The 72,089-nt window shown below is 35.6% G+C and overlaps 1 protein-coding gene across 1 annotated transcript; it reads left to right on the top strand.

Moving 5' to 3' along the window:
* The first annotated feature begins 37,683 nt into the window (after positions 1 to 37,683).
* On the top strand, positions 37,684 to 70,263 carry LOC145691998 (protein takeout-like). Its single transcript, XM_081767297.1, has 6 exons — positions 37,684 to 38,018; positions 39,819 to 39,911; positions 45,136 to 45,283; positions 60,206 to 60,339; positions 63,815 to 63,964; positions 69,669 to 70,263. The coding sequence occupies exons 1-6, from the start codon at positions 37,925 to 37,927 to the stop codon at positions 69,821 to 69,823; spliced, it is 774 nt and encodes a 257-aa protein (XP_081623423.1). The 5' UTR covers positions 37,684 to 37,924; the 3' UTR covers positions 69,824 to 70,263.
* Positions 70,264 to 72,089: the final 1,826 nt, after the last annotated feature.

The raw sequence follows: 72,089 nt of genomic DNA, 5'->3' as shown, positions 1-72,089 counted from the left end.
ACACACGGTGTTAGTCAGGTGTATTAATACAGTGAATTGCAAGGTATGAATTTCCAACTTTCATTTTTATTCCATATTCTACCACATGATCTAAAGCGAGATTCTGGCTAAATGTCTGCACTGAGAAAAATCCGTTCTCCAGACTGCGGTATATTCTACAAACGGAATCCTCTTGCTTACTACAGACATCAATATGAAGCATACCTTATTCATATGCTATATACGCACTGCCCTTAAATGTTACATCATGCCGTTACAGGATGTCTGACATCTAAGGTTTTCGGTATATTACATGCATATACTTATGTTACATTCCTCAGCTATATGTTATATACGTCAATTTGTATGTGGGACATTCCCGTATCCAGGGAGGGTCTAGGGGGCCCTAAATTTTTACTAACCCCCCTAAAATTTTCACGGTAGGGTTGCAAATGAGCTATAATATGGTGTTGAACTATGATATGGTTGGATCGACTCCCCCTAACTTCTACCGCCCCACTACATTTTTGGGCTGGCTATCTGCCTGATGTGAGATCCTGACTGCCTATCGATGGTTGAGCGCCAAAAAGGCGTAACTGCAATTTTATTAGTTTAGAGGCTTAAGTGATATGTGCCTCTCTGGCACAGAACCAAATGCTAATAACTCAGTTATACCTTTATATCATTTTCGAATAACGTTCCACGGATAGAGATTTTCATTAAGGCGTCTTGCCACAAGAAAATTCAATCCATTATACATGTCCTCATAGCATTACCTTCAAATTTTAAAATTCGACAGTTACGCCCTTTTGGCGCTCAACCATCGCTATATTGTTTCATACGAAAAGTACGCCACCTAATTTTTTTCTGTGTGAAGAGCTCTAAATTATCTTTAAAACAGTTCTTATGATTTTAATTAAATTTAGTGAAAACCTGTTTTCCGGAACAATAAAAAATTCAGCTAGATCCCAGCTTTGGGATCAATAATTAGGGGTAGTGTTGCAACAGTCCTAGCTATGGAGTGGGCTGAAAAATAGTACCAAATTAAACAAAAAGGTCTGAATTCATTATTTTATACCAGAGTAGTACCTGGCTCTATAACACAAAGCTGAAAGAGGTAAAGTTCGAGAACATTCCCCCCCCCCTCTTCCAACAGTCCAAATCAAGAAACTGTTCTTTAAAAAATCATTTTTAAAAACATTCATTTAATAGGACACTGAACAGCCGTGGAAGTAGGTGAAACTTTTCTCGCACGTAGGAAGTATAACAGAGACAGCAAATTAAAAGGGAAAACAGTTTCCATCTTCGGTATGTATTGTAAGGAAATCAAACGCGCCTTTATTTCAAAGTGATTAATAAACCAAAACAGTATTATAACCATATATGAAAAAGTATATATATAAAACGAGCAACAAATCAATCATCGCCGAATTTGTGTGTAATCAGTACGAATTTGTGTATAATAAAATATTAAAATATAAATTATTGCACCTTATTCTCGCTTATTTGTTAAATGGTGCTGAATTGAGTAGAATTGTACCATTTTTTTTTTTTTACAAAAGGGGCTGAAAATGCCTCCGTGGTACCAACGGGCCAATGAATGACAAAAAGGGCTGAATTTGGTACAATTGTACCAAGTGTGGCAACACTGATTAGGGGAATCCACAGGTACACTATTGAGGAGAGGAGGTAGCGAGTCAACCTCAATTCTAAATTCAAAACAGCTTTTACAATCGTTAAATTTAATTAAAATCCAATTTTAGGCAAGACTAAGTGATTTATCTGTTTTGAGATCTAGAAAACTAAGTAGAGGCTATTCAGGTACAATATTTTTGGTTGTCACCTAAATTAAAGGTTCAAAACTGCTCAAACGAATACATGAAGTTCGCTGAAACAATTTTCCTACGTTTTGACTTTGCGAAATACTTAGGCAACGTCGCTTTCTCATTAAATCTTTTATTTGTATATCAAGTTTGATTTAGCTGTGCGTGCGGCAAAGTAGAGAATTAATTTCCTCGTTTAGAAGTGACGTCAGCCGCATTGCCAGAAGTACTAGTTTTATTTTAGATTTCTTTCATATGCAGTTTTTTTAAAAAGATAATTAAAAGGAAATCCTGAACCAAATCAAATTTAATAAAATCAGTCGTTTACATACTTTAGGATGTTGTGCGCTGAATACGTAAATCTATTTAACATGAGATAAAACACAAAAGCATAAAGATGACAGCAAACTTAAGTTACCCATATGAAAACAGAACTTCAAGAATATCAAGTAGTATATAATATAAAATATTATCAAAAGACATTAATTTAATACGTCTACAACAGTAGCGGAATCAGAAAAACATTATGGACTAATAAACTTCCAAGTCAAAGAAACGCAGACAACCATATATATATATATATATATACTATATGCCAAGTATCTTATTTCAGAACACAGAAGTGAGCAAATTGCAGGGAAGACAGATAACATACAACTCTATTTTCTAACTAGGTTGAAGTATTGATTAAATTAGTTAACAGATAGAAAGAAGTACTCAATTAACTGCCGCTGCAATTCATAAAGAACTATGGCTAGCCAGATGTAGCACGTTCAACGTGGTGATGCGTGGTGAATGTATTAGTTCTTATGCGTTATTATTTCTGACTTTCTGGTTCTGCGTTCGCTATGGACCTCTGAAACTCACAGAGAAAAAAAATATAGGTGGCGTGCTTAAAAAGATAGGTCACATGCGTAATTCCTGTAGTTTTTGGACTTAACGTACAGCAGACGTATAACTGAAAACGCATGTTTTATAATACTTCCTGTATAAATGTTCCATCTATACGTACTTTCCGTATGAAACAATGTAGGTGGTCAGGATCTCACATACAAACGGACGTATATAACATATAGCCGACGAAGGTAACATAAGTATATACATGTGATATACGGAAAACTGTTAGATGTCAGATATCCTGCAACGGCATGATGTAACATCAAAGGGCAGTGCTTATGTAGCATACGGATAACGTACGCTCCGTACTGATTTCTAGAGTAAGCAAGAGGTTACCATATATTTGTACAATATACTGCTGTCCGGAGAACGGATTTTTCTCTGTGCAGGAGGGATGGCAATTGCCATCCCTGCCCTCTCCAAATGACGCCCCTGCTACCTCCTCAAAAATATGAAATAAAATACATTTCAATCCGCGTTCCATATGGGTTCAACGTCTACTACTATCGTTCAGCAGCAACAACAGATTGAGGTACTGTTGTGTTAATCAATGTGATGTGATGTGCTACGCGTTGCGATCCAATCAGTTGAAAAAGTGCAGCGATGGTGCATATATAGCTGTCACTCAATCAGCAAAGAAACATTCTCAAATAGTACTGGCAGTTAAGAAATGTTTGTGAAGTATAAATAGATTTTTACTTGTGGTTACTGTCAAGAACGTAAGAAGCCATAGTCACAATTGGAACTGCTTCATTAAGTTGAAATGGCTTGTAAAGTGTGGTAGTCCCCTACCACAGAACTCTGCAGGTGACGTCACCCAAAGGGTTAGCAACAGTGCTGTCCAGTCGGCGAGCCTACGAAGCGGATATACTCGGAAAGCAGCGGGAGAGACTCGACCACTTCGAACTCGACGGTTGATGTGGCAGGCAGGAGCAAGTAGTGAGCTCCTAATCAAGAAGGAAGAATAGGACGTGCTACATGGCAGAATAAATTGCATAAGTATCTCAGTTTATCTGAACAGTGGACAAATATTTAGTTAAATACTTCCGCAATATAAAATATTTTAAATTGTGTACTTAAATATTGAGGCCCTCAGCCTAATAAAAATTGTTGTTTATATTCGATTGTTTTCGTTCATCTACCTGGTTAAGTCGCATGCCATTAGCTGTAGTTTTTCTTACATGTGTTTTACCTACGTTTTAAGTAAGTAACGAGGAAGCGTATTCCTGCTGTTAGCTGCCTTGGCCAACAACGGTGAAATTTTCACTTGTTGTGAGGGTTTGTGGGTCCCCGGATCATTTAATTTTGAATATATCTTCAAAATTCTTTTAATTAAATGAGCCGGCGACCACTGAAAGATATCGCTAGGAATGTAAAACATCATACGGAATAGATGAGGGAAAAGCTTGTATACTAATACAAGCTTTCCCCTCATACTTATTCTGTTTATCAATACAAAATTTGGTACAGTCACTTTTTATCTCCTATAGTCTTTTTCGAGATACATTTAGATTGTGTGCTTTTACCCGGGGCCACTCCGGGGCCAAATGAGTGATCCATAGTTACGTCGTTTACCAGTGGACGCCCAGTTGACTTTCGCTTAGAGATGCATCTATTTGGTTTAAATTCACAATGCCATTTATGAATTGGTGACTACCGGGTGCATCTTCACCAAACTTCCTTCTAAAACTTTAAAATTACGTTGCACAGTGATAACAAACTGGTAGACGTGATAATAGAATACAAAAATGCCTTTTTGTCTTCATTGGCAATCATTTCCTCTGCTATTGCCCTATCGATGAAAACGGTAACTACGCTACAGCCTTACATTACCAGCTACTGAAACTTTTTGAGTTTCCGTATCCATTGGTACCACTTTAACATGTCTGGATGTTGTTAAGTGAGATTTATTCAGGTTTTGTATTCGGGAAAATCTTTTTGATAACCTTTATCATCCCAGCTATTCGATTTTAAAATGTGCATACAATTATTATTATTATTTTTTAAACAGAGCGGTATACTCCTTCAGCAGACGCAGGAACTCAGTATTCGGGAAGTCGGAGCCGAGCGCAATCGCTTTTTCGTTGTCACCAAATTTCAAATAAGTTGTTTTTAACACTCTTATCCCGTCCGTTATATATACAACGGGCTTCATAAACACGTTCAATCCGATCGTTTCACTATACGTATATACGTACACAACACTCTGCCCACTCTTTGTAGATCTATAAGGGCTCCAGAAATACGTACCATTCAGTTGTTGTATATACAAGCGAACTTTACTGTATTTCTGCAACAACTGATGCTTTTACTGCATCTTATATTAATTGCTTTAAAAAAAGACTGAAAATCTGTGGATATACGTTAAAATTTTTAAAATGCCTCTGGAAAGTGCTAGATAGGGTGTCGGGCTGAGAATGTTAAGTTAAAACGGAGGCACTCCTCGATATTATTGTTTCTAGTTAACTATATTTCACCTGTCTCTGTATCACGTGACTTTTATTCTCTGTAGTTTAAACAATAAATAATTTATATAATCGTTATTGATGGTAGGCCTAATTATTTTTTTTCAGCTGACTATATAACCATCTGCAAATATGATGATCCACAGTTGAACGAATGCGTACGAACATCTGGTCAGCAACTGTTTCAACTTACTGCTACAGGTAAACAAGTACTATAGTGTTTTTACGAAGAGAATGAATGATCTCCATTTCTTTTAATAATCTGTATATGTGGTCGCGTCGTTACAGCTGTGTATTGTGATATAAAGATATTTACTCTTACTGTCAACTTATCTTAGACATAGTGGTGCTATTCAGCCGGTTCGCACCGGTTCGCTAGAACCGGTTGTTAAAATATTTCGAGTTCGCAGAACTGTTTGTTGTACTCCAGCAACTCCCTACTTTCTTGACCGCTGAGTACTAGGGTCGATTTGGATTTGTAGAGAACCGGTAGACTCTGTTGGTCACCAATACGTTGGTCTTGATGTCACAAAGTGAAGTGTGTGCTAACAGGAGACGGAAAACCGATCGACGGTCCCGATAGTGTTGTGGTCACTTCTCGGGTCACCATACACCACTTGAGAGGCTTCCGGTGGAGATCTTTGGGTCTCTCCTCATCTCCTGACTTTCCTGCGTAATTCTATACCGCACACTACTCATCAAATTACAGAAATTCGGCAGGGTTCTGACAAGAAGTGACGAGAACCGGCCCAGAAGCACAAATTGTTTACTTGTGTAAACGCGTATGTCCAGCAAGTGACGGATCCCTCGAATTTATATGTCTACAACCAACCAAAATGCCCATCACTACTTAAGGAAGAAAGACAACAATAATATATACCTCATATAAACAAAAACAAATACATGTTATTCTACTTTCTCCCTATGGCACTCCGGTCATCGCGATTCCTCTAAAGTAAAATGTGTATTCTGGAAGTTCTTTGTTCTTAGTATTTGGTCGAAAATAATTTGTAAGCGGTAATTTGTAAATGTAAGTAATTTTCTTTTCTTGGTCCAGATGAAGCTGGGAGCACTGTTACTATTCCCATAGCCTACCTAACTACAGTGAAGCCTTCCTTAATGGATACCGTACCAGTCAATAGCGAAACCTTCATAATGTAAGGGGAAGACTTTTTGTCCCGGCAAAAATGTATGCATTATTATGGGAAAGGACATTTCCTTTTATGAAAACTTTCAGATACGGACACGGGTAGTCTTCTTTTACCCACAACGTTTTCTTAAATATCTACATAACGGACACTGACAGTATTATTTTAGCCCCAACAGTTTGTTAAATCTTTAAATAACGGACATTGACAATCTTATTTTACCCCCAACGTTTTTGTTAAATACTGTATCTTCATAACGGGCACTGACAGTCTTCTTTTACCCCAACGTTTTATTAAATCTTTAAAAAACAGATACTGACAGTCTTCTTTTGTCTCCAACGTTTTGTTAAATCTTTAAATATCGGACACTGACATTCTTCTTTCACCCCGAACGGTTTGTTAAATCTTTACATAACGGACATTGACAATCTTATTTTACCCCCAACGTTTTTGTTAAATACTGTATCTTCATAACGGGCACTGACATTCTTCTTTCACCCCGAATGGTTTGTTAAATCTTTAAATAACAAATACTGACAGTCCTCTTTTATCTCGAACGTTTTGTTAAATCTTTAAATATCGGACACTGACATTCTTCTTTCACCCCGAACGGTTTGTTAAATCTTTACATAACGGACATTGACACTCTTCTTTTACCCCCAAAGTTTTTGTTAAATATCTTGATAACGGACACTGACAGTCTTCTTTTACCCCAACGTTTTGTTAAATCTTTAAATAACGGACACTGACAGTCTTCTTTCATCCCCAACGTTTTGAAAAATCTTTAAATAACGGACGCTGGCAGTTTTATTTTACCCCCAACGTTTTGTTAAATCTCTTCATAACGGACATCTACAATTTAGAAATAAAAATTGAATCGATGCCTCTGATTCAAAAGCTACAAGTAAACATTGATCAGAACCTAGTATCTATAGGATTACACGGCAGACAACTATTGCAGAATTTTTTTCCAGATAAAATCACAAACCGTCATGATTGGTTAGATCTGTCTACATTATCAATTTTTGATAATGTGTTCTTATTGCGTTACTTTTACTCTTAATACAGTCAGCAAGCAAATTAATGGACTTTTATGAAGATATGGCTTGTACTTCAAAAGAAAATTATCACACAAGTATTTGTATTTTGCAATGCATCCCTACATCTGTACAAACAAATAATAATATTCCATCTGTATCTGCTATTTACAAGTTTCACAGTGTTTCAACTCTCACCTGTAGCCCTTCCTTTCCCAAAGAAGGAAACGTTTGCCGCCATGTCTATTCAGTGCTGCTATTCTAAATTTTTAATCACCGGTTCTCTCTCTCTCTCTATATATATATATATATATATATATATATATATATATATATATATATATATATATATATATATATATATATATATATATATATATATATATATATAATGTAGTCTATATGTTTGAGAGAGATAGTAGATGGATAGGTAGACAGATAGATGTAATTCTCTTAGGAAACAAACCATACAAGGTAGATACAAGAGTTCTTACGTTGTAGAACGCAAGGCCAATTTTATCACCTTGGTTCGATATCACCTTATATTTTGTAGTGCCACGTTCAAACAAATTCGTCTTGAAGGAAAGGAAAACATATGACAGAATGTACAATAGGGCATTTTTATTAATGAGATTTACTCCCTCCTTCCTTGGCCGGTGAGTACTAGGGTCGATATGGGTATATACAGAACCGACAGGCTCTGTAGGTCACGAATACGTTGGTCTCGAAGTCAGAAAGTGAGGTGTGTTCGAACAGGAGTCAAAAATTTGATCGACAGTCCCTACAGTCTTGTGGTCACTTCTTGGGTCACGTGCGCCACTGGAGGGGCTTCGTTGGAGACCTTTGGGTTTATACTCATCTTTTGACTCTGCTGTGTAATTCTATACCGCACACTACAATCAAACCACAAAGATTCAGCAGGATTCTCACAAGAAGTGACGAGAACCAGCCCAGAAGCAGGGATTGTTTAGTTGTGGGGTCGCGTATCTCCGATGACCGACTGGCTCCTCGGGCAATGTGGGTATGGGGAGCAGACACGCTAGTTTCCGAATATGCATACCCATATATTGCTTTTGAAGTTGTTCCAGTGCTGGGGCCCAACAGAGTCAGCCAGACACTGCTGATCGCTCGTGGCTATTTCAAGATTCAAGAAAGGAGCTTGCTGGTCCACTTTATGAACGCTAAATACCCCCATTTCTTTTTAGTCAGCCTTCTTCTTCGTGAGGAATAACACCGGAAATGCATTTCAGCTAATAGAATAATTGAACATTATCATAACTGCCATATAAATCAAAACTGGATGTAACATAAATGTCATGTTAATATTAATACAACTACAGTGCAATTGAATATTCTTAAATTATAATATCAAATTTTTGTCATACCAAAGCAGTCTAATTTTAGATGATTCACGATGTATCTTTAGGGACGTCCCTGGAGCATAAGACATCTTGTATATTCTAGGACAGTCATTTCCAACTTATTGCCCTGTGACGTCACAGTTTCTTGCTCTCCTTCCCAGTAAAGTATACGGAGAGGAAAAAGAGTATGCATGACAGCTGCCACTGAGAAAGAGCAGTGATGAAGTAAAACAAGAACATCAACATTAACGATGACGCAACAGGCATACTACTCACTGATCCATTATTGTGAGTACACTGCTAAGATGTCCTTATTTCATTCGTTTACATCTTGGCACTCCCCTCCACTGATATTTCTCTGATTATTAAAGTCTTCTCCTATGTCATACATCTACCAGTTGAAAATGGCTTATCTACAATCAGGGAATATTCTAAGCCATAAATCTACAAGTTGGAAATGACTGATTCAGAACTCTGGGAGCATAACAAGTGATATATCTACCAGATGAAAATGACTGATCTAGAACTCTGAAAGCATTCTAAGTAATACATCTACAAGTTGGAAATGACTGATACAGAACTCTGGGAGCATCCCAAGTCATACATATACTAGTTGGAAATGACTGATCTAGAACTCTGGAAGCATTCTAAGTAAAATATCTACAAGTTGGAAATGACTGATCTAGAATTCTGGAAGTATTCTAAGTCATACATCTACCAGTTTGAAAATTACTGATCTAGAACTCTGGGAACATCCTAGTCATACATCTACCAGTTGGAAATGATCGATCTAGAATTCTGGGAATATTCTAAACCTTACATTTACAAGTTGGAAAAGACTGATCCAGAACTCTGGGAGCATTCCACGTAATGTATCTACCAGCTGAAAATGACTGATCTAAACCTTTGGTATCAGTAATCTTCTACATATTAGATCTGTGGTATAAGCTGCAACAACACATTTTCTAAGGTAACTAAAATAAGACAAGAATTTTTTTTAAAGTATGAAGGGTCTATTCTCAAGAAAATAAACAAACAAAATAAAATAAATCGTACCGTACTAAAAAAGTAAAAGAAAAACTGTTTTCAAGACAGTTAGTTATAAAACTATGTATGTATGATTAAAAAGAAAAGCATGGTGAATCAAATTATACATTTTTTTTTTATTTTCCCATAAATCTTGTAAAATTTATATAGCGCTCCTCATACTTTCATTTTCAGGCATGGACATATAGAAAAAGTTTTTTTCTTAAAACCAGTATTATTTTCTTGTTAGTATGGTTTATGTTTGTTATTTTTTTTAAATAGCATGTTTAGAAAATATATTTTTTAAAAGTTTACTTTGTTGTTTCTAACTTTTTTTTTAAAAAAAAAGTAAGCATGTTTTCTTATTTTATATTTCTTATTTTTTTCCCAAGGGGTTATGAAAAAATGTGAACATCTGAAATTTTGTTCAAACTTATTAACGTTAACTCCTTAAGTACTAGATAATCTTGCTTTACTCAGCAAAAAAGCTGGTTGCATACAGAAAAGGTTGATATGGATAGGGGCTTAGGGCCCTTTTATGCATTGCAACTTTTGTCGTATTGTTGAGCAACAAACGTTGCAGCGTTTTCAAACTCGAAGGTCCATTATTCCTTTTGATGCTTGTCGCTGCTGAGATTTGCAGTGCGTTTTGATAAAGCTGCTTCAATGTTCTAGAAACGTACACTGCAAAAGTTGGGTGAACATGATCTAACTGCACGAAAAGCAATTGTTCTGTTTGCCTATACTTCTGTACCGACATGGTGCACTGTTACCATCCTGTGATTTGTTTACCTTAGGAAACAATGAATTCCGTACTGGGGAACACTTTGTATACAACATAAAGAAGAGTGCACAGTCTCTTAATACATATATATGTGAAGGGAGTTCGTGTGTGTGTTTCCCAGAACTTTTGAGGAAATTTTCATTTGTGTAAGAACTAAAACTGCTAACCCCCGAAAAGTGTAATTTGGTGGAATTATAGATTATCTGAACAGGGTCGTCCATAATTGGGAAGGTGAGGGGACTTAATACTAAGTGGAGGACGCCAGTCTTTAATAAGATCGGACAGGAAGACGGACAAAAAGTGATTGTTGAGAGTGTGCTTGTAACGAACGATAACTTAAAAAATAGATAATAGTCTATACACATATTCCTAATATTTTAGGCCTATATGTTGGGTCACAATTTCCCAGGGTCGTCACCTGGGGAGTCCAGTGGTAGTAGTTGCCCTTCCCCTGATTTTGAACACTACATATATGTTAGTTAATTGTATACTAATATACTAATGAAAAACGTAAAGCTACTTATGTCGGTGGAGAGTCTTGTCCGCTCACCTGAAATGGCGTTACTGCTATGCATATATTACAGACGCAAAAGTTACTTTTGCCTTACTTTTTTAAAAAGAGATTATGATCAGTGACGATCTCAGGGGATGGCCCAAGGGGAATCCCTAGCTACAAAATTCCATCTAGGGTATATATCTGATAGTTCTCAGCGTAGATTACCATTTTTTTTGGGGGGGGGGGCATAGACCCTACTTCTTTCACTCTGTGCATCGAAATTCCCCTGCAGAAAATATGAAATCATCAGTTGTGTTGGTCCAACCCAAGTCTTGAGATTGTGCTACTTATTGTCCTCAAAATATAGAAAGATAAACTACTGTTGATAGTTTTAAGTTATCATTCTAAACAAGATAAAAAAAAATATGATAATGAACTATCTAGGAAGTTTGTGTTTTGGGGGAGTAGGTTGTGAAACGAGGGTAGCAACACTGCTATCGTTCAGCTTGTTGTCACATGCATGATACATTCTAGGCTTGCTAATCATATGACAATTTATCGTGACATGCGATAGTTTAAGTCTTAATGTTATATAGGAATATGCCCTTGCGATAATAGCTGACTATACGATAATTTTAGAGTGAACACTTTTTTGCAAGTTTTGAATGTGCAAATAAATTGTAGATGTGCATTATTAAATGATTATAAAAAAACACACAGAGAAATTTTTTTAACAGTTATTCCCACTAAAATAAATCAATAACAATATGAAAATAGCCAAATGTGACGCGATTTGGATTGTGGAACTGAAGATTACTAGATAAGTTTAATATACATTTTTGATATTATTAGTAGTAGATTATTCTTGTTTCTACAATTATCATGTGCAGAAGAAATATACGATATTTTATCTTTGTAATATACGATAATTTTAAAGATAAAAATTGATAATTTTGTTCTCTACGGTTGGTAACTCTGGTACATTCAAAACTGCAACTTTTCATGCAGAATTCAACCGCAAAAAATGTTTGCATAAAAGAGTTGTTAAAATGAAACAAGAGATTTGACTTAGCATATAAAATATATAAAACTAACAATGGAATGTTGTATTGTTACTCGACTTCGATGTATAGTCTTTAAAACGGAGTTAATAGCAACTATTTTGTACTGTAGAATTAACCTATCTTTTGTTGGTATTTAGGGGTGAAAGAATACGGAATACCATCAACAGATCCTATAGATGTACAGTCGCTAGTCATTGATGAAGGACAAGGTGCGGGAAGATTACTATTTAACCTCAAGAATGCCAAGCTATACGGAATCAGCAAGTTTGTATTGCATAGTGTCAGGTTTGTATTAAGGTCATTATCTTAAACGTTGGCCATATAATCAACACGGAACACGGATTATTATTAGAGCAGAATACATAATACATTTGTAGCATAAATGATTCATTCGTTCTGAAAAACCTATATTTTCAAAGGTGTTATACGCACACACATAAAAGATATATGAAAAGAACTACAAACTCACCAAGTTTGTATTGTGTAGAGTGTGGCACCCCTCATTGGCACATCCTAGTTGACGACTACCTAAACGATGAACTACCATATTGTTGAATTGGGCGCATTGGTGCGAATGATTTAGCTTTGTTCACCTGGCCTCCTAGATCTCCTGATTTAACGTCCTGCGACTTCTTCTTGTGGGGGTACGTTAAGGACCTTGCTTACGTACCCCTACTGTCGCAATCCTAAGCCATCAGTGCTGCGGTGCAGACAATTGACAGGACTATGCTACAAAATGTATGGAATAAGTTCGAGTATCATCTGGATGTGTGTCATATCACCAAAGAGGCACATATTGAACAATTTTAGAGGGCGTATAAACTTGGTGTGTTAATGGTTCTTTTCATACATCTTTCATGTATGTAAGCGTAATACTTTTGAAAATATAGCCTTTTCAACATGAATAAATCATTTATGCTTGCCCTGTATATGCGACAGAGAAAAAAGCGTCCGCATATAGGGTGTAGCTACTTACTTGTTGTATGAGGATTCATGACGTTTTCGGAGGGGCTGGGCTTCCTACATAGAGTCTACTAAATGCAAATCAAAAGTCCTTTTTCCGGAAAACAAACATTAATATTCCGCCATATATACATACGTACATATAATTTTAATAATACTAATACTAATAATAATAATAATAATAATAATAATAATAATAATAATAATAATAATAATAATAATAATAATAATAATCATCATCATCATCATCATCATCATCGAATTAGTAATTTGTGTTCAGTAGTGACACTTAAGGCAAAAGTAAAATTTTTAAAACCCTGGGTAAAAGTATTTATGTAACCCAGTTTCAGTTTCAAGGACAGAGATTACTTAAACATACATAAACTGATAAATTTTCGAGCTAGAGCCCCTTACTTTTTCTAACTTTTGCCGTCTTAAAACTTTGAGTATAAATTTTAAATTAATGCTTTACTACTTCTTGGTCCTTTCACTTGATATAATATTATCATTTGCAGAGCTGATCCTTCTGAATACCGCATCGAGTGTAATGCTACCGCCAAGAATATAAGTTTGATTGGAGATTATACAGTAGAGGGAAGAATTCTTATACTGCCCATCTATGGTCAAGGAGTTTGCAATGCTACATTACGTGAGTAACACTAAATAACTTGAAATATGTTACTATTATATATAGGGAGTACTTACATTGCAACAAATTGTGAATCCAGACTGATTTTTTTCTTTATTTCTCAGGCTCATTTGGTTGCCCATTCATTTACTTTTACTAAATTACAAAGTCGCCTGAAACTCTGCAAATCACAAGTATAACAGTCCTCAGAACACTACGTTAAAAAACACACAAAAAACACAATATGTTTCTCGAGTTACGTCATTTCAAACTGGTCGACGTATAAAGTACGAGCGAATGTTTGTAGGTTCCCTTAAGAAAATTTCGGTCGACTGACAAAATTTTCCTTTTCCTTATGAAATTTTCCCTAATGTTAGTTTGTTCAATGTGATAAGATGAATTATGCTTTATTTAAGGACATGTCAACCACATTTGTTTTATTCAGTTGTTTTTTTGCTTCTTTTATTTTCCTTCACTTTATTATTATTATTATTATTATTATTATTATTATTATTATTATTATTATTATTATTATTATTATTATTATTATTATTATTATTATTATTATTATTATTATTATTTTACAAAAAGTACACACAAATACACCCAGCCAAGAATGGTTGCAAGTTATACTACTTTGAACAGACACACGAACTCTAGCTATTGTATTGGTTTATTTCTGAAGAACAAAGAAAAATTTAAGCATTGATATCGGACAATCTGTCAGCACCGAAACTTCCCTGGATTTTCACGTTTTCTCGAAAAATTCCCTCTTTCTCTTTTTGTTAAATTTCCCTCAAACTACGAACACTGTTAGAGGCGTGGTTTAACAATGAGAAAAAAGCAGAGAGGAACACAATGAGGAAAGAAATGGAGAGGATAAGATAAGAGAATCAAATAAATAAGTGTTGGCAGTGTACGCGAAGTTATGCATCTATGAGTAGTATGTCTGAAATATTATCGACTACACTATCGATATCCTTATTTTATCTATCATCACTGTGTTTTTTAAAAGATGGGTTTCCTGTCTATTCCTTCCTTGTATAGTTTACAAGTGCAGTAGCAAACTGTTACATCTGGCGGAGTTAGAAATGACTGCTTGAGTTCAGTAATACCAACCTGAAATACTATAAAATCAAGTGGTAGGCACAAAACCGGTTTTTCGGGTTTTAGAAAAACCGAAACCGGTTTCTGAAAGTTTTTTTTAAAAAACGGGTTTTCACCGAAACTGCTTTCGGTTTTCTTGAAAACCAGTTCGGTTTTTCATTGGATCTGGTTTCGGTTTTATTCAAAACCGGTTTCGTTTCTTACAAAATTGGTTCTATTTCTGACCAGAGTAGTGTTTCGTTGTTCTCCGGAAACCGATTCCGTTTCCACAGAAATAGTTTTATGTGTTTTCCAAAAGTTTTCACCGAAACCAGTTTCAGTGAAAACCGAACAGGTTTTGAAGAAAACTGAAATCGGTTTTGGTGAAAACTGAACTAGTTTTTGTAGAAAACCGAAACCGGTTTAGGAGAAACACGAAATATTGGTTTTTCGGATTTCGGGTTTTCTAGAAACCGGTTTTGCCCTTCCCTAATAAAAACCGATTTCGAGAGTTAAAAACACCAATTTGCATCTTAATTTCCGATGTTGTATTCATATTAATATTAACAATAATAATAATAACACAAAATAATAATAATAATAATAATAAAATATGAAAATGAAAATTATGTATGTTGTATGTTACTTTTTTTTAAATTTCTGGGTGAATTATGAATATCTTGACCTTCTACGTTAATAAAATAGTTCGTGAATAACTAATTTCCTTATTCCAGAACAACTATATTTTGTTATATTGTCGGAAATACAGTCCATACCATACTTTTACTGAGCCGAACAATACAAGTTTTATTCTCCACAAATTTCGTGTGAAATGTATGGAAATTAATTGTTTCTAGCTTGATATTTTACTTTTTTCCTTTCATCCGTTCACTGTTTTTTTTTCTTTTCCTTTCCTCAAATGCCAGAGCACAAATACCGTTTCTTGGTACTTGATTTTGAAGAATCACATATGAGTAACTCATTCCTCACTAGCATGGAGTTCTGACTAAAAGTTGACAACTAAATAATTTCTGACTAAAAGTTGACAACATGGTACGCATATTGATGACTCATTATGTCTACTTCCCCTCTTAGAAAATTTTTTTGGTATGGATTATACATATGACGAAAAATTCCAAATATGTTTCCAATTTCGATGAAAATTCCCTTTATCCCATTCCGAATAATTAATGTCAAAATATTTCACAAACTGGGGTTTTCCCCACGGTTGGCATCACTGGTTGAGTCCATCTAATTTGAAAGCTATTACTCGTTCACAGTGGCGTATTTAGGGGGCTTCCGGGCTTAAGCACCCTCCCTCCGAAAACTTATTTCATATATTAAAGTAAATAAAATACCTTGCCGAATTTTCACATTTCCAAGACCAAAGTTAGTAAAGATACCCCCGAAACAAAATTGTAAATATGCCACTGCTCGTTCATTATAACGCAGAAACAAATCAGACATAACTGGAGCAAGCATAAGAATTTACACACACAATACAGTTAGTTAATTACGACAGTAGTGAAAGGTACAATTAGTAGTGCAGAAAATGAATTAGTTCGTGATTACGTACTAAGGAAAGAGCTTCTTCTCCCTGCACAATTGTAAAAATTGACAAACAACCCGCCACTCTGCCGTGTCGTGACAAAACGCTGTAACTTTAGTGGAGAAGTTTTGCGAAAATGAGCCGTAAAGTTTTCATTCGAAAATGTGATCTGTATCGTGTAGAACCAGTGTAACTAGGCAATAATGGTCAACCAATCAGTTTTCACCAAATTTAATCACACAACATGCATTTACGTAACATTACATGTAACCATGTGTTTCCAAAGTCAAGATACACTGGTTCTACACGGTACAGATCACATTTTCGAATGAAAACTTTAAGGCTCATTTTCGCAAAACTTCTCCGCCAAAGTTACAGCGTTTTGTCACGACACGGCAGCACTGAAAACGGCATGTACGGTAATAAAGCGTATGGAAGCTTATAGCATATAGCAACCGAATATTTTTATAGTCCAGTGTATAATCCCCTTAAATTTACGAAATAATGTACATATATGGTATGGGAGTGAATAAATAGCGTGCACATATTACGCTATATTTCTGAAAACGATCGAACATACACGTACCAAACATTCTAGCGTCACATCATTGCACGGAAACTAAATCGCTAGTTGCATGCTAGATCTACTTCAATTCTCCGTTTATTGTCATGACTTCTACCATAAATACTGCGATCATATTGGTATTTTATTTCGAAGTTGCATTCATTATTACTATTACAACATAATTATTTTGAGAAAGGATACATCAAAGATGACGGGATGTTTTCAACAATTTACGTGTAGCCTAATGGAAATGCAGCCATTACATTATTGTGTGTATTTTACGTGTAGCCTAATGGAAATGCAGCCACTACATTATTGTGTGTATCATTCTAAACTACGAGCTCCTTCGTGGCTGTATGGCTAGTTTACTTGTCTTTGGCACGAGAGACTCGGTTCGATTCCCGGTAGGAGTTCAAGTGGCTCGAATCCCCCGATATGTTAGGTTCACGTCTCGTACAGCCTCTGTGTTGACAAAGGTGCTAAACTCTAATCAACTAAGTATACATAACTCGCATTTTTAATGTTTGTCTACAATTTCATAAGCAATATATTGGTGTATAAGTTACAATAAGAAAAGTATTTTTTAAAAGTCTTAGTTACTGTGAATGTCATTCTTAATTTTTCCCATGGTGTTATATTTTTAATAATATGATCATATTATGTTGCCAATTTCGTACAGTTATAATATTTATTTGATTTTTTCAAGTTTTCGTTTATGTCAATTAGTCAGGTCCTTAGTTAAATAGCTTACATGTGGGCGTCAGGGCCGTACTGACCAGGCGGGAAACCGGGAAATTTCCCGGTGGGCCCTGGACGGTGAAGTTTTTAGTGGATCCTCCGCCTCGTATCGTGAGTAGTGGTATATGTACAGTCCGCAGAAAAAAAAACTGCAACATGAGCATGTAAGTTTATTGTGAAACGACGAAGTCTTTTGCTCCAAAATAAGTGTGTATGGGAGGACGCCGAGGTTTCCCCTGGCTGATTCGTTCCACTTAGACGTTATGTTGATTCCCTGCGCTGTTAGGCGTAGTTTCACAATAAACTTACATGCTCATGTTGCAGGTTTTTTGCTGCGGACTGTACAAAAAGGTACACGTCACGCACTCCTTGCTAACGGGAGTAATGGAACGGAGGACAATAACACCTCGAGTACCGGCGATACAGTCAGCCAATCCCAGACCAGGAGTGTCAGCCGATAATGCCGCGAAAACAACCTTTCACATTTTTTGTAATTCAACTCTTGAAAGGTTTAGGATTTAGGATTTAGGATTTAGATTTCTGGGCTTTCGGCATCTAAGGCCATTTAGCCCGTCACGATTTCTTGAAAGGTTCCTGATTTTCGACTTTGTTTTGTAATTTTGCTAATATTGAAATATTCAGCTAAATTGAAATCTCAAATGATGTCATTACTTGAAGCTAAATAATAATTTACATTTTACAGCACCGTTGTTTTTCTCTTAGAAAATATACAGGGCCAGATTAAGACCGTTGGAGGGTCCTGGAGCGGGAAAATACAAAGGGGCTCCCAACAAAAACTTTTATGATGGGCCTTCTCTCAACATGTTAAAAAGGGTCCATGAATTACACTATACAGAAGTGATCAGTAGCTTAAGAGGACAGATTACTAAATATTTTTCAAAAGCTAACAATTTTTCTTTTGCCCGTTTCTCGTATGTGAAAAGAGATAATGAAATCTAACTTACCACAATAATAGATAATGTTATTCTACACCCAAAAATACGAATCGGAAGAATTCTCACTGTTGCTATCTATAGAAATTACAGTGTGACCAGAATTTGAATTACCGAAAAATCTAGGTTAAGGCAGCGACTAGAAAAATGAACTCAACCGTAATTCATGATTTATTATGTTGTCTTGGTTCCTTGTTAACTACTTTTTAAATAATATTTGTATTTATTTTGTAATAGCTTACATAAGTTATTACAAAATAAAAAAGTTATTACAAAATTATTTATTTAACATCGTACAGTGAACTGCATGCTCAGACATATTCGTACTTTATCCACTGCTACAATCGGTTGCAAGTCAGTTATTAATTGTGCCACAAATTTTGGCCTATCCTGTTGTATAAACCTCGAAATATTGTACCCTGTTTTCAGTGGCGTATTTACGATTTTGTTTCGGGAGGGGCTTTGCTAACTTTCAGGGGGGGCTTTGCCTGGAAATGTGAAAATTCTGCAAGATATTTCATTTACTTTACTATACTAAGTAAGATTTCGTGGGGGGCTTAAGCCCGGAAGCCACCCCCCTAAATACGCCACTGCCTGTTTTATAATATTGTCACATAATAAATGTAGAAAGCTACAGTGTGATGCTATTCATAATTTCACCTATTATAACTAGCTTGACAATATTAGAACTTCACGAATTCCACCTTGTGTATCGCCCTCATACTAAAAGAATTGCCTAACTTCACTAGTAATATTTTTGGAGTCGACGGACCATGTCCTCTACTTGAACGACGAGAGTATATCTTACACTCTATGGCAGTCATTCGTTCAACGCCATGTGTGTATCTGGCTTTTAACATTCATTTCTTCAGCTATTACAACAGCTCGGAAACTGCGATTATTCTTTTAAGAGAAAAATAGAATTACCGGGAATATAAACAGAAAAAAAAAAAAAAAACACCTAAATACGGTAGAATATTGATTTTAATTTTCTTTTATTCACAGTTGATAACGACATCTCTTTTGGCGTGTATGGAAAACCAATTGAAAAGAATGGAACAACATATATGAATATGGAAAAGTTTGTATTGAATTTTATGCCCAAACGTGCTATTGTTCGCCTGGATAATCTGTTCAATGGCAACCAGCTGCTAGGTTAGTATTCGTTAATGTTTATAAAATGTAATTTTAAGTCTTAGATTTGTTGATAATTAATGATCTTTTCGATAGCAATTTGCATAAAATTGAATATGTTGTCATCAGAATTTCAAAGGTTTAGTTAGAAAATTTTGTGTTAAACAACTCTCCGAGAATTACATCTAACTCATCTCATGCACTTCCAATCCCATTGCTGTTCATGAATTACGTATGATATTCAATAGAAATAACATATACAGATAACAGGCTTCAGAGACTTTTGCTCTATTCATCCTCCTAGTGGTTAAAGTTACTTTCGTATTCCGTACAGGCTTCTCTCCAGCAGAATTGAAAACAGTCGTTCTCTGATACTTTTCTATTTATTTTTATATTATAGACGTATTATTTTAGTCTCCTCCGCGGGGACACTCTCAGAGTTCCGAGGGGCAGTGCCTCCCGTGAAACATATCGGGAAGAAACACTGATTGAAAATGTCAATATGCTATGTCCAACAAGTCTACGAGTAGCATCTCTCCTTATTAGAGATGCAAAGGCTCGAAAAAAAAAACTTTTTTTTTTAAAAAAACTCGGTTTTTTCTGCTTCGCTTTTTTGCTTGGAAAATTTTGGGCTTTTTTCAAAATTTTGTTTTATATTGATAAAGCATACTTTGTTTCGCTTCTCTACAGCACAAGAACTCGTTTTATTAGTGGTTGATGTAGATAATAATGTAGAACCTCTAAAATAAACCATGAATTTCGAAAAGATTTAAAAAAAAATTCTTAACATATTTACATTATGAATTCCAAAGGATTAACCAATATATATATATAATAATTTTTTAACTTCTTATACACAAAAATAAGTACTTTTTGTTTTTAAAAAAGATATACAAATAACTAGCACAATTGTATGTAGTATTTTTACTTCAAAATATCACACACACTCTTTTTGAAACAAAAAGCAAAATATGAGGGAAATGCATTTATAGGATAATCTTAAAAGCTGCACATCAAGAGCTTGGTTTCGGCTGGTTCTGTACATTCTTGAAACTTTTAAGTTTTAACTTTCATATACATTGTATGAATATTTCGAACAGAGTTTTCATTCATTGATCACATACGTAATAATGTTACCACCTATCAGGTGCATGGAATCTGCAAACTCGGTAAAATCCCGAATTCTACAATGCACTGACTGTTTCTTAAGCTTGTTCAGAATCGGAAAAGTACCAAATTTTCTGTTGATGGATCATATGCGTAATAGATTGTCCATCTGATCGTGCGGTTTCCTAGACTTATAACCACTATCACGGTTTACCCATTCCTAAAGGTTTCTGAATTTTTAACGACAGGAATTCAACATATCATTACGAAAAAAAAAAAAAAAAAACTATGGAATACATTTAAGAAGAGTGGAAAGAATCAATCACTGTTCCAATTCACAAGACAACAAAACTGACCGTAATTATCGAGGCAATTCTCTTAACATTCTATTAACAAGATTGATTCCATACGCAAATGAAATTATTGGAGATTATTACTAATACACAATAATACACTGAGCAAGGCTATGTGATAATATGTTAAAAACAAAAAAAAACAAACAAAAAACAAAAAAAAACAACAGTATCACGTAACAGTTTCAACACAATAACTGTGTCTTCATCAGACTTCCACTCCTTCTCAAGTCAAGTTAGTTAAGATAACCTAAGACACCGCTTATGTTGAAACGTATTGAATGTCAGGGGGTAAAGTTTTTGTTAGTTTTCATTGTTGCCAAAATAGTTATCTAATGGCGGAGTGGGTGGAGTCTTCTCAGCAGGAGCAGCAGATAATTCTTCACTCCTATCATCTTCTTCACCACACTCACTGTTACTATCATGATCATTAAATAATTCAAAATAACATGCAACGGTTTCTAGCGCTTTTTGCTCCACTTTCTGTCGTTCTAGTACTTAATCGCTTAGAAAAAAAAAAAGCAAGAAATGCATTAAATTTGGGAAATGAATTTAGAAGAAAGAAATGACATAACTGATGCATAAAAATTAAGATGAATCTTTCATACATATGTGGACAGTTAAATATTTACATAGTTAGGAATAAAGAATTGTATTTTTTAGATGCCAACTGTTGCCGATCATTTGAAAGTGAATATGAAAGAACCATGAAATAAAGTAAAGAGACGCGCGTCATTTTGTTATAAAATTACATGACGAGTGGATTTTATCTGGTCCCAAACAGTTATCATCGAATATACAGGGTTACAAGAGCACTCTGATTTTCACATTAAAAAGAGCCCAACGATTTATTCCTCTATAAGCGACCTTTTCTTCATCGCCACCCTGGCCAAGTCGCGCCTAGTAATCAAAGGGCTGGGAGTTCGCGCCCACCACGGGGTGCTGGTTTTATTACTTTTTTAAAAAGTGTTTTTTAGACTCACCTTAATTTAAACAAATTAACGCATAAAGGCGATTTAACATATTTTTGGGGAGTAATTATGTGGTTCATTGACGCTTACGGCATAGGGAACATACTAGGCAAGGTCCGCAGGTATATGCCAGGCATGTGCCTAGGGGCGGACATAGACTGTGACTACCACTTGCAATCCATATGATTTCTCTCTCATAGGTACATAAGGCACATTCCGCCATTACCAGCGGCTCACTTACCGGGACTGAGAAACTGCCATGCTCCACGATCTTCTATTAACCTTTCCATCTTCACATACGATTTTTCTGTTTTGATATAGCCAATAGCCTAATTCTGTTTCTATATAGTCTAATTAATCCCATCCCACCATACCCTCTAGCACATCCCTCATGATACAGTTCCTTCTTAACCAATATCCAAACCTGTTTTTCTTCTTCTTCTTAATAATATTTTTCTCCTTCCATTTCTAACACCCTCTCATTCGTTCCATTTCCTCTCCATTTCCTCTCGACCCAGCTATTTCTCTCCACTCTTCTCTACGCACATATTTCGAAAGCCTTCAATTGTTTCTGATCATTTTTGCATAATGTCCATGATTCTGTCTTATAAATACAGTAAACTACAGTACATGAAGGATTTTATGAGCCTTTTTTCAACTGTATTCAAGGTCCCACAAAATAGTATTTTCTTCATCCTAAAGGCTTCTTTCACCATTTATATCCTTGCTTTTATTTCACGTTTGCATATCATATCATCACTAATAATACTACTCAGATATCGGAAACAAGTCATTTGTTCTTTTCTTCCGCTCCTACTTCTATATTTGACACCGATCGCTTCGTTTCAATCACAATGGATTTTGTCTTTCTAAGATTTATTTTCATCCCATATTCTTCAGAAGCCTTTCTCAAGATTTCTACATCTTATTAATTTTCTTTTTAGATTCTGCAACAACTATATCAACCCCAAACCTTATACACCGCATCATTGCATCTCCTACCGAAATTCCATCTTAATTAGGTAGAATCGTTTTCGCTATCTATTCTATATAGCTATTAAATAATGTCGGCGAAATACATAATTTCTGTTGAACTCACCTTCCAATTACACTGTCCGTCTACTGTGCACGCACCATCGAATTTCCATGAAAGTTCATGAATAATTCTGATAATTTGTATAGTATGTATGGACGAATACGTAAAGAACCTATATGAGTAACATATATCGTTCCTCAAAGTACCGAATACGGTAAACATAAAAACATCAATAGACATCAGGGCGAAGTAGGCATAAATTTCAGACACTTCAAAAGAGATTTCAATCGTTCTTACCGCTGGTCTAGTGGCTAGCACGTGTGACTTTGGTATACGGGGGTCCCCGGTTCGATTCACGGTGGGGGAATTTTAATTTATATAAATGTTTTTGCATTCGTGTTCCTGTCGTTCAAGCTTAAAACAAATAATTGTAAAACGTGTATAACCGAGTAGAAAATAAAGACAACTTACTCAGATACTTTCAGAGAATGAGTTAACTTAAAGATAAGAAACAAAGTGTCTAAGGCATTTGTAACTTGAAAGGAACTCTTAAAGGTTAGTTCCAGTCCCACCAAAGTAACATTTTTCTTTTACCTGTTCTCGAAGTTTCTCATTGTATTTCTATCGGATTCGAATAAATAGAACTTCGAATAGAGACCACGTTGAATTCATTTATTGAGTAAGCCTGAAATTCTTATAAAATATGGCTATATTTATTATTATTATTATTATTATTATTATTATTATTATTATTATTATTATTATTATTATTATTATTATTAGTAGTAGTAGTAGTAGTAGTTAAAGTACTACATGATAATTTATTTGATAATATTCACTAGCCCAATATACATTTGCGAGGTTTTGCTTTGGGAAATGAAGTGTATACGACATTGAATAGTAAAAATATATTATTAAAAATATTGATTAAGTAATTGGAGTTAAACATGCTTTCCAGTAAGAATTATAGAGAGAGAGGATTTACTTTAAAGTGCGATGCAAACGAATATTCTAGTTGTAATCCGATTGGAAACCGTTAACTTACACAATACTATTTACTTCATTAGTTCTATAAACCTTTATGCTTATCGTATTATAATTATATTTAAAATTTTGATTTTGTCATTTCAAAACGTAGAACGAGAAATAAATGTAATATTCTACCTAGTTATTTGTTAAGGAAATCTTTGTAACAGTAATGATTTCAGGGCATGATCTGTGGGAGAATTTGAGACCCTGTCGACATAAATTTGTGGCCATATGTGGCCACTAATAATGTTCTATCAATTTCCTCTCATTCATATATTGACCATTATCCGGGGAGAATCTTCTGAAATCATCAATGCTTATAATTAGTTTTTCATTACAAATCAAAGGATAATAATGAAATATTGAACATACTTAATATTTTGTTTTCAGTTTTGGATTTTAGATTTGCAATTCATATAATGTTCCCTTCTAATCGAATTTGAGAGAAAAGTAGTTGCCAAAGATTTATTCAAAGAAATGTTTTCAGTCCTCTGATGAAAATAGGAACACACATTTCAGAAGAAAAAAACTAAACCAATACTTCCTACAGGGTTTGAACACATAAACTTATGATAGATAGACTATTGACCCAAACCGCTCGACCAGTTCGTACGTCTCCATAGAGTTTTTTTAGACTTATGTGTAGTTTCCTGCTCCGCACTTTTTTTTTTTGTTTGTTTGTTTATGTCGATACCACTATAAGTTTGTGGTGAATATTTGGGCGTTACAGGTCTTGAAATGCATAAAGGTCTTTTTCGTATAAACTACATTCAATTTTACGTCCTAATAACTTATATGCAACAGGTTGAATCTGTGAAATGATTGTGGTTGGAGTGATCGTAAATAGTTTCATAGTTAGGAGCCTGGATATGCAAACCCGCTTAACGTGGGGATTTACTATTGTGAAATTTGGTAGATCTCCCTCTCTCACAATTTGCGAGGCTAAATTTCAATTTAGATGGCATCGAAAGTGTTACTCTTCCTTTCAGCGACTCCGGAAACTGTAGACTTCACACTAATATCGGTCATTTTCGATCATTTTTATATGTCACCCCTCCCCTGCCGCGAAGTTGCGGAGCTGAAGTTGGATTACTGGTTATCTCAGCGACTCCGAAAAGTATGGATTTGACACTAACATCGATCATTTTTATACATTTCCCCCTCCCAGAAGTTGCACCTTCAAAGTAAAATGATAAAAATAAAATTCCAGCCCAGAACTTCATCTATGTTGAAAATTTGATCGAGATCCGTCGGGTGGTTAAGAGTTATTCAGTTACAAAAATAGTCACTTTCATTTTTATGTATATAAATATTTCTATTGTTTTGGAAAATTTAGAACTATAGCCTATATAAATTGATTCATATAGAAGAGATTCGAAGGCGCACTAGACACCAACATGATTGGTGATGAACTCTGCGTGTATTACAATATAATAAAACCCCGTATTGTGGCTATCGCAGCATTGCATTTACGGCCCACGCTTTTCTGGAGTTAGTTGTTAGTGATTGTAACCACCGCTTGAAAATGCCCTCGCCTTCCCACTCGTATCGCTATTTCTGCAAAATATTATTTAAAAACTTTAGATTTGGATTATTACCCCACTCTATTCTTGTTAAGGGCTTTCGCATATAAAACAGAATAAATTCTTTTTCGTGAATTAATATATTTCGCGACAGAACATCCATAATTTGCAGTTGAAAATAAGAAATTGAGAACCTAATTCATCGGATATTCATCTCGTGTTACGGGATTTTAATTTTTGGATTTCAATATTTCTACAGAAATCGAATTTATTCTCATTTTCGCACTGATTTAGGACAATAGCAATTTAAAAACGGATAAACTGAAGTCAAAGATGATGCTCGAAAGTTTGTTCACAAATGAGATGTCCCTGCTCCTTCACGCGTGCAGCCACTTCGAATCTGTGGTCAGCGAGAAAGAGAACTTTGTATCGTCAACACTGGCGAACTTCAAATGCACAAAACATACTGGATCACTAGAAAACAGGTCGATGTCAGTTCTTTAGATCCTGTTTTACCTGCACTTCCGGCACTATTTCCTCCTTATCATCATTGGTGACCTAAAAGGATGGGTGCGACTCTCTTGGGAAAACGGCAGTATACAGAATTAGGACTGGTTAATTAAGCAACCTTATAGGGTTAAAATATTATTTCTACCAATTTCTAATACGCACTTTGATTTATTGGCGAAAAACACTACAAATATATTTAGAATACAAGCATTTTGTAATAAAAGAAGTTCTACCATTAATAATAGTTTGTTTTTATTGTAATAACCCTCAAAATAAGCAAAATTGTTAAAAAAATTAAAAAGTGTTAAGTATCAAAGGGGGTGAGAGGTTCGGCCTTGCGTTATGAAGTATTACAAGGGGAGGGAGGGGGTAAAAATTGGTCAAAATTAGCGTTATGTAATATGTGGATTACCCCTAAGGACTATTGTATCTAAGTTACTAAAATGCTCACTACTGAAAAATCTCTTTTGATGGAGTTAGTCGGTTTGGTATCTGAAACGGCTCATGAGAGCCTTACATATATATACCACTCTGCAAAGAATAACAAAGGATCCCAAACAAAATCAATCGCTTTCTGAAGTTTTCCATCAATTTCATCCATCTTTCATTCTAGTTTTAAACTATCTTTATTTGTTTAATATTTTAAACTGTATTTGGAAATAAATATGACTAAAGAAATATCTATAATGATAAATTTAAAAATTATCTTTAATAATATACTTTCCCGCTCTTTGATTTTAATTACATTTATCTTTCTCATTTCTCTTCGCGACCCTTCTAAGGGTCCCAACATCTAGGTTGAGAAACCCCAGCATAAATAGTATATAATAAAAGTACGCTACTATATAATAAGTGTCATGAAGTACGATGTTTAGGGATGAGTTTGCTATTGACTCCTGTAAACCTTCCAACAGCAAATAAGAAATAAAAACCCTAGAACTTATTTATGATTGAGAGAGAATAAATAATCTGGGCCCGATGAAGGGTTGCAATTTATTTTAAAATCCTTTATTCTTGGTGGGAGAGGAATAGTTTTTTAGTAGTATATGAGTCACTACACTGCTCACGATATACAGAGTAAACCTGAAAGATGTGTCAAACGCCGGGAGGTCATTCGTCACATCAAAAGAAGGCAAAAAGTCCTCTGGCATGGTGCATTGATGTGCACATCTTTCTATTCCGTTCCAATTGTCATGATTCAAGTTTCGATTCCCAGTTGGCACCCTTGTCACTCGTATATGACGAGGAATTCGACAACATGCAAGATAACTTTTTGTCTTCTTTCGACGTCATGAATCACCTCCCGGAGTTTGTGCACATCTTTCAGGTTCACCCTGAATATATGTACACAACGAACTACATACTTTTTAGAGTATGAAAATTGTTTTTTCTAGAAAAGTACCCATCAGAATTTTTCCTCACTCATGTATCTTTATTCAGTTCGACGTGATATCTATTAATTAATTGGCTGATATCAATAAAAATAAGTAACTACTTCTGAGAAGACATGCTCGAGAATCGGAGTAACTACACTTGGAGTAATCTCCTCCTTCAATTTTGTATCAATAAAACAAGCCACTACTCAGGTATAGACTGCTCCAGATTTATGAACGTTCACTCGCGTTTTCTCTGCGCGTGGCAGTGAGTCATATCAATAAAAGGAGTAGTTACTAATTTCTCCCATCTGTCGGGCGTCATTTCGTTGTGATTAACCTATGGCGCAGTATCCTAAACGTCATGGAAGGGACAAGTAGCAACGACAATTTCAATTAGAGTGCATTTGTGGATATTGTAAAAGAATTTCCAGTGGTACTTTCAAAGTGACAGTTACCAGAAAGCAAACGAAGGAAAGTCGAAGCTTTGAAGGCAATTACATTGTAATGCAGCGTTTCCCAACCGGTATGCCGCGAATGGGCCACTGGTGTCCCGCGATTAAATCGAAACAAATTGTTAATTCTATAGGAACCAAATTGCAAGACATAGGGGAAAATGTATATTTGTATTTCACATTACTATGACCTTCTACTCTACCATAAATCTACAATTTTAAGTTTCATACTGTGTTACTTTTCTGTACATTTTTAATGTTGAAAAACGTGTTTATCATTGTCATGACCATTATTGCTTCTTTATTGTTGCAGACTATTTCGTAACTTGAAATTTTAACATATCATTCAATAAATTCAACAAAGTAAACATGCATACAAATTACCTACATTTGTGTTTTAAAAGTATAGGAGATTTGTTTATTTGTTCATTATTTAGTGATCTTCCCTTTTAGTGAAAGGTTAGATACAGTTTTCGAAAGAGAAAGTGGATTTTAAAAAACCGGAGTCCTATATTTGATTCCAATTGTTTTATTTTAAAATTAGAATGAAAAATAAGCATAATGATTTACCATGGGGGAAAATCAGTGAACCAGCTTTTTTCTCTGTAAGAAGGAGGTCAGTAATTACATAAAAATACCACGGTATTTTATATTTACAAATAATAATAGTAATTATATATATATATATATATATATATATATATATATATATATATATATATATATATATATATATATATATATATATATATATATATATATATATATATATGGGTGTGCCGCGAGAATTCAAGTTACACCTGTAGTGTGCCGCAACATGAAAAAGGTTGGGAAACGCTGGTGTAATGCAACGAAATCATCAAATACATCTAGGACTGAGACACAAATCCAAAAGAGAATCTTTAATGTTCGAGCGAGAATTAAAAAAAAAAAAATCCTAATGTGAAAAAAACGGGAAATAAGAAAGTCATATTGAAACCATGAACACGAACCTATTGGAGCTGATGGATGTTGACTCGAATCCAGCAATATCAAGATTAACACGACAAACGCATATCACGTATTGTCCATGATTTTTGTAGATTGTTTGGCTTTAAGAACGAAATCAGACACTTGGCCCCTTAGTTTCCTTTTTAAAAAAGTCCAGCCAGTCACGTCATCAAGCACGTCCATCTGATTGTGTTTTCCATACCATACGTGTCCCTTTTCGCCTTGACGTAAATAAAATACTTTCACATGTATACCCCCTTCCTATCAGCATTGAGTTGAGTTGATTTTGAGTTTAACGCCCTTTCAGTAGCGAGTCTATATGAGACAGGACCTACTGATTAACGTGGAATCCGAACCACGAGCTTCCGCCGGGAATCGAACGCGGGTCTCACACGCCAAACGCATGTACGCTAACCGCTTAGCCACAACGGAGCTCTTCCTTTTAACGTATTCGTCTCCAAAATACTAGGTTTCTTCTTTGCCATGTGTGTATAGTCAGCATCCGGAAATGTATATTGTTCTTGCCACTCTGCCTTTGCTGTTTGTATATTACGCACACTTGCCGGAAACAAACCAGTTTTCAGATTTCGCAATAATCGCATCCATTACACTTGTAGTAGTCATAGACACAATACTTTGAGCCACACCAAAATCTTCTGACACTCCGACCTGGAATCCCGGATCACTCACGTAACACAAGAAAACTCGCGTCTTTTCGTCATTACTTAGTACGCCACCCCGACTTTCGCTTTATTCACCTAAAAAATGTGCTAATCACTCTACATTTTCTTTCATGAACCTATAATGTTTTTGTAATCACCATTTGCAACATTTCTATGCAGTTTATAAGTTTTTCTACGCTGCAAAACAATCATATACTCTGCCATATTTCGCACGGAGTCACCTACTGAGCTTGCTCCACAAATTTGGAGAAGTTACTTGCCTCACAGAGGAGTCTGATTTTTATTGATATCAAACGCGGAGTAGTTACTCGGCTCGAGAATAGAGGTGTGGTTTCTCCAAAGGAGCGCGGCTTCTCCGCGGTCAGCCGAGACGAGTAGTGCTCAGTTGAATTTTTATTGATACCAATTCGAGCAACTACTTTAAAATTGGGAATACTGAGTAACTTCTCCTTTTTATTGATATCACCCAATGTCTTGTAATTGCACAATATCATAGCAAAATTAAAATTTAAAAATTAACAGTAAATCACAATTTTTTGGACTATATCTTATTAACTATACTGTACAGTGTCATTTTGCTAATGCTATAATGAATAGGATTAGTGTAGACCTCAGAGTCAGTTTTATCTAAATAGATGGCGTTGTTATCGTACATAATAAATTTTTACGTCTCGAGTATCTCGAAAACCACGCATGAGAATATACTCACCCATATCATTTTGTTCAGGCTGGTGAGATTTATCGATTGGTATTTGTCTTAGTTTTGGACTTTTCAACCTCCTTAAAAGCTTGTTGGAATTAACAATCCAATTACGATATATTTAAAGACCATGTAATAAAATACACTTCTGGCATAGTTCAATTCAGTGTTCAGAAGAAGCATAAATAGCTACTATCGAGATGTGCATAATGTTATGTTTCGTTCTATGTACTAACTAACTCACTGTTTTTAAATGTTTCTCTCTGCAGGTGCTGTAATGAACAACTTTCTTAACCAAAACTTTAACGAGATATTCCATGAAGTGGGAGGAGCATTTAGTGAAGCCCTAAGCAAAATAGTTGGAAATTTGGGCAAAATTTTGCTGGATCAAGTACCTTACTCTGAGATGTTTCCATTGTCGTAATTAATTGTTTTCAGCTGGAGAAGAAATAAAAATTCTTGATGACATATGAGATAGATTTTTATTTAAACATTTTTACTAGATATCGTCTTACGCAACAAAAAGTATGCTTTAGGATTTTAAAATACAAAGTGTCTATGTGAAGAGCAACTGTTAATACTCTCAGTAGTCACTGGACTGGCCTTAATAGGTACGGGGCCCAATTGGGAACACTTTTGGTCATCGACGCAAATCTGACTCCAATATTGAGGGGAACGGGTAAGATCGTTCCCATATTATATAGTATATATATATATATATATATATATATATATATATATATGTTACTTTTTGAAAATGATGAATATGATGAATGATGAATGTCAGTGGCGTATTTAGAGGGCTATCAGGCTCAAGCTCCCTCCGAAGTTAATTTGTTAGTTTCTCGCATTCCACGTACAACAATAATCCTTCTTACCATTTCTAAGTATGTCATTGGCTTTCCATGTTCTTATGCTCTTTGTTCAGGAATAATACTGTATTTGTCAAATTTCATTCCATGTAAGAACTACGTCCTTTTGTTCTTTCTATTATTCTGTTTATTTTTCTTAATGTAACTTTGTTTCGTTTCGCCTATCATACTTTATCGACCGTTGTCAGTTGTGATTCAAGTCGGCCGTCATCAATAACACCAAAACTAAGAGTTGATAAGAGAAACTGGTGTTCCACACCAACTTGCGCGGATATCAACATGACGGGACTTCAGTTATTATAACAAAGGAAAAATTATGTCGTTTAGTTATTTTAAAAGAAGGAAATGTTTGAATTAAAGAAAATCAAAACGGGGAAATAATTAGCCCGGGAAATTAGGTAGACCAAGAGGGTGCTTCCTTTTTCTTGTATGAATAGAAGGAAAGGTTAGATTCACTCCTAAATTTTTAAATCATATCATATAGGATTTATCGGTCTGCAATTCTTACCATTATAACAATTTATGCATAAATTAATATATATTTAATTCTCAAACTCAGGTGGGCAATTGCCTACTTCCTTCCATGTGTTGGGCATAGCCCCTCGAAACAAAATTCTAAATATGCCATTGTTTGTCTTCAACATTGGGAGGTGGGCAGATTTGAGGCTTATTCTAGGTAGGGAGATTAAACTCAGATTTCTGAGGTGAACCTGTTGTAGAGTATATTATATATTAGGCGATGTAGATGAAATAGTAGTACATATCAGTATTACAAATCACTGCCGTGAACACATTCTGAAATCTGAATACACGCATATTTATAATTGGTATGTTTCTAATTAGGCATCCACAAAGATCCACATTAAAATTGTTTTATACTAATATAAATAATGACTTCCCCAAAACTATGAAGAAAGAATACGAATTATGTATGATGCAACAATACTGAGCAAAATAATGATAATCTCAATAACATTATAGGAATCGTTACAGAAATCTGACGGATGTCATACTCTTTAGTTAGCAGGTGTAACCTTAAGATTATGGAGAAAAACATTCCAGCAATTGAATTCTTTTCTTTGCTTACGAAGCATCCTCTCTCAAAAGAAAAATCTGGACACGCGGAATACGTAGGAACAAACCATGGTTCGACCAGGATTGCATTAAACTAGCAGAGAAGAGAAACACAAAATTACATTGGCTACAAAATCCGAATGAAATAACTACACAAAATTTCAGAGACATCAGGCGGGAAGCTTTCAAAACTTTTAGAACAACGAAACGCGATTTTTTGAAAGCTAAAATTAAGGAACTTGAAGATAATAGTAAAAATAAAAACATTCGGGACATGTATAAAGGGATCAACGAATTTAAGAAAGGCTATCAACCTCGTGCTTATATATTAAAGAAATCTGACGGGTACAGTTTTCACTGATACGGATAGCATCTTAAATAGATGGAAAGATTTCTTTGACGATTTGCTTAACACACAACCAAAAACTAGTGTGCGTGGAGAAAAGGAGATACACACCAACCGCAGAATCGTATATTCCAGAACCCAACCGAATAGAAGTAGAAACCGCTATAAAGAAATTAAAGAAACACAAATCTCCGGGTGTAGATGAAATTCCGGCTGAACTAATTTTAGCTGGAGGCGAAAAATTGTGGAACAAGATACACAAACTCATCCTCCTTATCTGGAACAAGGAAGAATTGCTACAGGAGTGGAAAGAATCAATCATTGTTCCAATTCACAAGAAAGGCGACAAAACTGATAACTGTAATAATTAACGAGGCATCCCTCTTCTGTCAACATCCTATAAAATCCTTTCAAACATTCTATTAGCAAGATTGACCCGATACGCAGATGAAATTATTGGGGGTTATCAGTGCGGATTTAGACGAAATCGATCAACTATCGACCAAATAATTACCATTCGCCAAATACTAGAAAAGAAGTGGGAATACAATACCCCGGTACATCAACTATTTATTGATTTTAGAAAGGCTTACGACTCTGTTAGGAGAGAAACATTGTACAACGTTCTTACAGAATTTGGAATACCGAAAAAACTAATTAAGTTAATTAAGGCATGTCTAATGAATCCCAAAGTAAAGTCCGGGTAGGAAAATTTTTGTCCCGAGCTTTTACGTCGAGAATGACCTGAAACAAGGAGATGCGTTGTCGCCATTATTATTCAACTTCGTTCTGGAATACGCTATAAGGAAAATCAAAGATAGCAACCAGGGCCTGGCGTACGCTGATGATGTAAATTTAATAGGGAATGATAGGAGAACAATAGAAAGAAATGCAGAGGTGTTATTAAACGCTTGCAGAGACATGGGTTTAGAAGTAAATGCAGAGAAAACTAAATACATGGAAGTGCGTCGGGACCGTAATTAGATTAATTATGGATGCGTTTAAATATCAAATAATACTTTTGATAAAGTGAATACTTTCATATATCTAAGATCAATATTAACAAACGAAAATCATATTCACGAAGAAACTAAGTGTCGACTAAAAACAGGGAATTTGTGTTATTATTCATTTCAAAATCTCTTGTCGCCGCGAATTCTGTCTAGGAATTTGAAGATTAAAATATATAAAACGATAATCATGCCTGTTGTTCTGTATGGTTTCGAAACATGGTCGCTTACCCTGAGGAAAGAACATAGACTGAAAGTATTTGAGAACAAGATCCTGAGACGAATATTCGGACCCAAGAGGAACGGGAATGGGGAATGGCGGAAATTTCATAACGAGGAACTACTTAATTTATACGGATTACCCAACATTGTTAGGGTCATCAAGTCTAGGAGGCTTAGGTGGGCAGGTCATGTAGCTAGGATGGAAGAAAGTAGAAATGCTTTCAAAGTCTTGACTGGAAGACCAATCGGAAAACGACCATTAGGAAGACCAAGGCGCAGATGGTAGGACAAAATTAAGATGGATCTAGCAGAAATAGGAATACAAAGTAGAAACTGGATTGAATTGGATAAGGATAGAAGTCAGTGGAGAGCTTTTGTGAACGCGGCATTGAACCTCCGGGTTTCATAGGCCATAGAGTTAATTAGCTTACGAAGCATGAGTAGACGCCTAGGCTGATACTACAAATAGATGAAATGCGCATTTACTGAAAAGATGGGTTCTACTGACATTGGGTAGTCTATATACTCTTTGTGTGCTAGGGCCTAGGGAAGAGAAGAAAATAAGATTTCACATCAGGTTACGTCAGGACCAGTCGCACACCTTCATTTTCATTAAAAATGGAAAAGTCTCCTAGACTTGATGACCCTAACAATGTTGGGTAAACCGTATAAATTATGTAGTTCCTAGTTATGAAGTTTCCGCCATTCCCCATTCCAGTTCCTCTTGGGTCCGAATATTCTTCTCAGGATCTTGTTCTCAAATACTTTCAGTCTATGTTCTTTCCTCAGGGTAAGCGACCATGTTTCACAACCATACAGATCAACAGATATGATTATCGTTTTGTATATTTTAAGCCTCAGATTTCTCGACGGAATTCGCGACGATAAGAGATTTTGCACCGAATAGTAGCACGAATTCCCTGCTTTTATTCGACATTTAATTTCTTCGTGAATATGATTTTCCTCTGTTAATATTGATCCTAGATATTTGAAAGTATCCACTTTATCAAAAGTATTATTTAATATTTTAACGCATCCATAATTTGCTGTATTACGGTCCCGACGCACTTCCATGTATTTAGTTGAATTAGTCCCAGAAACGACAGTCCTATTAGCGACAGGAACTGTTATCTGTCCTATGAGCGACCGATTCATTTACATTGAGATGATGGAAGATGATATGATTCCATCTCGTAAAATAGGTTTGCCTCTGGCGTTATTAGCATCCGAACAACCTTGGATGAAATATGTACGTGCCAGTGATACTGTTTGTCAAATATATTTTTCTTCTACTGTGAGTGCAAATAAAACTTATTTTAATTTGGAGTTAGATTTGACATAAAACATATCAAATAATTTAACGAGACAACAGGGATATTTCCATGGAAAATATATTTCTATGTAATTATTAAAAATACAGTTGCAATATCCCCTTTCTTCAAAAGCTGTTTTCTGTATTTAATTTGATTCAAATCTAATCACACACTAAGCACAGTAATATATTTTATTTTGAAAAACTTAAACGTGTAACAGTTTCGCCAAGTATCTACTTTTTAGACTTCCTAAGACTCTATGAATAAAATTTTAAAAAATGTCAATGATAAAAGACAGCTTTTGAGATCTCTTACATCTGATTGGCTATTCTCAACCAATCCCGCCAATTACAATGCAGTTCACTCTAAACAATCCAAAAGGTAAACAAACTCCTTAAACTACCTCCCCCTCTTGTAAGCTACTAAAACGTAAACTAATTGCTTATTTGCCTTCCCTCCCTTGATTTGACTTATACATAAAAGCTTGTCGTGTAGTAATCTGAAATAATTCCTTATAGCTAGACGAACTGTTAAGCCCTGCGAGAGATTTGTAACTTGTGTAATAATTTCTTCAAATACACCATATTTTAGATTTCTTTGATATCCTCAAGTGGTGAACACCTTTTTTCCATGGGCGCCCCATGGGAAGGCAGGGATCGCCGCCCTGGCTCACAAAAATGTATACGTAATATAGCAAACCACGTATATTAAATACCAGATATACCAGATATACAGTAACCATGGAGATGCCCCTCCCTAGAAAATTTTCTTCGGGAGCCAATACCTCTTTCTGATTTCTTTCTTATGCCATAAACATATTCAATCTAAACTTATGCTCCGTATCATTTTAACATGAAATTTTTAATTATATTAGAATCATAGACAAAGGCGGAGCTACTCTAAATGTATTTAGTTAGTTTTATCCTTGATAGAGTAATGTATTCATAGAAATTAATTCAAAAATATAATATTAGGAAAAACGTATAAAAGATTGTTAATGTAATGAGAGCATTTTCAAGTATTAAATTCAGGTAGAGCGAAATTTTTCATAGTACATTTTGTTAGGTTCTAAATCACATTAGCATGAAACAAGTTGAAGAAAGGAGAACCTTATCTTCTTCCATTATCTTAGTATGAACGAATCGGTGACTCAGAGAGCAGTTAACATATCGAATCGGTCGCTCATAGGACAGTTAACAGTTCCTGTAGTTAATAGGACTGTCGCAAGTGGGAAGACTTATTTCTCTGCATTTACTTCTAAACCCATGCGTTTATTAAGATCTCTGCATTTCTTTCTATTGTTCTCCTATCATCCCCTAGGAACTAATAATTTGAACTATCCAAAAGTACATGTTTCAGAATTCTAAGATACTCACGCAATAATTTTTATAGAGGAAGTTGGGCTACAGGTATATAAGTTGGAGTACTCACTAACTACCTTTATAAAAATTGTTGCGGAAATACCATAGTATTATGAGAAATCATTATGAGAAATAAGCGGTTAACTGAACTTGCCCTCGTAAGTATCTTGAAATTATTTCAGCGTTGAGATGCAGTTTAAGTGGGTGTGTTTGTTACAGTGTTTGTGTAAACACTGTCAGTGGTATGCTGAGTTCAGGCTCTCATGTTTTGGAATGAGCTAGCTCCAGCCTGTCCTACAGTAGTAAACACATACACATTTCACGTTAGTGTAATGAACGCAAACTTCCAGCTTGTATCATCGAACATAATAGCAATCGAATAGAATATAAGATGGCGTGGGAGGACATTGATCGTGGCACACCTCAGCTATTACATACTGGAACAAATTCTCCAGCGACTGGTGTACCAAAGAAGGCCGAGATCATACCTATTTTCAAATGACTCCGAATGTAATATTTCAGCGGGACATTCTCCGTCATACATATGTATCGCAGATGTGCAAGCCTTTTGCGAGGAACGATAAGCACTAGAGTTTCTCTAGTCTGTATACTCTTTTGATGTACTGTCTTCAAACATATGACTAGCAGGGTTGGTTGGCGTCTTATTCGTCGCGGGCTTCCAGGTGAGACTCATCACGCATTGTGGAGTTGCATGCCAGTAGCATGGAAGGCGATTCCTCAGAATCACATCCAATGCCAAGACGTATAGATGTTCTTGGAACACATATAAAGTTTTCGATTGTTTGTGGAGACTTCAAACATTGATTTATCAAGGTTAATCTTTCTTGATGATGTTATTTGCACTAGCAGCAGTATAATATGATTTTATTCGGTTCAGTTAAGACGTAAAACTAAAACTTGCTTTGAAGATTTGGCAAGATCACATTTTAAAACGTACTAGCTACTGTTGTTAGTACAGTTTGTTTGGCAAGAGACGGATTTTCTTTGAATAAGACAGTTCTTCGTAAAAGAACCTTTGTACTGTTTACACAGTTAAAAGAACATTTCAAAATTCAAACACTTCTTAAGAGGCTGGTGATGCATTCTGTGCATAGTCACACGCTCAATGAGTAGGAACCATCTTTGAATAATAATTAATCTTAACAGCGAAGGAACTGCACTTGCATTTAAATATTGAAAAGCATGTTCGTTTGCTAGGCAAATAGGTACCAATATTCAGTTAATATCAAACCTTAAAAGTTGTTCAATACTGAAAGTTATGAGTGAACATATTATGTGAATGAACAAATGCGTTGAACCCCAAATGAATTCCTTACGACTAAGTATCTTCATCTTTCTAATATGTTTGAGCTCTTGTGCACGTGGAAAACTCTGTAAGTACATTGTTTTGATTTACTAGCTTTAAGAATTAAGCTTAATTTCTACTATGCGTTCAGATCAGGGGCGGATTCAGGACGAACTTTTGGGGGAAGGGGGTGGGTTGTATTACTGCTATTTAGAGCTACGTACTTTTAAAAGCTCCAAACTCTGGGATGGGTTTTATTTATATATAAAATAAGAAAGTTTCCTCTCCTGGGGAAAGGCGATTGCCCCGATCACTCCCCTGGATCCGCCCCTGGTTCAGAAACGAATCTCATCCAGTATATGTGGGACGTAAAAGTTAAAGATTTCATTTCTTATCCAGTATATGCATGTTTGAACATGTTTGATCGGATATCAGAGTAACGTCAGGGCGGATCCAGGCGGACTTCTGGAGAGGCGGTGAGTTATAATACTGTTACTTAGAGCTACAAACTCTGAGATGGGTTTTATTTATATATAAAATAAGAAAATTTTGCTCTTCGGGGGGTTCATCGACTTCCTGGATCCGCCCCTGAGTAACGTTAAGTATGCATATTGGTGTTCACTCTCCGTTCACCGGGTATCATGTAGAATGTATGTTCACTTTCCTTACAATTCAAAGTTGTCTCATATTACTGCGGGCTTTTCTCAAAGCTAAAATCTTCGTTGAAACGGAAGATATTTGAGTTTTGTGGAGAACGCAAAATGTGAATAAACGAAATTATAATTTTCCTCTTGCATCTCAGGATTGCTCTTTAGTCTAAATTTGACGGGTGATTAATGAAACCGAATGATTATGAACAACGCTGGAAACAGGAGACGTCCTAGAAAGTCCACAAATATAATATTGTTTTTTTCGGCTCGGGCGTTTTCCATCAAAGGATCCCCTAATAATAAGTGCGAGCTTCCTATCACTAAACTATCGTGCCCTCTCCCTAGAGAACATAGCGCGGGAGTTACTGATGATTATAAGAATTGTCCAATTATAACATCGTTTGCGAGGTTACATAATGTCTGTTGAACTGGAATAAAGCGGCATCGCCCAAGAAAAATGTATATTTCGATTGGGCTTATTGGTTGATTGGGGTTTATTGCCCCTTTTTAGTACCGGAGACTGTATGTGACAGGCTAAATCAAAACACTATTTGGGTTTGTATCCGAAACAGGTATTCCCACCAGGAATCGAACTCAGGACCACATATACAGCAAACAAGACAATTAGGCACTCACTCAGAAAGGACACAAATGAAAGAGCTATTTGATCACATATTCAACGCCTACATAGTTTCCGAGGAAACCTCATGTAGTACTGCACGAGAATAAATGTTTTAATAATGTTATACTCTTTACTTTTAGTTTTTGTTGTTAAATTTGACACTTACACTGAACTGAGTGCCATAGTTATTATCACCCTCATCATAATTACTGTCTATAACTGACAGAGCACTCATTGTAAATTACAAATCTTCCACACAAGACGATCTTGACCTACGTCATAACGTACAGTAAGATTTTGTATGTTTGTATACAGTGGCGTATTTAGGATTTTGTTTCGGGGGTGCTATGCACAACACGTGAATAAACACTTAATCTATGTTTTTTTTCTGAGCCAACGAATTTTAATAAAGTGCATATAACAAAATTAATTTCGGGGGGGCTTGAGCCCGATAGCCACCCCCTAAATACGCCACTGCTTGTATATGATCTTATATTTTATTTATATCCGCATTAACTGCCTTTTGCCTGTTCTCAGAACTTCATGTAATAAATTGATTCATATTGTTGTTTATTTACACCTATTAATACAATATTTTATTTTATTTTTTTTTTAGCCGACTATTTAACTATTTGCAAATATCATGATCCGCAATTGAACGAATGCATAAAACATTCTGGACAGCAACTGTTTCAGATTTCCGCTACAGGTAAGCGCTGTAGTCTTTTTACTTAGAGAATGATCTTTCTTCCCTTCCGTCTTTTAATAACATTCATGCTCGCATTAATAGAACTTTATTCAATTATATAGATATTTACCTGTTTCAACCGGTTTATGCAGTTTGTATTTGCGTAACCGTGTGACAAGTGCATGTAGTGTAAAGTCGTCATTCGAAACGGTTGAACACTAGGTTTCATCGCCCACCAACTTAAGAAAACTGTTGTTCCGTAGTGTTAATAGTCTTCAAGCTCTCACATACTCTTTCTTATTAGCTTTTCACTGTTCTGTTAATGAATGAGAGGTATTTAGCAAGACAAGTATACCTTCTTCATTTTTAGGCTCTTGATTAAAATTACCCTAAATTTTTAATTTTTAATCTGAACAAAAACACCAGAGGTACAAAAAGTGCAGCCAAGTTCGTCAGCCTCAAAAACTGTTGAGATGAGGATGGATGAGCCAAGTTCCTTGCAGGGGCGTCATTTCAGACTTTGCTTGAGGAGGGACAAGAGTACCACCGATATAAGACTTGCACGTTTTGTACTAGTATATCAGTAGACAACCATTTAAAGTATATGTATTCCTCAAACTTTGGGGGGAGAATTCCCCTTCCTCCCCCCGTAAATGACGCCCCTGGTTCCTTGACCACTACATCTAAAACGAACACTGGAACTTGGCGCGAGATGTCTAATATATATTCGAATACACCAAGATGTCCAGTTTCACGGCCATTACATTTTAGCCCTAAGGCTGGTAGTGGCCCCCAAATCCATCACGCTCACAAGCACCATCCCTAAGGCTCGTCAACATCATTTTCCTTGACACTTCGTACAGGATTATAAGTTTTCCTTCTCTGGGATTCGAACCACCAATCTTACTGCAGTATATATGTGCCTTAGCGCATTAGCAAAGTTGATATTCCTAAGGTTGGTGTTGGCCTCACACCGACCACGCCCATCACTACCACCCCTAAGGCTCCCAAACATGATTTTCCTTGACACCTCACGCTAAGTTCCAGTGTTCGTTCTAGATGCAGAGGCCAAGAAACTTGCTTCATACATCCTCATCTCAACACTTTTTGAGGCTGACGAATTTGGCTGCATTTTTTGCACCTCTGGTGTTTTTTTTCAGATTTCACTTCTTTTTGCAGTTCACCATATAAATATCGTATATATTGATTCTCAATTGTGGCATATTGTTGGATTGAAATTTAGAATTTTACATTTTTAAAGGAGTCATAATGTGCCACATGTAACATTCCTTCCCATGGACTCTTCCAACGGGAATCGAACCCACGACCCCGTACATCAAAGGCGCACATGCTAGCCACTAGACCAGCGGGGATGGTTTCTTCCATTAAAATCTATCAGAGAGCTATGTTCAAACAAGATTCTAATTCATTTACCAAAGCTACAAAATCATGATCGCCAACATCTCATTTTTCATAACTTAAATACGATGACTATCGACAGGGCCCCAAAACACTTGATGCTGAATCCTTGATGCTGCATCAGTAGACATGGCTAGTGTTTCAACATACTTAGCCCTTCTCTACCCTTCCACATTGTGAAATTACGGAGTTCATTACGTGACGCGCATATTGCGCAGTTTCATACTGCTTTGGGTTTTCGTTCCAATGATATACACATTTTAAACTGCTTGTAAACAAAATTATACTTGCCACCAACATATCTCATATATAAAGTTAAGCAAGAAAGTTATTTCGCTTTTATGGAGTTCTCTCTTCAATGACCTTCACACCTTGAGTTAAATCCGAATGGAGATAAGCGAAGGTCAATTGTTGGTATATCCAACATACTACCTGGATGTGGTAGTAAAGTTACACCGTGAATTTGCGTAAGAACAGAGTGAACATGAGATCTCCACAGAGGGTCATAAGAGCGCGTATGAAGTACTAGTTCAAACTGGGATCAAACGCCGTTGCAGCGGGGCGAAAGATATGACAGGCTTTTGGTAAGGGTGTCATGAATATGCGGACTGTGCATTAACAAGTTTAAGGACGGTGACGAAACACTCGAAGATGCGCCACGTGCCGGAAGACCAACACATCTACAAAATAAAGATCTTCAGGCAGCAATTGAGGCAAAAAGTTGCCAGACATGCGAGGAACAGGACTTCAATTCAGTGTGAGGGAAGAAACCATTCGGAAGCACCTATACCAATTTCGACTACAAGTTGGGTCGATGGGTCCCACATAATTTGGCACCAGGTTAAAAGGCAACGCGAGCCGACACCTGTGTTTATTTGCTGATTTGTCTGAGGAAAGAGTCATTTCTGAACAGCATATTGACATGTGGTGAGAACTGGGTCCTGTACAAAACTTCACGGCGCCGTCATAATTGGTTCGCATCCCATGAATCTTTTCCAAACCAGCTGAAACCAGGACTGCACCAAAAGAAGATTCTTTGTGTTTGGTGAACTGCTCTTAACATCGTGCATCGGGAACTGCTACCAGCTGGTCAGATCATCAATGTACTGTCAACTATGTACTGTCAGCAATTGAGCTGTGTTCAAGAAAAGCTCAGAACTCTGGAGCCAGCACTTCTGAATCGCAAAGGGGTCCTCCCATTACAGAGCAACGCTAAGCCCCACTTGGCTAGGATGACCCGGGACACCATTCTACGCCTTGGATGGGAAACACTATTGCATCCAATGTACTCCCGGTCATTGCTCTGTCCGATTATTACCTGTTCCATTCCTTGGATAATCACCTTAGGGGACGCCAGTCCAAATCCCTAGTAGAGGTGCAAAATGCACCTGATACCTTCTTCACTTCACGGCCCACCAAATTCTAGCGCGATAGAATCAATGGCCTTCCGGAACGATGGCAGAAGGTCGTCGATGCTGATGGGGACTATTTTTGATCTTCCAGATACGTCTTTAGTGATATGTCATGTTCGAAGGTGGTGGGTGAAAAAGCAACAGAACTTTATTAGTTACCTTTATAAAAGTCGAACAATTGGATTTCTCATTTGTTTTAAAACTTCAGTAATTCTAAGTATCCCAACCTGTACATTCTTTTACTTACAAATTTAATTTCAATATCTATTTAATACCAATGAGTGAAATAAAGGAAAATATCCCCTCCCCAAAAGAAAAATATATAATCGTCATGTAGCATCGAGCTTTCTTTGTCTAGGTTTCCAACCAGCAAATTTGGGACACCATGTACGCACCTTAGCTCATTCGATCACTCGGACGAATGACAACATTACCCATATGCACATAATGTGTTGAATAACGGAATCCGTACGCGATTTCTGATTGTAAGGAGTTTCTCGCCCGTTAAAAATTTCCATAGCAAAAACTTTAAATTTCATTCTCAAGCCGTTATAAAGTACCTTTATGGAGGATTTCACATCTTTATCTCATTGGCAAGTACCTAATGGCTAAGGACAATTTTAGGCAAGTTAGCACATTCCTTACATTTCCAACTTTTTCCATACTCAAGTCATTAAAAGATATCTTTATGCAGAGTTTCACATCTCTATCTCATTGGCAAGTACCTAATCCATGTGATGAGTGAATCATTCTGTGAGTGAACCGACTTCTGCTTGGCTAAGGAAAGTTTTCGCTCATTAAAAATTTTCCATAACATATTGCTCAAATTTCAGACCATTTCCATACTCAAGTCATTACAACGTACCTATATGCAGAGTTTCACGTTTCTATCTTATTAATAAGTACTTAATCAATATGATTAGTGAGTGGATGAACCGATTTCAGCTTGGCTAAGGACAGTTTTCCCTCATGAAAAATATCCCGTAACAGATGCCTCACATTTCGGACTTTTAAAAATATATTTAAGTTATTATAAGGCACCTTTATGCATAGTTTCACTTCTCTATCTCATTGGAAAGTACTTAATAAATTTTATGAGTGAGTCAGTGAACCGATTTCTGCTTGGTTAAGGACAGTTTCTCGCCCATAACATTTTCTATACATTTCTTAAATATTAGACTTTTTCCATACTCAAGTCATTAAAAGGCGCCTTTTTTACAGTGTTTCATGCCTCTATATCATTGGAAAGTGCCTAATCAATGTGACGAGTTAATCGGTCAATGAGTGAACCAATTTCTGCTTGGTTAAGGACAATTTTCGCCCATAAAAATTTTTCCATAGCGCAATCCTCACATTTCGGACTTTTTTCATACTTAAGTCATTATAAGGTAACTTTATGCAAAGCTTCACGTCTCTCTCTCATTGGGAAGTACCTAATCAAGTTGATGAGTGAGTCAGTGAAAAGTGAGCCTGAAAACTGCATAATTTAGGGGCCCAGGACTCACATATGGTTGAAGCTAGGAACGTAAGATTTTGTATATGAGCACATCTCTCGGATATCTCCTTAAATTCGAAACCTCATATTTTTACCCTTAATAGAATCGTTTTTACAGACCCTCTAAATCGGCGATTTACTCAAAACTCTTGTACGTGTATAACATGCTTACGGCAGTGCAAGCCAGTTTTTAATTTCCTACGTTTTTTTCTTAGCGAAACTTGGCTACCATGTACTGCCGTGCATGTTGCTTTTATTTTATTTTATTTAACATTCACCAGATACAGCTCAGAGGCCATTTTATTCTGGATATCTAACAACAACAATAACAATGGAAAGGATTTGGGGAGGTATTGGCCAGGGCCTGATTTAGTATGTATCACTCCTACATATGCCTGGTAGGACTGAGGAAAACTCTGGAAAAGCCCAATCAGGATGGTCAACGTCAGAATCGAACCCACGACTTTTCGAATGCGAAGCGAACGCTCTACTACTTGAGGTACTTCGCTCGGCAATCCAACCCAATTTGTGAGAAAGTTTTATGTCAAAATATTGTTTTATTTCGATTCGTGTGTTTCGTACATTTGATTCATACTATTTGCATTTGTCGGAGGTTAATGCAAATAAAACTGCATCAAACCGGTTTAAACAGGCAATAATATAAACCGTAGACAAAAGTTTGTAGTATTGTTGTACTATGTTAACATTTGTAAGGGAGTTGGCTATTTTTGTAATATATTGTATTTCTATATATTGTGTTATAGTTCATATTTATTTGTGTCAGGGTAGTGTGTATTCATATTAGATAATCGAACTGTCCCGCAGGCTAATAGTGGTCCGTCGTATTTAGTTACGTTTCTAATGTGTTCCATTATTTTGATAACTATTAATATATATTTATTTTTAAATCCCTGTTTAGGGGTGAAAGAATATGGAATACCACCAACAGAGCCTTTAGGTGTAGAGTCACTGTTGATTGATCAAGGACAAGGCCCAGGAAGACTAACTGTTAACTTCACAAACATTAAGATATACGGAGTTAGCACTCTTGTATTGCAAAGTGTCAGGTATGTGTAACTCTTTTCGTATTAGCTATAGAATCAACATACAACATAATTAATGAATTATCGTTGGTTCACATGTGACCACATAGAATAAATTATCCTTCATTTAAAACTAACGTTTCTAATATTTAAAAAAATACGTATTGGATAATTCATTCATTAATGCATATCCGTTAATCACAGTTGATTCCAGTGGCGGCGGTTAGACGTTAAAAGTGGGGGGGGGGAAGACATGATCTAAATATTTGTATATAAATGTTAGTTTTCCTGGCTGTTTCTAACACTTTGTGTGATGAAAGGTTGTATAACTAATAGGATACCATCTTTTTCAGTATATCGTATTTCATATTTTATTAAGAAAATTGACAAGAGCAACGCAAGTAGGTACTAGCACTTTGTACTCTTAGACAACGAAAGTGTAAGAAGAGATTTAATTCCTTCAGTGACGTATTTACGATTTTATTTCGGCGGGAGGGGGGGGGAGCTTTGCCAACTTTAGTTCTGGGAATGTGAAAATTCTGCAAGATATTTCATTTACTTTAATACTAGCATCAATTATCCGCTTCACTAGGTTAAATTTAGAAAAAAAATAGTAACAAGTTTCGTTAGTCAGTCACTTTTTACTATTACTAAAGCGCTTCTTGATATTGGTCATTTTCGATGATTTTTACATATTCCCTCTCCCCCCATGTTGCGGGTCACGGCATCGGAAGTGACACTGTTCATTTCAGCGACCCCGAAAAGCATGAATTCGACATTGATATTGGTCATTTTGATTATATATATATATATATATATATATATATATATATATATATATATATATACCTCCCCTCCCGCAATTTTTCCGGGGCTGAATTTGGATTTAAATGGCATCAGAAGTGTCACTGTTCATCTCAGTGACCTCAAAAACTATGGATTCGACAATGATATCGGTCCTTTTTGATCATTTGCAAATGTCTTTCCTCTCCTTTAAGTTACATCGTCGAAGTGGTAGGACAAAATTCATCTTATCTTCGAACTTCATCTAGTTAGGTTGAAAAATTTGATCGAGATCGGTCCGGTGGTTCAAGAGTTATTAAGTGTTATTTATTTTTATATATCTGTCTCATCCCCTCCCCCTCCCCTAAAGTCTACCGTCAAAGTGATATGATAAAAACCACCCGAACTTCATCCATATTGGAAATTTGATTCAGGTCGGTCCTGTGGTTAAAGCGTGACGAAGTCACAAAGACGGCCACTTTTATTTTTATTCTTTTTACATATATATCTCCCCCTCCCCCTCACCTAGGTTGCACCGTAAAAGTGAAATAACGAAAACGTCCCAGGTCCGAACCTTATCTATGTTGAAAGTTTGATCAAGATAGGTCTGGTGGCTCAAGAGTTATTAAATTTCGTTTATTTTTATCGATTTCTCCCCTCCTCTACGTTCTACCGTTTAAGTGATATAATAAAAACCACCTCGGGTCCGAGCCTCATCTATGTTGAATTTTTTTAACATCAAAATCGGTTGGGTGGTTTAAACGTGATGAAGTCACAAAGACAGTCACTTTTATTTTTACTTTTTTTTTTACATATATATCTACACCCTCCCCCTCCCCTTCGTTGCACTGTAAAAGTGAAATGATGAAAACATCCCAGGCCAGAACTGCATCTACGTTGAAAATTTGATCGAGATCTGTCGGGCGGTTCAAGAGATTAAGAGTCACAAACATAGTCACTTTCAATTTTATAATATAGATAGTAAATAACATTTCGAAAGGCTTAAGCCCGAAAACCCCCCTATATACGCTACAGGATTCCTTGCTCATGAACATTTTAAAATTCTGTCTGAAAAATTGTGTTATCATATTATTGAATAACAATTTGCAAAACAAATAAATAGAAAGGATAATATTAATCATAGTAATGAATAATGATGCTTGTTTTACAAAAGTTATATTGAAACCGGGGATTAATGAACAGCTTAATTTTTAATTTCACATATGCTATTAAATGTATGTTATTACTCTTAAAAAATGAAAAACAGTAAATACTACAAGCAAGGGGGCCCATGTTGTGGTTTCCAAGGGGGGGCAAGTATAAGCGACATTTCAAATATAGTTTCAAATTTTGATGTAACTATACTAAAAATTCCATTGGATTTTTGGTATTCCGAAGTACAATTTCCTCTAGAGGGCGAGCGCCCCACCTTGCCCCCCCTGATGGACGCCCTTGACTACAAGCATATGCTACGACATTTAAAGAAATATTTGCTTTTGTAGCTTCCCGAAACCTGTTCGTTGTCATTAGGTGCAGTTTTCACTTTCTTGGAACACATCAAAACACAACAATACTCACTCCACACTCCAGTTATACAAAACAATCCTAAAACATAGAATTATCTTGAATTCAATAAATTTAATTGTATATACACTCGTACATCCCTTAACACACCACTTCACTCTATATTATACTGCAAAAGAATGGAAAAGGTAGAAGTTGTTTCTTATTACTCTCTTTTTAATCAATATTCCTTACTTTAGAAAGACGAAAAGACATTATAGGAAAAGTCGATTTTTGTGCAATTAAAGATTAACTTGTGAAATACTTTTTTTTTCGAAATGTTCTCTCAATTAGTTTCAAAGCGGTTGACTAACATATCGATCCCTTGTAAGAAGAAATGAAAGTATGCTGGAATTATTGTGCTCCTTTAGGTTAATTTTGGGGTTATTTTCTGTGGCAATTAAAACGCAATTCCTGTAGTTTCCTTTACTCCACGGGAAGACAACCAATACGTACGCACGCAACGGCAAACATTATATGGCACCATTTTATCTATGAACCAGTAACACCATACAAAAACTTCACATTTCCACATTAAACTATATACATTAATGGGTTACTTCAAACAAGTGCGGGGGCAACTGCCCCCCTTTGCACCCCCTAATCGCCGCCCATGGTTGATTAATTAAAAATTATGAAATGAACGAAATATATTTAAATCGTCCTTAATGAAAAGATGTAATGATTGACACTTATTCCCTTCCTCCTCCTCCTTTTTTTTTCTTTTTTACCCACCAACTAACTTACAACTACAGAAATAATAAAGCTCAAATCTAAATGGGCCTTATGCAGAGTCGTTTTGACGCGTGATTAGTGCCATACTAAAGAGTTCAACTAACATAAGTTTCCTGCAGTAGTCAGGTCTTTAGTATGACGCTAATCTTACGTCAAAACGACTCTGCATAAGGCGGAATATGATTAGACGCTTGGGCCTAATTCCATAGCAGTTTGCGTCAACTATATTGTGGTTTAGTTTGCGATAATCTATGTCACATACTGCTTGTGTAAAGATTTGACGTCAGTAACATAAATTCTGCGTTTTACAATCATCCATCCGCCGCTATCTGTTCCACAGACTCATCTCCGTAATTCTTCCAAAGTATTCGGCATTGCGTTAATTCACAATATATTACTGGAGAAAAACACAAAAATTAACTGTCAAATCTAAATATGGTTACATCTTTCTTATGTCCTATTGAAACTAGGTATAATAATTTGCAAATTTGGAATGAAGCGATCGATCTTTATTGATTATTGTCATTTTCCGATGATTATTCCTCAATGCTATCTCCAAGCGGGACATGCAACCCCTAAGACGACACTAAGCGCGCTCTCTCGACTCACCATCTCAAATTTGGTGAAGAGCGGGTCAGGAATTTCGTAACCAAAAGGCTAAGTCGAGTAAGTAGGAGCTTCGCTCGAATAATTAAATTGAAGCAAGCCAGTTTTTAAGTTGCAATTAAATAAATCATCGCAATACGAGGCCTGTTGAAAAAGTATCCGACTTTTGTTTTTTTAAAAAAAGATTACATGGTTTAAGTTGGCCAAATCTTACGTCGTGAAAGAGTGGTCCATGATGTCTTTAGTAGCCTACAGATAGCATTACTTTCATTTGCATCTTCTGTTGTAGATGAGTTGTTATATTGGGTGCTCTTCTGTGGTCTCGGCTCGCCTAAAATGGTCAAGACATGGGTGTATGGATAGGACGCGAGAACGAAGTCACAATTGACTGGATGGATATATCGACCTCGCCAAGGCTTGACAAAATTTTCGAAGACTCAGAGAAAATCGCCAGATGCGTAACAAAATGAATCACCAGGTGCGTTGATTGTGTTCTTCGATTGCCGAAGCAATGTGCAACTTGAATACGTGCAGGAAGAAGGTACAGCTACAAAGTACTTGTCTGCAGATATTTCTCATCGTTTATGTGACGCTCATTGTTTGAAATGACAAGATATGTGGATTTCAAAGCCCTGAAGACTGCACCAAGATAATGATTCCATTCATGCAGCTCATGTGGTTGTCCTTTCTATCAGAGTATAATATATCAATGTTTCTCCTACTCTCCGAGTTAACCTCGTCAGGCTTTTGCCTCTTTCCAAAATCAAAAGGTACCAGAAAGAAACTTGCTTTCGCACCAGAGAGGAGATCTAGTGGAACGCGATTGCTTATCTCGCTCTGCTTATCTGTTTAAAGCTATAGAGAAGGTATCAAACCCGGTGCGTGCAAGCAGGAGAAAACTGGTTTGAAGAGGATTAGGATGAACATCAGGTGAATGTGTTGGTTTTCCGCAATCACGGTCGAATAATTTTCCGACAGGTCTCGTAGTTTTAAATGTACAAATTGCTTCTACATTTGCGTAACCTATTGATGTCAGGTAGGTAGCCGCGTATGGCGGAGCGACGAGTATTTAATATCAGCGTTACTCACGGACTGAGATGTTTTCATTTTGAAATAAGGATTAATCTATAGCAATCATTTGCAATTGGACGATGCACGACGTAGGACCGGAGTTTTGTACCGGATGAGAGGCAAGACAGGGAGAAGAGGTTGTTCACAGAACGAAACATGTGGAACGGAATAAAACACATGTTATCAGTGCACAATTCGTCATGAATGTACGAGAAATAAATCTTTAAAACCATTCACTACTCCTAACTTTTGCCTTGTATCAACGTAAGCTTACTGTTTTCATTTTGCTCATAGCGTGTGATTTACTGGGAATTTCAGCAGAAAACTGTGACGTCACAACATCGAGTTAAGAATGAGTGAAGTACTGATCTGTATGTAGTGAAGGCCAAATATGAAAGAGTCAACGTGATTCACTTATCAATGCCCACAGCATACTACTATAACTGGAAACATGAAAGGACAAAAATTGGTCATTTCCACCTTTCATTAGTATATTTAAAATTGTATTTCTGCTGTAGTCAGCATTTGAAAAAAACAATTCGGTATAGTAGGCCCAATTATTATTAAATATATTCAGATTTGTGTAGGAACGTAACTGAGAATGGTCTAAATGAGTATTTGGCAAGAGCCCATAATATCAGAAACAGTGTTTCTTCCAGACCTGTTCTTTTGGGGGGCACTGCCCCCCGGAGCTCTGAGAGTGCCCCCCAGAGCAGACCAAAATAATACGTTTATAATATAATAATAAATAGCATAGTATCAGCAGTGTCCCCCCAGAATACTAAATGTGCCCCCCCCGGAACATTATTTGTGAAAGGAACGCTGATCAGAAAAGTATGGGGACATGATGGTTTAGTGATAGCTCTCTCATTCTGGTGCAACGAGCCCCTGGTTTCATTTTGCCCACGCGAGTTTGTAGTGAACAAGGTCGAGTCGGTAGGTTTTCTCGGGGTTCTCCCGCTTCCTCATAAAATTCTCATTCCTCCAATCATTGCATAATCATTCATTAATTATCTATTTCATTCAGGTGAAGGATATAATCGTGACACGTAGTACAAAAAATGGCATTTGTTTAGTGAAAGATGTATGACAAAGGAAATTTGATATTTGGAAACTTTTCCTCGAGGATTTCCTCCTTAAACATTACTTCCTTGTAATATCTCCCTACGGCAGTTTTTTTTCCCCATAACTTTAGTGGAAAGTCCTTCAAGTTGGAAACATTGAATCACACCTATATATCACGTATCTGGAAGAAGAAGAGGAATAAATTCGCAAAAATAAAAACAAACACACAAAAGAATTTGCAAACAGGTCAAACACGTGAGGAAGGCTTTGTATGTGTGTGTGTGTATGTGTGTACATGTGCGAGACAACGCACATGATGCGAATTTGTAAAGGTTTTCCTGAATGCTGTGTTAAGGAACCATTCATTAAACAGGTTGAAACACGTGGAGGAACTAAAACATGTGAAGCAACAAATGCATCAAATGTGAGTCAGCATGAGCATGTATACTGTGCTGATGACGTACATTATCTGCTTTCTTCCCTGACCTTGAGTATTTAATTATTATGATCGAAGCTGACCAAACCTAAACATGATTATCCATTAATCGGTGAATATTAGATAGAATCCTATACAGTACTTCCATTTGAATCAAAACTTGCGTCAACTCTTCTCATTGTTTTTTTTTCTTCTTCTTCTTTTTTGCTATCTGATATTTTCGTCTTATCATTAGTATTATTTAAACATACAGGAGATATAATTTTTATTATTATTACTGCCAGAAGTGTCCCTCTTCACATGGGAATAACATTTAGTGAATACAAAGCTGGAAATTTGAATAGTATAGAAATTGCTTCTATTTCCCTCTTTGGAAACGAAATTTTCGTATTCCCTTATTTTTAATTGTGAGTTTAACACCGAAATTCACACGTCCAACTTTTTTTTTTTTTTTTTTTTTTTTTTGGGATAGTAGTGCATGTTCTGAATAACGATTCGGTAAATTGAATATTATAGAACTTATTCACCTTTTCCGGTCATTTTTAAATAGTGAGTTCATATGCCCAGTTAAATTTATCTAACTTCAGGGACTCGTAAGAGTCTCTATTATTTAAAAAGATGGAATATCCGAAGTAATCAAAAGATATCGGAATAAAGCGTACTCTGATGCATTTTTGCCACAGCATATACGTATGAGAACCTCCTCCTTCTTTACATTTTTTTAAAAATAAAATGATGTGCTCTCTCATACATCCATTTTTAAAAAAATAAATAAATCATTAACGTAAAACATAGATGCAATGATTTAAATTTATTTGGCTGTTCATTGGTGAATGATCATACAAGTGAAAAGATGGGCATTAAAGAGTCAACATTTTCAGTTTTTAGTTTCTGAAAAAAGTTCTTGGTTGATGATTTCTCCTCCATTGCGAAATTGTTTTTTGTTTTTCTTAATGAAAATGTAACTTTATTTCTCATTTTATCATGATTTTTGTACAACTAGGCCGGATAGTCGATACCTTTCGGGTCCTCATGTTTACATGCTATTACACTATGTGACAACGTTACAGATTAAAAAGAAAAAACTATAGAGTAGATCTACCAGATGGAGCAGTTAAAAAAAACGCACAACAGAATTGTGTTACTAAAAGCTAGATATGATTTTGAAAAAAAATAACGATTCGCAGACCAGAAGGACTATGGTAAGAGCCACGACTTTTAGTTAGGCGATATGTGGTCAGCACGCTTCCCTAACAGCACAATTATATAGCAGGCATATGCCTATCATGTTCCCTCAGGTACATGGGAATGTGTCTGGTATGTGCTTTATGTACCTCTGAGAGAGAAATCACATGGATGGCAAGTGATAGTCACAGTCTATGTCCGCACCTAGGCACATGCCTGACATGTACCTGGGGAACGTGCCTAGTATGTTCTAGGTATGTTTCCCATGCCGTAAGCGTCAATGAACCACAAAATTTGTTAAATCGCCTATATGCGTAATGTGTTTATATTAAGGTTATTCTAAAAACACTTTAAACAAGTAAAAAGAAGAACTTACCACAGGACGGGCGCGAACCATCAACCTTTGGGTTACTAACCGCGTGCCCTTCCGACTTGGCCACTAAGGCGATAAAGGGAACGTCACTAGTAGGGGGATAAATAGTTGAGGTCTTTTAAATTTGGCTAATTAGAGTGCTCCTTTAACCGCGTATATTCGACGATAACCGTCTGGGATCAGATAAAATCTGCTCGCCATGTAATTTTATAACAAAATGACGAGTGTCTATTTACTTTCTTCCATATTCAGTTTCAAATGATCGGCGACAGTTGCCATCTAATAAAGTTTATGCGTTTGTTGCTTCTAGTACACAATCGCTTAGAAAAAGAAGCAACAAATGCATCAAATGTGGGAGATAAATTTAGAACACCTAAATGGCGCATGCCTAGACACATCTTGTGCTGTTAGGGTATCTGAAAAGTATGTACACTCATGTCCAAAATTATTGTCGCATGTCTATAAATATGTTTTTGTAGGAATATGTTTTGATAACGAATTCGCCCGGTATTTCTTATAATGTTAGTATGTGTATAATCGGCAAAAACATGTATGTGGCAAATGTGATATCAAAAGAGCAATAAATAAAAACAATAAAACGAAAATAAAACTTCTTGTCCATTAACAACATTTTGTTTTACTCAGTCTAATATTTGTATTTATAATACTTTTGCTATGAAATTTACCACAAATATACATTTCCCGATTATACACATACTATCAGTATTAAAAGTACCCTGCAAAATCATTATCAAATTATATTCTTACAAGAAGATAGTTATAGATATGCGACAATCATTTTGGACATGAGTGTACCTCAAGGACGTACCTAGAACATGACAGATATATGTCCCTAGTGACGACATAATAACAAATGACTGTTAGAGTGCGAAACTGAGCCAGGTATATAAATGCTATATTTGTGGTACACAGTTGCAAATATCAATTAGGTATAACAAGTACCTAAAACTGTAGGTAGCTGAAGTACATACTTAGCACATGAATATTACAATTGCCAAGTGTCGGATATGTAAAAAGTAGCTGGGACACCTAAATGGCACATGCCTAGCACATTATGTGCTGTTAGGGTTACTTCCATTACTCATTTTTTTTCGGTTTAGGTACTTGCTATCTCCTAACTTCAGTAACTTGTAAGTGCTTCATGATGCTGAAAAAAAGCGTACAGCCACCTGGAACTGAACCCAAAATTTCACATGCTAAAATACATTTTGCCTTGCAAAAATTTCAAGATTTTTTACTTGAATTATCTTAAATTATTGTACCGGAATCTTTTGGCTATATATTGTTTGAATGTTACCCACTAATTTGAATGTTTAGGTTATAAGGAAAAAGTTACGAAAATAATCGAGAAATTTATAAACTCTGTGCCTACTTTAAGAAGTATAGTAGAAATAAATTGTGAAAGCGACAAGAACATATCATCTCCTATTGAGTTGAGTTGATTTTGAGTTTAACGTCCCTTTCAGCAGAGAGACTATATGAGGCGGGACCTACTGATTAACGTGGAATCCGAACCACATGAGCTCCCGCCGGGAATCGAACCCGGGTCCCCCACATATAATCTCCTATATGAGATCACTGAACATAGTGTACACACTACAATTAGATATAGTGAACACACTTAACTAAGATATTGAAGTTATTATGACTAAATAGTGCTCTCCCCATGGTCCTGGCTGCAAGCAGTCCCCATTCATTATTCTCATAATCACCGTCTCCTTTAGCCTAACCGGCATAAATCGTGCGACGTAAAACGCAAATATTTCATTTCATTTTTTTGCAAGCCGTCCCAGGTTTGATTCCCAATGGAATCGCTCGGTCAGAAGTGTAAAAGCTGTTTCAGGCCAGTTATTCTGGGATTTCTTCATTCGCACCACATAAAATCCGAGATAGTACCTAACATAATAGTGTCAGGCCACTTCCTTCCTTCCCCATTCCTTGCTTCTTCCTCAACCCTGCGAGCAGTGTGATAACCGAAGGACGTCATCTCTCAGACGTGACGGGCTAACATGACCATAACTACCGAGAAGCCAAACATCTAAGTCCTAATTCTAATACTAATACTGCTTCCCGATGACCTTGGTTACTTGCTACACTTTTCTACGGTACAGGCATACCTAGTAAAAATTGGCGTTACGAATAATAATAATAATAACAACAATAATAAACAAATATATTAGGTTGGTACGAATAAAGTGTCCTATATCAAGTGATTTTTTTTTTCAAAGGCCAAAAGAAAGAAATCCTTGGCTAATCAAAATAGTCGCTGTCTGCAACCACACGCTTTTGCTACGGCTCTTCTAACGACTGGATTTCGTGGCGAAAGAAGTCTGAAGTCTCGTTACGAAGAATTGCTGAACGGCATGTTGCACATCCCAATTATCAGGGAACGTCTTCCCTTCCAAAAAGTGATCAAATCGATGGGAGATACGTCACGAGAATACGGTAGATGAGGAAGGATTTCCTACTACAATTCATGGAGAGTGCTACAACGTTTTTTGAGTGACATTTACGAGTGAATAATGGTTCAACATGAGGATACCATGTCTTTTGAATATTTCTGAATAATTAGGTCAAAATTGCGATGCACTTAACTTAATTCAACAATGTAATGATCCTTACTGGTGGTTCCACTTGGACAAAGAAAGATATGATGTATTAAATTCACCATAACAGCAACAACAACTTTCAGGTGTTTTGAAAACCGTTCTGTATTTTGATGAAGATCTAACCTCTATCCTAACTGCGTACAAGTGTCGCACCAGGTCCATTTTTAAAATCAAAAGCAACATATGATACAGAAAACTTTTTCGGCTATCTTTTATATTTAGAGAACTGCAAACATCAAGGTAACGGTGTTTTTTTATTTCAGAAAGGCACTTATTTCCATTCACATACATGCTTTTCTCACTAGAGTCTTTTTTATGCCATCAAAAATGTAACTGTTTGTTGGTAACTTTCCAAGTACTAACAATATTTTAGTCTAGCCCGAGAACAACCATATTTATCACGACACCAGGAAAGCTTCAGTTCTTATTTCTTTAGTTTTAACTCATTAAACTCCAAGAGGAAAGTTCTTGATATTTACAAACTAAAATTCCAATGCGCATTTAAATATTGTATTTTGGACGCATACATTTATTTACGATTGCATCTTTCAGCATTTTTTATTTAGATGTATATGGGAACCTTCTAAGGTACATCGGGCAAAACTGAGTACATTTCTTATTATAACCTTATTAAATAATTGTAGTTTTACGATATGTGGAATTTACAAAACAATAACTTTCCAGCAGAGATACACTTCACATTTTCTACATTTCCAGATACTTCTCGCTTGTATATTGTTCGAAGTCGTAACAATTCCCTGATGAACTACAAAGTGCCCAAACTGAATCCAAAGCGAATTGGTTAGCCATGAATAAATCGCCTTCACGGATAATGACTGAAATATTTAACAGTTTAGTGCATTAGAAGTAGTGACTCACCTTTTGAGTGATTAGTAAACTTTTATTGTAAACCAGATTGGCATGAAGCAGAATTGTACATACAGAGGAAAGATGTAAAAATCAAGTGTTTTCCAGTATCTAATCCAAATTCTGAATTTGGAGGTCCATCTTGCGGCCATAAACACCGAATTATCCGGAGACGTACATTTCTGCACGCGTTTCAGCACATTTGAACGAGAATGTTGTTGAATTCTTCAGTGATTCGCGCTGTCAATTCCGCAACTTTGTTTATGGGTCTTGCATATACCTTGTTCTTCAAATATCCTCATAGGAAGAAGTCGGGAGAGGTGAGGTCTGTTGACCGTGGTGTCCATCTCATTGTTCTCCGATGACCAATCCATCACCCGGGTTAGGTGATGTTCAAACGTCACGAACAATTCGGCAAAGTGTGGCGGAGTACCGTCTTGCTGCCATTACAACGTGTCAAAATCACCCCTCTCCTGCAACAGAGATATCATAGACTCCTCCAATAAGTTCAAGTACGTCTCTCCAGTCACCGAACCATCAAGGATATAAAAAAAAAAAGTGATTCATTACTTCTGGGGCACACGGTAGCTGTTTGAGTAAATAAGTATTGCCACATAATAGACACACACTTCCCATGAAGGTCTTCATGCAGGGATACCTATACTAATTTTCTCAATGCAATGCATGGTATCCTGACAACACTGAAATAACTTCTAAGCCCAAAAGAAGCACTAAATTCACGAATGATCTTAAGCGTAATAAGTTCCTATTCGGTAATACGTTCAATCATTTCTTCAAATATTATTGAAGAACACACATTATACAGTGAAAGAACGTGAATATTTTCATTCATCTTTTCGGACTTCTCTTCAATTTCCTTCTTGTATTGATCTCCAAATTACTCAAATAACAACCACCATCACAAAACCTCAATCTACTTGCTTCCATTTCAATAGTGATTCACGTTGCCCCTTTTCAACTCTTTTTCGTTGTGGACAACCGTTAATATTCTTAGAACATAATGATTCATTAACTGCATCAGGAATTTCACCTGCTCCCGAAATATCTATGGGTAATGTTGGATCAAGATCAACATGAAAATTCTTCACTTGCAAGTACATCTCGTGAAGATGAAATAATGCAAACTCAATTAATTTCTTTATAATCACTGTCTACAGATTCGGTTTCTAATTATTATTGGGGCCGCGGTGTCTCAGTGGTAGAGCGTTCACTTCTAGTGCTTGGGGTCCTGGGTTCGATCCCAGCCCCCGCCAAGTGAACTTTGTGGTGGACAAACACCGCGTGCATGGGTTTTCTCGGGGTTCTTCCGTTTCCTCCCACTTTCTTCATTCGACCATTTCATTCATTACTCATCATCACCGTCTCCTTTATCCTAACCGACATAATCGTGAGACGTAAAACTCAAAAATTTCATTTCTTTCTTTATAATTATTATTGGGTTACTGAAAGGTGTCCTCTGACAGATAGCTGCACATGTTGTAAACAAAACGAAAGGGAGGATTGTTCGCCAATCACAGCACTATTCTTCCTCACTGTTTCTAGGCAACGAAGGTCACTGACCGCACTGTTGCCGGTACTTCAGACGACTTTTTAAACGTCTTAAGTTTGTCTCTGTTGCTGAGCCTCTGGCAACAGCACCTCCAATACTCGACGTGCTCTACCCAACTGTCAGAAGCCACCTTTCCTTGCGCACACAGTATTTAACATTTCTTGAAGTGACATGTATTGACAATGAGGCACTGGTTAACTAGTACTAGGTATTGCAAATTGTGTGTAAATTGATGGTATCAGTTGTGTGTACCCAGTGACGACGCCAGTTTTAATTTCTTGGAGGTTAGCCGAGGGGAGAGACATTTTTGGGCGACCGTATTTTTTTGTATACAGAAAATAATAGTTTTTTTTATTATTTTAACTATATTACAATACATGGCTGAGAGCAGTAGGGGAAGATAGAGATGCTAGTGAAATCACCAACTTCAATTATCTTCCTTCGTATCGCCTCTTTATGTTCCATTCACCTATTATATCAATAAGACATTGTAAAAGAAAAGGAGTGCGAAACAGAAAATCTGCTTTTGTTAGCGACCAATGTACCCTTTAAGGTACAAGATTCTTCACAATTATAAGAAAATATAACTCAAACAAGTGTTTTGGAAATACATTCATTTTCATCAATACTTCATTCACAATGTACTTTAAATATTGTATAAGAAAACCTCTTCAATATGTGATGTTAGAGCAAATTATGTAAATTAGGGTTAAAAAAAAATATGTTAAATCTGGCAGATAGGAGAATTCAAGATACGGATGAAGAATAATCCGTCGCAAAAACTGTATTTTTACAGTTAAAATGAGTGATTGCACTTGAAAGAGGATTGTGTAGGATAATAAATTTTACTGCCGGAGGAATTTTACACAATGTAAGAAAAAAGAGTATTTCAGGTTCACAAGTGTAATATTACAGGTGTGAAACTGTGAGAAGAGCTATACTAAGGTTACAATGAATGAGTGCATGCTGTGTGACACTAATTTCTACCGGCAGAGTATTTATGTTTACAAGTATGAAATCATTCCAATTGCTACAAACTATGTGATTTTATGCCATACCAAGTGTTTTCTTGCACTATCCTCTTTTTTCGGCATAATCTCCGTTGCTGATGCGCCTGCCCATTGGGGATACCTTCCCTGCGCGGCCCACCCTGCCTGAGTCGGTTAGATAGCGTTCTCACTTTTAGTGGCGACCTAGTACAAGTTGGTTTGTGCTTTTTGCACTGTCAATTTTGTAGCATACGTCCGAACGCGTATTTATATCTGTAATAGGAAGTTCTTGTAAAGTGAATATGCACCGGTGAATGCAACTTCTACCATAAGAAACAACTTCTAAGGTATTGCGAGTGAATGTCGTGATGAAATAATTGCGTATAATAGAATAGCAGGTACTAGATTGGCACTTAATCATTTCCAGTGCACTTAATCATTTCCAGTATTATAAAATTGTCTACATGATTATTAATTGCACATGATTATTTGGACATGTGCAAAGATAATAACTATTCAGAATGCCTTAGAGAAACATTTCATACAAGAAAAGTAAAAGAAAAAATATTTTTAAAATTTGACGGACTATTTTTAATCTGCATCGAAATCAACACAACACTGTTTTGAAATTATACAAAAGAAAGCAATGATCTATAGCTTAACCTAATATCAGAATTATAAAACCCTTGCGTGCAAGATTCCAACATTTAAAGATGTGAATGAGACATCTCATAAAATAAAACCTAAGTGAACCTTTTAAGTTACATTGGACGTTAAGGGTTGCAAATCTTTGAGTTAGAAACTGTCACTTGCTTTTGCCACTGAGATTTCCTTGGCTATAGCACTGATTTACATTGATTTATTTAAATTTCTACATTTTTAAAAACTGTATATATGCTATAATTTTCACACTAGGGTGCATGTAATCTTCTTCTAACTTAAGGGGTCGTCTTCAGTTGTGGAAGAAAGTTCTTTACGATTAACGATTATTAGATCTTGCTTTTATTGTACATAAGGATCGCTTCTATAAGTTCAGTGATGTGCCTTACAAGGTATACATGTTTTATTTACAGAGCTGATCCTTCTGAATATCGCATTGAGTGCAATGTTACTGCATCGAATGTGGCTTTCGTTGGTGATTATGAAATAAATGGAAGAATTCTGATTCTGCCTATCAGAGGTCAAGGATTCGGTAACATTACATTTCGTAAGTAGCAATATTATATTAAAACATTTGCTATTATGAAAATATAGTGGGATAAGTGGTAAATTTAGACCTTCTTTTTTCTCTGAGAATCATTTTCTCCAGGGAATAATGTCAAAATCTTTAAATATTTAAATTGATCATATTGTGTTCATTAGTTATAAACTTTATGTATCCTAAATTTTTAAAATGTCTAATTACATTTTGCAATGCAATGATTGACAAATTGCATTTGAAGAGGGATCGAAACTCTAATACGCTGAAACGAATATATAAAACACATCAGGGAAAGACACTTTGGTACTTTCGTCTTTATTTGAGTTTCCGGTTTGCTTTGATATGCAATTCCACAATTATAATTACACATTTTATGACTAAACCTTATTTTTGAAATTAATAAAAATACTTAGATTAACATCACCTTTACTATACGACTGATATTCATTCACAATCATTCGGAGCATACTGTAAGTACCGTGCATTAGTTACTACTTACATTTTTCTCCTTTGTTTTGATTGGTTGATTGGTATTTAACGTACGGTTTCAGCGTCGAGGCTATATGAGATGGAACGTTCTGTTTATTGTGGAATTGAGGCAATAAGAGGCCAGTGTTCCACGGGAATCTACCCCAGGACTACAAGCATAGGTTCATGTATGACAAATTATATTGTTATTTATTTCACTAGAATACTAAAGAAAAAAGTACAAGTTTTGTGTTTTTGTGTAAAAGGGAATGTTGTACAACGATTTCCGTAAATCTTTCTCTAACCCGCACTCGGTTAAACTATCAAAGTTCTATGGTTTTGGTGGTTTCCAATGCAAGGAATAAGTTTACATGATAATATGGAATTCATATTCTGTCATTGTATATCGTAACTTACAATCCACTTTTTCTATTACTACTTTTTTTCTGTTATGCAATCTTTACTTTAAATGAGTCTTCATATAGATCATTAAAGATCTCAGTGATATAGAGCATTCACTGCTCAAGAATCAAGTAAATTTTTTGTGGGGGGCAATGGTGATTTAGACATATTTCATCCTAAATACAAGTACTCTATGTGAAGTCTCTTTCAGAGCTTCAATGATTTATGTTCAGGTAGTGTAAGCAGCTTGTATGGTAAAACAGTGTAAACTTTTCCCTGTAATTAAGTATTTCACACAAACTTTATGTATATGTTTTTCTCACAACATTGTTAATGTGACTGATTTTCATGTGTTTTGAACGCCCCGGATGTTTCTATCTACGTAAATAATAATTATAAAAAGTGTGGAGCGAGTCATGTCAACTGATCCGTATCGGAGCGTAAAATTCTCAATTTACTCATTTTACTTGTTCAATTTGTGAATTTAGGGTATGTTGAAGTTTGCATTTAACTTAGCCTAACCAATGGAAAGGGCTGCAAGGTGAGATGGAAAAAAAAAGAGTTTGATATCTTAAATCCTTTTTAACCTTGTCTCCTAAAGAAACAGATTTTTAAAAAGGTTTTTCTGGACACCATAGTTAAGGTTCTATTACACGGGAAGCTGAAAAAGTAAATATAACAGAACATACCGGCTAAACTCTTTAATATTTCTGTATATGTAGGCCTACTCCTCAAAATCAAAAACGATGAATATCTACCTGCATAGGTGAGAGCAGATCTTTTTTAGACTTGGTGTACTGTACAATTTCTCTTAACAGAATGCAGTTTGAGTAAAATTTGCGATAATAAATTTGTGAAAAGTGACATAATGAAAATAGCTTAGAATATTGACGACTCCCTTTTCATCAAGATTACCAGCAAAATACACGTATGTTGCAAACAGTTTTAAAAAGCTCTAATTATTTAGCTACTTGCTTCTGTTTTTTAATGTATTTAAGACTTCTTTCCATCAGTACTGATAATAGAACAAAATATAAAATGTATCACTATTTCCTTTCATACTTGTTTAGTAATTGCTATTTCCAATTAGCCCTTTCCTCCCCTCCCCCGCGAACAACATACAGCATGAACCTAGTGTGAACGCCAAGCCGTTCGTGTGCTAGAGGGTGTTACCCGACTGATACTCCCCCTGTATTAGTGCATCAGTGACATCTTGACATCTAATATCACCTGCAACAACAGAGAAAACATGCTGTAAAGCCAAATTATCACCCTTTGTGACGAAATAACTTGTTAACCAATAACGGTAGGTGAAAATGGACTGCACTACTGTTTCTCTGAGATCGAGCTCATGTCAAATGATACTCCACATGCCCCCCCCTTCCCATTTAAAAATTCAAAGTTGGATGCAATATAGTGGCTTCTAAGATAGCCGCCATAGCAAACATTTTGTGTAATATGGTTCATTGCCCACCCGAACAACATATACCATGCACCAAGTGTGAATTCCAACACGTTCGCTTGTTACAGGGATGTTAACCGACTTATGCCTTACCCTGTATTTCAATTTCAGTTCATATCTGGATATGGATACCTAGGTTATTAATTCTACCTGCAGACTTGTATATTTTTAAAAATTAATTACTACGTACAAAACATCATCATATTTAGACATAAATATTATTGTGCGATAAACACAAAATTAGTTCTTATTATTTCTTAAACGAATAGTTACGTCTATAAATTGCAGTAATTGATTGTATTTATTTATTTATTTATCATTACCTATCAGAAACGTATTGTTCCTTTTGCAATACGTCTGGCATATTTTTCTTCCAGACATGTTTTGGGGGGCATTGGCCCCCTCCGAAGGTTTGGGAGTGCCCGGAGAAAACAAAAAAATCGTTTATAATAATAAATAGATTATTACTAATAATATGACCCCCGGAATACTAAGTGTGCTTCTCGGAACATTTTTCTGAAAGAAACACTGGGTCTAACAATTAAATGTAACTTTGTTCTAGTATGTATTACAAAGTACAATGAAATGCAAAGCACGAATAACACAACTAAAGGGAAAATACGCAAAAAAAATGATACATTTTGTATTATAGTTACGTCACCACATAATACAATAAAGAAGACAAACAGAACGTCTTATTATAGATGCACACTACATAAATAAAGTGTTATCCGTAGCTTTATCTGTATATCACTGCATATTTATTTTATGTTATACTATATTCATAAACTACACAATTGCATGGTGTATGTTTTTCATTAGAAATCAATTTTTCAACATTGTTTATAGAAACTTTGTGTCACTTATTAATATATCTTTTAGATTTATTTGTGAACTATGCAATGTTCATCGCAAAATCAACATCACGACCGTTTTTCATTAAAATGTTATACTTTTTAGTAATTCTTGTTATTGGCGAGTTTAGATGTATAATGTTATTCGATCTAAGATAATGAAAAGGTAACCGCAATTGTAGATTATATCTCGTAATGTTAATATGCAATAATTGTAATACGTATTTTATAATAACCAGCGGAAACTTATCCTACGTAAATACAATATTGATATATATATTTTTTTCCTTCACAGTTGACAATGATATCTATGTTGGCGTGTACGGAAGTCCTCTTGAAAGGAACGGAAAAACATACATGAATTTGGAAAAGTTCATTTTTAATATTTATCCAAAAGGTGGCGTTGTTCGCTTTGATAATCTATTTAATGGAAACAAGCAACTAGGTTAGTGAAATCTTTATTAAAGGTATGAGTACATTTTAAATTACATGCAAAGAATATTATTTTGTTGAGTTCGATGTCACCTATTGATATATACTAAACTGGCTTTATTTAGTAAAGGCACTGGCAACGTACCAAGAAAGAAGTGCAGATGATGATGAATAGAAAAGTTGATGCTAGAAAACAATGTAGAATGGAACTCAACATCGAAAAGTCGGAACATTTGAGAATATACACTGGAGGCAAGCCGTTTAGAATCAATGTAGAATAAAGAGTACAAACTGGATCACTTGCAGTTATATATATATCAACTTTGGACATTGTTTTATTTAAACAGAAATTAAATCTTAGTCCATTACATAAATAAACAATCTTTTTAACTAGAGTAAAAAAATCCTGTCAATTGCAGATTAAATGCGCAAGGCAATGAAGTCCACAGTTTGAGTCAGTTTGCAATTACTTTCTGTTTAAGATATTTATTTAAAGCTTCTTTCAGAGTATAAAAAATTTATATTCAAATATTGTAATTAATTCATATAATGTAAAAAAATCAGTGTTAACGTTTTCAGATAATTCAACGTACCATTTACTGTTTGAAAATTTTGTTTCTCTTTTCAAAAATTTGGCAACTGGACTTGGTTTCCTTGTAGTTTGAATGCCTATTTGTAGCCATTTATCACTAAGTCATATATATGCAGCAAAACTCAAAGTTCAACAAAACTCATTCACTCAATGTATCGTTCTGATGCTCAACGGAAATGTCACACAACTCCTGTGTAGTGTTTAATATTTTGTAAAGATCAGTTGAATTATTTTGTATGTATAAGAAAGAAAAAAAAGAGAATTGAATCGGTGGTATTACATTGTAGTTGGATACACTGAGTGTGAAAAGTTGGTTCAATAAGTTAGTTGGAGAGGTACGATCCTAGTATTAAGACGTACGTGCAACATTGCAACAATTGTAATGGCTAACTCCAAAATATACTTTTTCAATATATTAATGAGCAATAATTTAACATACAAACGTATTAACCCGTCCATGCGAGCTTTTATTATACTGTGCTATCGAAAGAGATTTATATAAAAGAAGTTTAGTGGAGTCAGATTACAGAGGACATTATCCTTTCGATAAAGAAAAATAAAGGAACATTGCACCAGATTACAATAGGATTACTTGTCACCATATTAAATGATGTCCTGTTGCCTTGCTTATTATTGGAGCAGCCATCTAGACCTTTATACTACGTATAGGCTTCTTCCAATTATATTGAAAAATATTCAAGTCACTTACGTCCTCCATAACAAACAAATTTGAGTCTGTCATCTATTCTTATAGACTAATACACTAAAGAAAGTTAACACATCCTTATCAAACAATATCATTCATTTACTGAAACCCCTTAGTAAAATAAGTCATCAAATAAGTTTTAGATCACTAATGATAAACCTCGTCGTCTGATAACTTTTATAACAAATCACTTCAATGTTCTTCAGAAATTTTGTCCCACATTATTAAATCTAGTAAAGGCACTGGCAAACAAGTATGTAGCCTACTGTATATGTCACTTTGCTCTAATTTATAAACTTACCTAGCTTAAACCTGCAGTTGCTTATATTTTCAACATACACCAATGTTCATTATCAACGGACTGTCTCACATTCCACCATGATCATTAATAACATTTCATCTTTCTTATGGGGCGTTTACACTTAGTCGATTTAGTCGCACGACTAAATCGACTCGCTGCATTTGCCACTAAATCGAAGCAACTAGGCCGAATCAGATTGATGAATGTGTTCAATTATTTCAACCACAGAAAATAGAACGTCTTTTAATTCAGTTGCCAGTCGATTAGTCGCCTTCGATCAACAAGCGATTAAGTTGAAGTCCTGTTTACACGGTCGATTAAGTTGAAAGTGACGTCAATTCAACTGAATCGAACGCAAATCGACTAAGTGTAAACGCCCCATTATGTTCGGTGTCACTGAGATCGGCGCTATCACCATTACTTAAATTTCCCTTTTCCTTTCTAAACTTCTCCAGTAATCTAAAAATGTTAATCTGTTTCAGCATACTGCTAACCACGACTATTCTCGGTCTTGCCAAATCCATGCAATATATTATCCACTCTAAGACATAAACAATCGATTTTCCATCTGATGCCACAAGTATAATCTCAAAATTAACGCAATAAAACTCAAATTGCAGTTCTGAAACATCTTTTTAAGTTCATTTAAGTATGTATTTCTAACAGTATGAATTCATTAGTCCGGAATACGGCCCCATCACTTGTGTGCTTACAGATGATTTGTATTTGATCAGCAATTACGTGGAAACCTAAATTTTTCTTATACGAAAGCTTCTTATCACCATGATTACCTTAAATTTTTAACACAAATAACATGGGACTTAAAATAATACATTATTTTTAATATCTGCAAAAGTCTGTAAAGATAATACGCCTTCATTACAAGTTTTTTATATTCATGGAGTACAAATTATTATCATGTTAGATTTTTCAAGATTCGATGACAGACCATCAACAAGGTGATGTATGCGGAGGACATGGTTATTACAGCTAAAACCAAGAAAGAAGTGCAGATGATGATGAATAGAAAAGTTGATGCTAGAAAACAATGTAGAATGGAACTCAACATCGAAAAGTCGGAAGATTTGAGAATATACACTGGAGGCAAGCCGTTTAGAATCAATGTAGAATAAAGAGAGCTTGAAGAGGCCAATCATTTCAAATATTTGGGAAGCATTTTGAGACGCTTACAGCATCAAAGAAATCAGGTCAAGAATTGCTGTAGCAAAAGGGGCATTCAATAAGAAAATATCTCCTGACTACCAGGCTTAACATTGGACTAAGTGAGAAACTGGTCAAGTGATACATATGGAGCATGTAATTGTATGTTCAGAGACTTGGATATTATGGAAATAGAGAAGATATACTAAGAGAACTTCGAAATGTGATGTTGGAGGAAGATGGAGAAGATAAAATGAACAGATAGAGTAACAAACGAAGATGTTTTAAAACGAGTAGAAGAGAATTCTGTTATCCAGGATCCTTTGTAGAGAGTCTTGTTGGGTTGGATACATTTTGTGCTATCATAAAGCTTAAGACGGATGGAAACTAAGGAGTAGGAAGAAGAAGCACACAACTTATCCATAATTTGAAAAATAGAAAAAAATATTGCAAGTTAAAGGAGGATCATGAACATCGGAAAATATGAAGAAACATTTCCAGACCCTAATCTAAGAGGAAGGGAATCTTCTGTGAGTCCCAGGATCTTTTGACAGGCAGAATATTTAATAATCATAATAATAATAATTTTAAATCCAATCCTTTGCCGAAAACCGTTATCTCCTTGTGAAACGACATAGATATTTTCTAATTTAAATAGGCTCTAAGTTGACTAAATCTTTGCACTCTGATAAAACCTCTGGAATTCATTTTGGCTGTGTGACTATATCCATTTGCTGCTTTTACGAAGATACAGATTGAAAAATAGATATGAAGAGTGATCGTTTATGATCTGTTACTCTTCGAATTTTTTTTCCATGAATCAAAAAATATAAAAAACAAAATACCGGTACCCTTGAAGAAACTACTCCAAATCACAGATTCTTAACACGAATTCTAATTTTGGATATTTGTTGGTAGGAATGAAACCGTGCCTACTAGTCTCAAATCAGTATCTTATAGTTACGCTGTAATGATTTGGTAAATTCAGAGACTTAACCCCAAATATGTATATACATCAATAACTGGTAAGTAAAATGGTTCTGCACAACTTTCAAGATAATCATATCTGGATCAGAGTAAAAGATAGCGTAGTTGTTTAGTAACGAAAAGAAACGTATGTCAATGTATAGTTGAAAGACATAGGACCTGTAACAAATATGAACTTGGTTAAGTCTCAAAGAGTACTGTTTCGGCAGCGTATATATGATCTTCTTTTATCTATAAAGAAGGTGGATGTGGTAAAACATTTTCAGTAGAGCTATCGATGCAATTTATTCTATCATCAACCTTTGTGAAGAAGGTCTGCCGGTGGAAGATAAGCCGAGAGAACGTTGCCCGCGCAAATTGGGCGAGAAGGAGTTACAGAAACTGAAGAAAATCATTGATAACAAGGCCAGAGTTACCAAAAAGTGTTTAGCAGGTAAGTTTTCAATATACGACCAAGGCTGTATACGATACAATCTGAAAACTATGGGTCTCCAATGTTCTAAGCGACTAAAAGTATCTAAGTATAGAGACAAACAACTGGAATAGTTATCTAAAAAGTGCCACAAACTGCGACAGAAGCTTGAGAACAGTGAAGAGACCGTCATTATAGACGACGAGTACTACTGGTGATTTACAGGGTATAACTTGCAAGGATTTTATATTACTAGTGCTGCATTGGCATCAGATGAAAGCCCACGGAAAGAATCCAAAAGCGTCTCCGTCTAGGTACCAATTTCATCAAAGGATATTTCAGAATCTTACATTGGATCAATAAGGGTTTCACTGACGAGAAGTACATAAGTAATTACTTGAAAAAAAAAAAATAATTCATTCAAAAAAGACTAACACGAGGGTGACACAATTTTCTTCTGGCCCGACGTTGCGAGGGGTCACTATGCGAAAAAAAAACACTCGACTGGATGACGAACCGTAGCATATATGTTGTTCCAACTGAGGCCAACCATTCAAACGTACCCAAAGCCAGGTCTATTGCAATGGCCTGACTTTATTCTAAGTATGTTAGCTCGTATGGTTCACACGAATGGTTAGGAGGTTAAATCTGAATGCTTCGTATCTGGCATTGGAATTGAAGCATCATTTCTGGCAAAATGTCAAAACAATAGATGTCAAAGAAATCCAGAAAATGATGGAGAATGTCCGAGAGAAACTTCGACAAATCGAGGATGGTGCTCCTTTTATATTTTGTAATTGTATATTCTTGTACACTAGATAAGCTCATCTTCGTATAATAAGTTTGAGAAATAAAGGTGATATAACTGATTGTTAGTTTATATTTTCGTGTTGTGCAGAAACTTTTTACTCATCTGTTATGTAAAATAGCCGTGCTTAAAAAAAAAAATAACTTTACTACTAAATTTGTATAGACATCAAAGGAGAGTTGTTTGTCATGTTTAGATCCTGCAATCACAATAGGTGCCCTGCGTCTTCAACATTAGCGTATAGACCTTTCTGATTTCGATAAACTATTACTATCGTGATGAAGAATATAAGTCCATGTCTCATATAATCTTGGTGATCACAATGGGTGTTAACTCCAACATAACCAATCAACATTAAATACAGTGTCTATAAGAATTACTTACACTATGTACGATTTCTTCTCATAATTCAACCAATGTTTTCTACGGTATATCATGTCATATATAACTTTCTACAGGCAGAAAACAAGGAGTACTAAGTCCGGGAATGTAGGGAGAATTCAAAACCCCATAGTCCTATAAACGCTGTGGCTCTGTAACTTATATAACTTTCTTAAATGTCATGTGGTGGCCTTAGCAACCATACGACTACTAATATCTTTAAAGACAACACAGTATCACACATAGTGTCCGCACTTAAATTTAGACTTTAAAAGGGGTATTTATAGCTACTATTGAAGTACAGTATGTACGCATTTCATTGATAATTACTTATAGTAACTAATTGCCTTCCTATTTATCTCTCTGCAGGTGATGCAATGAACAACTTTATGAACAAAAATTTCGAAGATGTATTTCTTGAAATGCGACCATCAGTTAATGAAGCTCTTGCCAAATTGGTTGGAGGTTTAGGCAAAAGGATACTCGATCAAGTGCCCTACTCAGAGATGTTTCCGTTATCGTGATTCTTTGGAAATGTAGATGAAATAAAATCTTGATGGGTTTTCTTTAAGTGGTCTTTCAATAATATATTACTACTGATCAGTCATTTTATGCTAATAAAAAATACTGTAGGGCTTTTAAATAAAGAGGAAGGAAATAAAGAACTTATTTGGATAATGGAAATCAAGGTGAGACAGCGAGATAAATGTGGCAATATGCTCTCGTCTACAGAATTGCATGTTATGCTATATTTCCTTTGTTTTCGTATTATTTCTTACAGTCATCAATAATGAAAGAAAGCAGAATAAATGTCAACGTGGTAAAGTTTACGGTATTGCAGGCAATGCTATACGCTTTCTGTTTTCGTAATATTTCTTAGTCACCAATGGTGGAAATGGAATGAGAAATCAGAATAGATGTATATAATAGAATGTTTTTTTTTTTTTATTAAAGTATTTAGGTAATGCTATACTTTCTTTGGTTTTATATTATTTCCTAGTAGTATAGCCCATAAATTAAGAGTAGATTTTTATATTCGAGACGAAACGACAAATTTACGAGTGGAAAGCATTACTTCACCCAAATCTTGTTAGATCTCAAACAGAATTTTAGGTATTATGTGGTTCATAGTATAAATAGATAAAGTGATTGTACGAACACAGTGAAGGACATTTATGAACGTTTAAAGATACGCAAGTCATTACACAATACACTCTTATAATACATATAATTTAAATATCGTTATATCACACCTTTCGTGAATCTCTTGTGACGCAGCAGGATTCTGATCACTTCGTTCTAGATGAAAATAATAATAAAAAAAGGGCTTATATTTTGTACATAATTTTACAAAATGAAACGAGACAAGTAAATCTTAGTTCTCGTCTCTTCTTAAGTCGTGTCCAACATTATTTCTTAGAGTCACCGGGAAGACACGGTATCTCAATGGTAGAGCGTTTACCTCTGGTTCATAGGGCCCTGATTCGATCCCCGGCCAAGTAAGTTTATGGCGAACAACATCTTATTCGTGGGTTTGCTCGGGATGCTCGCGTTTCCCCCACATTATCATTCCACTAATTCTTCCACAATCATTTACTTGCTTAACCATGTCGGTCCTGGCGTCCCCCACAGGGGACATACAATATTACGACATTATTATTGTTTTACAACTTTAAAATCCGACTGGCAACATTGAAAACTGTTTACAAGGGATGGTCCATCTATGAGTATCCCTTGTAAACAGTTTTCAATGTTGGCAGACTGAAGTTGTTTTAAAGTTGTTTTAAAGTTTTAAAGTTGTAAAGCAATAATAATGTCGTCATATTTTATGTCCCTTGTGGGGGACACCGGGACCGACATGGTTAATCATCCGTCTCCCATAGTCTAAAGAACATAATCGTGAGACGTTAAACTGGAAGATATCATTTTGTCTCATCTCTTAGAGTCATCGATGCTGGAAATAAGAACAATAAGCGGAATGGATACAGCAATATGATTTTGGCAAATATATTGCTACAGTTTTTTTTTTTTTTTTTTTTTTTTGCGATATTACTGCTTAGAATCGCTAGCTACTGTAACAATGTGGTGAAACAAAAAAATGTCACAAAATCATAGTATTACGAATTATATTAAAAACGACTGGTTGTTTCCCGCGAACCCTTGTCCTGTTGTACAGTTTAAGTTAAAATCATGCCTAATTAAAATGTGTAGTTTTCACATTTAACACTCTTGTAGTTTATTCGCCAATTACCCGAAACTCCGTACAATATTTATGCAATTACTCAAGGATTTCATTATACAGAACTTTATGTTGATATAAATAATTGAATAGCGAACGACAGTGGAGGTGGCGACATTTATTATTATTACTATTAGGAGTTACTGTGATGCATAGGTTGACAAACAAGGACGGTTGTCTTGTATTATGAAGATAAGCACATATTCTTCAGCACAACCTACTACATTATGCCACACAGAATGATCACACTAGTAATTTGAAGGTTATTAAGAACTCAAGAAAAAATTAAATAACATAATAGTTATACAAATTACGTTATTTTTTACATAAGATAACTATTTATGTTTTATATAAGCCTATACTTATAGACTGTGTTATGTGTATCTTAGAAGAACACTGCAATGCAAGGACAATCATTTTATCTTAACGGCTTTGGTAACTCGTCAAATCTTTGCTCAAAATTTAATCACATATACGGGGTGTAATAAAAAAAATACGGTGAATATACCTGCACAGCGCCATGTATAGAAGTTCTATTCATTTCAATCCAT

This window comes from Thermobia domestica, chromosome 8, assembly GCF_964235325.1.
Source record: "Thermobia domestica chromosome 8, izTheDome1.hap1.1, whole genome shotgun sequence".
In the NCBI taxonomy this organism is placed as follows: Eukaryota; Metazoa; Arthropoda; class Insecta; order Zygentoma; family Lepismatidae; genus Thermobia; species Thermobia domestica.
This window is presented reverse-complemented; position numbering and strand designations above follow the sequence as displayed.

Coding starts and splice junctions, on each gene's coding strand:
- LOC145691998 (XM_081767297.1), top strand. CDS start 37,925: ATGAACAAATGCGTTGAACCCCAAATGAATTCCTTACGACTAAGTATC. Junction 39,912..45,135: donor GTTTCAGATTTCCGCTACAG/GTAAGCGCTGTA, acceptor ATCCCTGTTTAG/GGGTGAAAGAATATGGAATA. Junction 60,340..63,814: donor ATTCGGTAACATTACATTTC/GTAAGTAGCAAT, acceptor TTTCCTTCACAG/TTGACAATGATATCTATGTT.